This window comes from Onychomys torridus, chromosome 3 (genome assembly GCF_903995425.1).
Source record: "Onychomys torridus chromosome 3, mOncTor1.1, whole genome shotgun sequence".
NCBI lineage: Eukaryota > Metazoa > Chordata > Mammalia > Rodentia > Cricetidae > Onychomys > Onychomys torridus.
The window spans coordinates 130,362,054-130,434,142 of record NC_050445.1 but is presented as its reverse complement, the minus strand read 5'-3'; the positions used below and the strand labels follow the sequence as shown (position 1 = coordinate 130,434,142).

At 38.1% G+C, this 72,089-nt stretch overlaps 1 non-coding gene and 4 gene segments (V, D, J or C); 3 read left to right on the top strand and 2 right to left on the bottom strand.

The window, feature by feature from the left end:
• Positions 1–17,677: 17,677 nt before the first annotated feature.
• Positions 17,678–18,213, bottom strand: LOC118580232. The segment is given in 2 exon segments: positions 17,678–18,054; positions 18,165–18,213. Coding segments are annotated over 2 exon segments (426 nt in total).
• Positions 18,214–37,559: 19,346 nt separating this feature from the next.
• On the top strand, positions 37,560–38,043 carry LOC118580231. The segment is given in 2 exon segments: positions 37,560–37,608; positions 37,721–38,043. Coding segments are annotated over 2 exon segments (372 nt in total).
• Positions 38,044–47,548: 9,505 nt separating this feature from the next.
• On the top strand, positions 47,549–48,043 carry LOC118580230. The segment is given in 2 exon segments: positions 47,549–47,597; positions 47,721–48,043. Coding segments are annotated over 2 exon segments (372 nt in total).
• Positions 48,044–57,016: 8,973 nt separating this feature from the next.
• On the top strand, positions 57,017–57,511 carry LOC118580229. The segment is given in 2 exon segments: positions 57,017–57,065; positions 57,189–57,511. Coding segments are annotated over 2 exon segments (372 nt in total).
• A 2,791-nt stretch (positions 57,512–60,302) lies between these two features.
• LOC118580914 lies at positions 60,303–60,408 on the bottom strand. The gene has a single exon (XR_004944576.1). It is a non-coding gene; the product is annotated as a U6 spliceosomal RNA (small nuclear RNA).
• Positions 60,409–72,089: the final 11,681 nt, after the last annotated feature.

Sequence of the window (72,089 nt, the reverse complement as noted above, 5' to 3'; positions counted from 1 at the left end):
TAGATTTCAACAACAGAAAAAACTATAGAAATCCTACAATCTCATGGAAACTGAATAATGCTCAACTGAATCGCCAATGGGTTAAGGAAGAAATAAAGAAAGGAATCAAAGACTTCCTAGAGATCAATGAAAATGAATACACCACATAGCCAAACTTATGGGATACTATGAAAGCAGTGCTAAGAGGGAAATTCATAGCACTGAATGCTCACATAAAGAAGCTGGAGAAATCTCATGCTAGTGACTTGACAGCACACCAGAAAGCCCTGGAACAGGAAGAAGCAAAGTCTCCCAGGAGGCACAGATGCCAGGAAATTATCAAATTGAGAGCTGAAACCAATAACATAGAAATAAAGAGAAAAATACAAAGGATTAATGAAACAAAGGGTTGGATCTTTGAGAAGATCAACAAGATAGACAAGCCCTTATCCAAACTAACCAAAAGACAGAGAGAGAGAGAGCATCCAAATTCACAAAATCAGAAATGAAAAGGGGGGCATAACAACAGACAATGAAGAAATCCAGAGAATCATCAGGTCATACTTCAAAAACTTCTACTCCACAAAACTGGAAAATCTAAAAGAAATGGATAATTTTCTGGATAGGTACAACATACCTAATTAAATCAAGACCAGATAAACCATTTAAATAGTCCAATAACACCTAAGGAAATAGAATCAGTCATTAAAAGTCTCCCAACCAAAAAAAGCCCTGGACCTGATGGTTTCACTGCAGAATTCTACCAGATCTTCAAAGAAGACTTGATACCAATACTCTTTAAATTGTTCCACACAATAGAAGCAGAAGTTATACTACCAAACTCCTTCTATGAGGCTACAATTACCCTGATTCCTGAACCAAACAATGATGCAACAAAGAAAGAGAACTACAGACCGATCTCCCTCATGAACATTGATGGAAAAATACTCAATAAAATTCTGGCAAACAGACTCCAAGAACACATCAAAACAATTATCCACCATGATCAAGTAGGCTTCATCCCAGGGATGCAAGGGTGGTTCAACAAATGAAAGTCTGTCAATGTAATACACCATATAAACAAACTTAAAGAAAAAACCACATGATCATCTCACTAGATGCAGAAAAGGCATTTGACAAAATCCAACACCCCTTCATGATAAAGGTCTTGGATCAATCAGGAATACAGGGAACATACCTAAACATAATAAAGGTAATCTACAGCAAGCCAACAGCCAACATCAAATTAAATGGAGAGAAACTCAAAGCAATACCACTAAAATCAGGAACAAGGCAAGGCTGTACCCTCTCCCCCTACTTATTCAATATAGTACTTGAAGTTCTAGCCAGAGCTATAAGACAATATAGAGAGATTAAGGGGATACAAATTGGAAAGGAAGAAGTCCAGCTCTCCCTATTTGCAGATGACATGTTAGTATACATGAGTGACCCCAAAAATTCAACCAAGGAACTGATACAGCTAATAAAAACCTTCAGTAACATTGCAGGATACAAGATCAACTTTAAAAAAATCAGTAGCTGTCCTATATACAGTAGACAAACAGGCTGAGAAGGAAATCAGAGATACATCACCCTTTACAATAGCCAAAAATGATGTAAAATACCTTGGGATTACGCTAACTAAGCATGTGAAGGACCTATATGACAAGAACTATAAGTCCCTGATAAAAGAAATTGAAGAAGATGTTAGAAAATAGAAAGATCTCCCATGCTCATGGATAGGCAGGATTAACATAGTAAAAATGGCGATCTTACAAAGACCAATCTACAGATTCAATGCAATTCCCATCAAATTACCAACACAATTCTTCACAGATCTGGAAAGAATAATATTCAACTTCATATGGAAAAACAAAAAACCCAGGATAGCCAAAAGAATCCTGTACAAGAAAACAACCTCTGGAGGCATCACAATCCCCACCCTCAAGATCTACTATAGAGCTACTGTCATAAAAACAGCTTGGTACTGGCATAAAAACTGACATGTGGACCAATGGAATCAAATAGAAGCCCCTGACATTAACCTGCACACCTATGAACATATAACTTTTGACAAAGAAGCCAAAAATGTACAATGGAAAAAAGAAAGCATCTTCAACAAATGGTGCTGGCATAACTGGATGTCAATATGTAGAAGGCTGCAAATTGGTCCATATCTGTCACCATGCACAAAACTTAAGTCCAAGTGGTTCAAAGACCTCAACATAAATCCAGCTACTCTGAATGTGATATTAGAGAAAGTAGGAAGTACACTTGAATGCATTGGCACCAGAGATAACTTTCTAAATATAACACCAGTAGCACAGACACTGAGAGAAACAATCAATCAGTGGGACCTGTTGAAAATGAGAAGCTTTTGTAGAGCAAAGGGCATGATCAACAAGACAAAGCAACAGCCTACAGAATGGGAAAAGGTCTTCACCAACCCCACATCTGACAGAGGGTTGATATCCAGAATATATAAAGAACTCAAGAAATTAGACATGATGCCCAATAGTCCAATTAAGAAATGGGCTATAGAACTAAACAGGGAATTCTTCACAGAGGAAGTTCAAATTGCTAAAAGACATTTAAGGAATTGCTCAACATCCCTAATTATCTGGGAAATGCAAATCAAAAAGACTCTGAGATACCACCTTACACCTTTCAGAATGGCTAAGATTAAAAGCACAGAAGACAGCTTATGCTGGAGAGGATGTGGAGCAAGGGGAACTCTCCTCCACTAAAGCTGGTGGAAATGCAAGCTTGTACAGCCACTATGGAAATCAATATGTTGCTTCATTAGAAAATTGGGAATCCATCTCCCCGAAGACCCAGCTATAGCACCCTTGGGCATATACCCAAGGAATGCTAAATCATACCACAAGGGCATTGGCTCAGCTATGTCCATATCAGCTTTGTTTGTAATAGCCAGAACCTGGAAACAACCTAGATGCCCTTCAACTGAAGAATGGATAGAGAAAATATGGTACATATACACAATGGAGTACTATTCAGCAGAGAAAAACAATGACATCATGAGGTTTGCAGGCAAATGGATGAATCTAGAAAAAATCATCCTGAGTGAGGTAACCCAGACTCAGAAGGACAAACACGGTAATTACTCACTCTTAGGAGGATATTAGATGTAAAACAATGATGACTAGACTGCTACACAACTCCCGGGAGGATACCTAGAAAATGGGACTCTAGGAAAGACCCAAGGATCACACAATGATAGAGAAATGAATGAGATCTACATGAACAACCTGGACAACAGTGGGAGTAATGAAGGGCAAGATTTGAGGCAAAGAAAACTTAGGGGAGCAGGAGTTCCCAACTGGATCAAGAACAGAAAGGGAGAACTAGGAATAACAGACCATGATAAATGAAGACCACAAGAGAACAGGAATAGGCAGAGTGCTAGAGAGGTCCCCAAAAATCCACAGTGATATATCATCTGTAGACTGCTGGCAATGGTGGAGTGAAAGCCTGATCTGACCTAGTTCAGTGATCAGATGGCTAAACACCCTAACTGTCGTGCTGGAACTCTCATCCAATAATTGATGGAAGTGGATGCAGACATCCTCAGCTAGTTCCCAGGTGGAGCTCCAGGTGTCCAACTGTTGAGAAAGAGGAGCATCTGCAAGAGCATGAATTGTTGAATCCAAGATTGCAAAAAGCACAGGGACAAATAGCTAAACGAATGGAAGCACATGAATTATGAATCAAAGGCTGTAGAGCCCCCAGCTGGATCAGGCCCTCTGGATAAGTGAGACAATTTAATAGTCTAATCTGCTTGGGAGGCACCCAGTCTGTGGGACCAGGATCTGTCCTTAGTGCATGAGCTAGCTGTTTGAAACCTTGGGCTTACATTGAGACACTTTGCTCAGTCTGGAAGGTGGTGATAGGACCTGCCTGTACTGAATCCACCAGGTTTAAATGAATCCCCAGGGGTGCCTTGATCCTGGAGGAGATGGGAATGGAGGGGAGTGGATGGGGGGAAGGTGGAGGTGGGTGCGGGAGGGGGAGGACAGGTGAACCCATGGCTGATGTATAAAATTTAAAACACATAATAATAAAAAAAAAAAAGAAAACAACAACAACAAAAAACATTTACAACTCCAGTTCTAGTGTGTCTGAGGCTCTCTTCTGGCCTTTGAGGGAACTGTACTCATATGCTACATAAATGTATATGCATGAAAAATACCAATACACCTAACATAAATATAAGTATTAAATACTTGAAAATTTTAAGGGACCAGTATTCAGACAAACTAATACAGGGAAAAGATTCTTGTCAGAATCTATAGTTCATTTGTCATTGAAAGTACGTTTTCTTGACCATAGTGTCCTCAGCTAGGGTGTCAACTCTCATATCGAAAGCATGGATTAGAGGAAACTTTACTCACCTGCTCATTTCTCTCCTTACTAGAAAGAAAAATGTCTTGGTAACTGTACTATTACTGTGACCAAATATTATGACCAAGGGAATCTATAAAAGAAAGCACTTAATTTGGGGGCTCAGAGTTTCAGGTTATGCCATGACCAACATGGTGAGAAAGCATGGCAACAAGCAGGTAGTCATGGCCCTTAAGCAGTAGCTAAGAACCTATATCCTTGTTTGCAAGTGGCATATATAGAGAGGGATTGGCTTGAGACGTTAAAACCTCAGAGCACACTCATCTTGACCCATCCCTCCAACAAGGCCATACCTCCTAATAAATTCTCAAACAGTCTAATAATTTAGAAACAAGAATTCACATATATGAGCCTATAGGGGACATTTTCATTAAAACCACCACAGAAAATAAGATTTCCAACATAGAACACTTTAGGGAAGGACTGAGTCAGAGTGGAGCAGGTAAGTGTAGGGATAGCTTAGCAAGCTTGAACCCAATGTGGCTTGATTTACATTCCCTTTCAAATAAAACACTTAACCAACTTGAAAACACAACTTCATTAAGCTGCATACACAACACCCTCCTACCAAAGCAATCATGTCATTCTAACCCAAGGTTTCGTAGCTGCCTCTAGCATGGCCGTATAAACCTAGAATGATAAAATGAAGTAAGCATATCCTAGAACTGACTTTGGGTAGCAAACAGTATCCTTAAAATAACATTCTATGAAAAATGTTACTATCTTATTCATATACATGATCTACCATGCTTATGCCTGCAATTAGATGCATGTTGGGAAAAGGCTTCATGCATTGAATGACGCCTAGCAGTCAAAACAGAAAATCATATACATTAGTCGCTTCATCAATCAACACTACCTTCTTTTGAATGACAAATCAGAAGGTCTTAGAATTACTTATTGAGGAAATTTCATGCAGGGACTTCTGTTTTATTGCAGTGTATCTGCCCTGCAGTTCACTTTAATTTTTAATGAAATACTTGATGCTTTTTTACAACATAGATCACAGTAAGACATCCTTCTATTAAAAATATAATGAGTTACATGCTCACTTTTTTCTATAATCAATTTCTTCATTAACTTCCCCAAATGCTCCTACATAGTTAGTGAAATTGCTCATTTTCCATCTGTTCTATAACTCTATGAATTTTCTTCTTTTTTTTTTTTACTGGTCTGAGATTTTCTGAGGATGCTTCAAAGGTTATCTATATATCTTATAAATATTAACCCAATAGTCAACTTTCTGAAATTTCATCACAGTTGGATTTTTATTGTGAACACTCAGGAACATTGATCTACCTGAGAAGATTTGAAGACAGCATTGTTAAATGTCCTCTCTCTTCATGGTATGAGTGTTAGAACAGCTTTAGAAAAAAATGTTTCAAGTAAAAATGTTCACAATTTTAAGAGCTTACAAGTAAATTAATTGTTGTTATTCAGACTCCCATTACATATATTGAAACAATCACTACATGCATGTGTACAATGGATTTTGTGTTCCTGTGTGCTTCATACCTGATGCTGGCACAGATACTCCAGGCACAAAATATTCTTTTCTTATAGCATCAGGATTTATCATTTATGTTCAGTTGGTGTTGAGCTGTTACAGATTTAGGTAGACATCAGTTTCCTGGGTCCTTCTAACAAAACTGTCCAATGATCTTTAAAAACCCATGTCTACATATGAAAAATCCTGTCAACAGATGGGGACACCAGGAGGAACAGCTGGAGCATCCTGGCCTTACTCTTCTTGCTCGAGGGGTTTGTATTATTATAACGTGAATCACTACAGCAAAAGGTATCATAGCTTTGTTGACAGTAATAAGTTACAACATCTTCAGATATCAGGCTGCTGAGGGTAAGGGTGAGGGTGAAATTTGTCCCAGAATCACTGCAACTGAACCCTGATAAACTCCACGTTGTAAACAGATTGTATCACATAGCATGATCATAGAAATGTTTCCTGGTTTCTTCTGCTGCCAGTAAAAGTAAATGTTAATAACTGACATGCCTGGCATGTAATGGTGACACTCTTCTATATTTGTCAATGGGAAGGTGTAGTTAGAGTATTCCTTCCTGGCCCACAGTCAGGACAAATCTCCCTCACCCGCTAGTCCCACAGTTGCTCAGACCCAACCAAGAAAGCACACAGAGACTTATATTGTTTACAAACTGTATGGCCATGGCAGGCTTCTTGTTATCTACTTCTTCTATCTTAAATTAACCCATTTCCATAAATCTGTACTTTGCCACGTGACTAAGGACTTACCATTACCTTACATCCTTCTTGCCATGGCAGCGCCTGGCGGTGTCTGTCCTCCCCAGCCTTCTACCTCCCACAATTCTCTTCTCTGCTTGTCCTGCCTATACTTCCTGCCTGGCTACTGGCCAATCAGCATTTTACTTATTTTAACCAATCTGATCAACACATTTGACATACCAGAACATCTAACTTCTAAGACTGGAAAATTAAAAGCAAATATGTACAAAATAAAAAAAAAAATATTCCTAGAGGATTTTTCAAAGACCAAGCAGCAATGATCACTATGATTGGAGAAATCTTCAGAGTTAACCTGTCCCGCACCTAGAGTATCAGCACTCCTGGGAACTGAATGGAAACTCCCATGCCCATGCTTTGTCTTGATTGTAACTAATGCCTGTACAGGTTGTGGCCAGATTATTCAACAAGTGTGCATTCAGTAGCCTGTGTTCAGGAACATGCAAATAAGAAGGAACTGAGATATACTGGGCTCAAAAGTCATGAATATGTATTGTATATTTCTCATGACTTTCATGATACATTATGGTGTTTCATGTTCCTTTTTCCTAAGGTATAAACATCTTCCACCTGTTCACATTTCACTAAATGTACAAGAGAAACTTACTCTGATTTGTTCTCTGAGCCAAATTTGTATTAGTTGTTCAAGGAATTATTGTCACAAATTACTAAAATCTGTGGTTTAAATGAAGTGTATGTAACCTCCCACAGTTCTAATGAGAACAACTGTAGTATTGCATTCAATGAATCAAGAACAGGATGCTTGTGATGGCATCTAGAGATGTTTTAAGGGAGACTTTATCCATTGATTGTTTCAGACTTTGTAGCTATCTCTTCTCTGTGGCTATATCACATCATCATTTTTCTCCATGCTCACATGTAGTTATTCTATGTCTGCAATAAATCTATTAGTATTTTTTTTTTTTACATCCAGGACCCAATTAGTTAATCAGGATGCTTCAGACAAGGGCTAAAACTATGACACTCACTTAGGAATTAAACTAGTAACATCAAACTTTTTTCTGAATATACACTGTATTATCCCTCTGTTTCTCCCTCCTTCCTCTACTCTTTCCCTCTTTCTGTGACTTTTAGTCTCCCTTGCCCATTATATACTAAAATCATTTCTCTTCTCCACAGCACATGTATCATTCTCAGAGGGTTCCATTGAAAAGTTTGTCATGGATTTGAATTAAAAGCTGTTGTGTCCCAGTCTTCATGCAGGAAAAGGAAACAGCCATTGATGATATTGAAGAATATGGACAGTAGTACTGACTACACATAATGTTCATGTGCATGTCCTATTAAAACATCTCAGCCGGGCGGTGGTGGCACACGCCTGTAATCCCAGCACTTCGGGAGGCAGAGGCAGGTGGATCTTTGTGATTTTGAGGCCAGCCTGGTCTACCAAGCGAGATCCAGGAAAGGCGCAAAGCTACACAGAGAAACCCTTTCTCAAAAAACAAAACAAAACAAAAATAAAATAAAATAAAATAAAACATCTCAGTCTTCTTAAAAACATTTTTCTTTTCTTTTGAGAATTTCATACTTTCATATAATATGTTTTAACTAAAGTATAAAATATACATTTATGAGAATGTAAAAATAAATCTCATATTATTTGTAGTATTTAAAAATATCTCTGGATCTTTTCAGGGTTCTTCATCCTGTAACCTCAGGAAGAAAAGTGTAGTCCCCTAACTCATGGAGAAATCAAATATGCCCCCCATTTTAAACCATTCACTCATTTATATAACACTTGTGAGGGATTAATAAAGTCAATAAGTTATCCAGAGCATGAAAATGACTACCATTTTTAACAACTCTCATAATTAAGTGGCTGTGTTTTTTTTTTAAGTGGCTGTATTTTTGAAAAAGCATATTTTAAAATGTTCATATGAGAATTGCTTTTCTGGGCATATCATAGGCTCAATGATGAGGGACTTTTCCTAAATGATGAACACGGCAATCACTAGGACTGAAGTTTAGAACCCATTAAACAGAACACACCAATCTGATACAGATATCTTCTTAAAATATAAACCATTATTAGTAAATGTAAATTATAGACTGTAATTTCACTTGTCTAACAAGCTTCCTAAGAATTAGATGAATACCCTCTTGACTAATTTCAGAATACAACTTTCAGGTAATAACGAAAATGGGAGTTGCATCTATATTGGTTATCTTTTGTTATTCTGTTAATTTTCGTTGCAAAAACAATTTAGGCAAATCTTTATTTTATATTTACTATATGACTTAATTAAGGCTATTTATCTTTCTTCTGTTGTTTACTATGAACCTAGACTTACTGATAATATTTCAAAGAATACATGCAAATATTATAAATCTACCCCTTGTCTGGAGTTATCTAAAAACACAGTAATAGTAGTCATACTATATTTTCTATTGTCAACCCCTAAAGACAGTTGTAGACTTCTCAACAGGGATGAACACAGCATGGTTTGATAACCTACACATTCTGGGAATAGAGCTCTGTATTCTGAGAAAGCATCTGAGAATACTATTTCATCCTTACTTTAGTGACTACAAGAGCACCCAAGCCAGATAATGGCTATTACTCATATTCTACTTTCCTGTATTAAAACAATTCTTTCTTTGACTACCTAGGGTGGCTTCTTTTTTTCCTTTCTGAATCCTAACCACTGCTGATACCCAGGTGCATCAGGTTATAGACTTCTCTTCATAAGGAATCATGGGAGGCACTATCATGCCTCCAAATTGTGCTGAATGATGAAGATTTAGGTGCCTAGCAGCCTCCGTGTGTCATTCATAAAAGCCTCTAAGTGATGACCAGAGCCTGATTACATCTGGGAAATGCTGTCAGCAGGTAGAAGAGCAAACAAAAGTTACTGCAGTAGGCCACCCTCTCATTTATGCTTCTCTTATGACTGTTTTTCTCATGACTTATAACCCTGTGGGTGGTAAGGAAACATCTGTCTTACTTCTACTCCCATTGACCCTCAAGCAAACTTGGAGCTTAGGAATGTTCCTAGTTTGTGTTAGTACCAAGCAATACTCTTGCTAATATCCTCACTTGATCTGCCTGTGATGCTGACTCTGTCTCCCAGAGATGCAGGCAAGGAGGATGGAGACTGGGTAACCTTGGTAACATCTCATACCCGAATTTGGAAAATTAAAATCAAACACACTTGCAATTAATAATATTATGACAAGAGTACCTTCAAATACAAGCAACACTAATCATAGTGTTTTGAGAAATTTCACAAGGCAAACCCTCATTACTTGGGAGCCAGAACATCAGCAGCCCTAGGATTTTATCAGAGACCCTCAAGCCTATGCTGGTTATGTTTGGAACTAACCCTTTTGGAGGATATAACCAGCAATTTAAAAAGTACTCAAGGCAATGGGCTTTGCTTTGGGCACATGCAAATTCTTAGGAGCTTGGCAAGGCTGAGCACAGATACAGAAGTAGCTCGTGTCTGTAAAATTCCAGTCTCTAAGGGTCCTCATTTCTACCATAGAAGCACACAGAACATGCTTCTAATGGCTGAAGAACATGGTATTTCTACTGTCTACACTTGGTACTCTGCTTATATATTATAGCTATTGTTCTAGTATTTCTATGGGACCCCTGATGATTAGAGTGAGTGTGTCTGTAACTCTTTTGCCTGCTCTAGCAACACTTTTCTTCCTATGCGGTTGCTGTATCCAAATTTGGTATGATAGTTTTGTTTCATTATTTTTATTATATTTTATTTTGTTATATTTGCTTGTTAATATTTAGAAGCCTGTTCTTTTATCCTAAGAGTCAGAAAGGGAGTGGATACTGGAAAGGAGGCAAGTTGAAGAAGAACTGGGCAGAAAAGGGGGAGGAGAAAAAAATAATTAACTGTTGATAACTGCAACATAAATGATAAAGCAGGACAGAAGATGCTGCAGGCACAGCTAAGAGGTACAGGAATTCAAATCTGTGCTGCAGCCATCGACTGGACTGTGTAAGGGTTGTCAGCTGATGGAGAAAGTTGATACAAGGAATTGTAGACATTTCACTGCTTTTGTAGAAGTCGGAAATCTTCTGCCACTGAAGGTGTGAACTGCCTCAGCTTGTGCTCCTGCCTCTCTTCCTAGTAATCCATGATTCATGTGCCGAGACAGCCATTTGCCTGTGGCACCATAATGGTGCTTCTGTGGTACTCATTCCCGTCCATGTATTCATCTGCAGTTGCTAGTGGGTATTACATTCCTTCATTTTCTGCCTCTCAACTCTCCCCAGAGAGCCACTAATTGAGCAATTCTATAGGAAAGCATGCAAGCAAAGTGGGTTGTTGATCAAAATTTCTCCAAAAGTCAACTGGAACTCCTACTCGTCTGGTACTTTGCTAGAAATGCAAATTTCTCTGCATGGCTCATAACTGATGATGACCTCTGGTCAGATTTTCCTGCTGCCTATGTTGGGGGGGGGGGCTCTAGCAGCACAGGACTCAAAGGAAATCCCTGGAGTGGGTGAACTATGATTTTTGTATCTGTGGGGGTATGGGGAAAGACACACACACACACACACACACACACACACACACACACACACACACACTTGATGCTTTCCTTCTTTTGTGTTCTTTATTCTGTGTTCTGATTTTAATTTTTTCTCTATAACTTTTATATCTCAATAAAATCTTTCAGACAACATAGAAATGACCATGCGGTTACCTTCTATTTTTCAAGTAACTGATTATAATGAATACAGGAAAAAAAAAAAACCATGTTTTTCATATCCTTTACATGATCAAAACAAAGTCATCCTAAGAACACACATACATTTACATCTAAGTAACTTGTTATAGATTAACAGGGTGTGAGCACCCAAGGTATTTTTCTCAGCCAGTTCTTTTGCTGGCAGGCTACATATTGTGGTTACAAAGAAAGAATCGATCTCTTTATTACTTGTCTTGAAAGGTAATCTTATAAGGAATCTTAAAGGAATCACATATTTAAACTTTTACACATCAATAACAATCTGTAAGCTCTGATTTAAATATTTAGGGCACATACTCACTCTCAATAATTTTTATTTTTTGTATCAGGAGATTGAGGGTAGAAATGGGCACAAGAAATGAATCATAATCTTTGAGTTTTGTGACACTTCCTTGTATTTATTTTCAATAATCAAACTCTATATAAACTAACATTATTGTTATATATCAGACAGTACAGCTTAGGAAGAAATCATCTTCATAGTAATCCACAGGCAAAAATGCCCAGTAGAAGAGGATATTTCCATGAGAAAAATAGACTACATTACAGTCAATGGGAATCTCCCCACACCCATTCATACCATGCCAGATACCAGTGAAAGACAGCAGCAGCAAACATGTAAAGGCACACCAGAAGCAAAAGACATTCTTGATTCTGTGGTGTGGGGCCTTGCCTATCTGAGAGTCATCCATCATATGATAGCTCCCATTTGTTTCAATTAATTTGTACTTTGTGATTAAATTAGTCAATATTTAACACAGTTACATACTATTCTTGTTTTGTCTGTTATTCTGTTTGCCATCCAGTAACTGTCCTAAGCCATATGAAGTTGATGAAACTGACAAGTTCTATTCAGTTCAAAAGTAACAGCATGAGCTTGAGTATCAAGGAGTCAACATGTTTTCCCTGTTTGTAGAGGGTAAAGGCAGAAGACTCACTCTACTGAGTAGCTCTGACCAACTATCACATCCCAAGTGACCTTTGTCAAATTAAGACTGAGGGGACACTGGCAAATAACCCTGAGACATTAAAAGTGTGAATCTAGTTTTTGGAGCTTGGCCTGGTGCTTGGCTGTGGTTCTCTGAATCTGCTTCCATCAGTTACTGGATGAAGGCTCTAAGATGACTGTTAGGGTAGTCACCAATCTGATTACTTGGGTAGGCCAGTTCAGGCACCCTTTCCACTATGGCTAGTAGTCTAATCTGGGGTCATCCTTATGGATTCCTGGGAGCTTCCTTGGCACTCAGTTTCTCTTTATCCCCATGATGTCTCCTTCTATCATGGTATCTCTTTCATTGCTCTCCCACTCTGTTCCTGTTCCTGCTCGGCTAGTTTGTGTTCACCTAGATGAACTCCTCTGTGAACTTCGGTTTCTTTGTTGTGACTACAGAACACAGAGAACAGTGAGGGAGGCAGATTCACATCCAGAGCTCATAAGAATTTAACAGAATTTCATTTTCTTTAATGAAGAAAACTCTGAATGGGAAGAGTTTTCCTAAGACACACTAAGGAGAAAATATGACAGTGTTCCTGTTCATTCTTTCCTAGTCTCCTACTAGAGTCTTTCTCTTAAGAAGCCTTTCTTACTGGTTGGATATAGAAGCTATGTGATAACTTTGGAGGGCTGTCATAGATGGTATTCTATTGTGATAAACTCCCTGACCAAAAGCAACTGGGGAAAAAAAGAAGATCAGTTTACAGTTGGCATCATAGTCCATCATGAAGGGAACTAAAGTCAAGAACTCAAACATGTCAGGAACCAGGAGGTAGGAACTGAAGTAAAGGACATGGAGGTATGCTGCTCACTGATTTACTCCCCATAGTTTGCTTAGCCTGATTTCTTATACTACCCAGGACCACCTGCCTAGGGTTAGCATTGTTCTCATTGGCTGAGCCTTCTCCCATCCATTATTAGTCAAGACAGTACAATAACCTGTGGTGGTATTGTGTTCCCCACAATATTGTGTACCCTAATAAAATTATCTGGCCTCAGGTTTGATTTTATTAATAAGAACCTTTAAGATTCATACTACAATAACCCAGAGAATTGTCAAGAGGTAAATCAGATAGAAGCATTTCTTAATTGAAATTCCCTCTTCCCTAATATCATTGGCTGGTATCACATTGGAAAAAAAAAAAACATCTATTACAACTTTGGTATTTATTCCCTTAGCCTTAGTGATGTGGATCATTTATTGGGCATAATTTTCCCTATACATTGATATATAGGATGACTGCCACAGTTATGTGTGAAAGCAGTCATACTGTCAAAATCTCTGTTTCACACAACCAGGTCTCTGTCCCCTTTTCCAACATAAAAACAGATATATGCCTTCCTCCAGTTTTCTTTATTGGCAGGCATTTGGTCAGTGTAGTATCCATGCAAAAGTATCTTATGTGAGACATTCTCATACATCCAAGATAGATAGACATAGAATTACAGGATATCTGAATTTTTAGATTCAGATAGATAGGAAACAAGCATGACCTGAGCTCACCCTGCCAATAGATAGGTAAGCACTGACCCAAGCTATTAACTCTTTATACTTATTTTCGCCTTTGTTTGCTGATTAGATTTTTATGTAGCCATACTTAGGAATGCAGTATTATACACTAATTTCCCTCTCTCCTTCTTAGACTTCTGTATTAATTTAAGGTCTCTCTCCCTTTAAGAGTTCACTGGGGCTTTTAAAAGTCACTAATAAAGGAAACCTGACAGTTATTGCTTTGTGAAGTTCTTATCTGTCTTTATGACAGTGAAAAATTTCAAGCCTTGTAACCTTGCATTAGCCACAGAATTGATGATTATATGTGTATAAAACTGGAAACTTTGAAGGCTAAGGTTAGAACAAACAGAGCAGCAGAGAGATAATTAGATTTAGAACAATAAAGAAATATGGGTGAAAAGAAGATGGTGTGAGCAGATTCATTACTTTCCCCTCAGATACTAGTTTTTCTTCACTTATTGTATAGTCTGTTTTGAAACCTAAAGGGAGACTTTAAGGCCGGTACATAAAAGTCTCCAATAAGTATTCTTATATTTCTTCTTGCTGGATAGGGAAGAAGAACAACAGAAGATGGAAGAAAATTAGCATTCATGGTAGGTGAGAGCAGGAGAAGAGTCTAAGTCACAAGAAGAAGGCAAAGCAGGAGAGATACAATGTAAGAAACCTCAGCCCATTTTCATCTGTGTTGGAGAAAAGTTCTCACCTTGTGGTGGCTGTTTTTGTTGAACTTCTATTCCATACCAAGTATTATAGAAAATGGAGCAAAGAAAACATTAAGTCAACAACAAAAAAAGAGCCTGTGAGTTTCTTTACAGTTCTGAGACTATGCTGTGGTGGATGACCCTGTCCCAATGGGACATAGCAAGAAAGCATGTAATGAAGCTGGAGTTATTCAAAACATCATGCTGTTCTCAGGACTCATGATTAACATTTAACTTTTTGTAGAAAAATGTGCGTGATATTTTTAGTCTAGGAAATCTACAGATATGGGGATGGGCTAATTATTGAGTGAGACAGTTCTGCAGCTGTTGCCAACCTTGACAAACTGTTGATGGTTTTCATGTACCATAGCCAAGTCCTCAGCCATGAGGACTTCTTCAAAGGCTGGTCACACACAGAGAGCTGTCAGTTGCAGTCAGGAAACAGACATGAGGCCCTCAAGCAGTTTCTTGGGTTCCTTCTGTTCTGCCTTTCTTAAAAAAGGAAAACAACATAAAGTTACTTATGAATTACTGTAGGGATGTCGGGTAGCTCAAGTAATTTATCATTTAACAGAGAAATTCTGCTTTATCCCTGTGGTCATTTGATTTGTATCTTTATTGTCTGTTTTTAGATGTGACATCCAGATAGCCCAGACTCTACCCTCCTCATCTGAAAATTTGGGAGAAAAAGGTACCATTGCTTGCTTGTCAGCATAATATCAGTAGAAAACAGGAAAACCTCCTAAGCTCCAGCTCTATGGTGCATCCACATTGGAAGATTTGTTCCCATTGTGATACAGTGGCAGTGGACTGATTTCTACCTTCATCATTATGAACCTGGAGCCTGAAGGTGTTCCAACTTATTATGGTCATCATTATTGGGGTTTTTCTACCACAGTGGTGCAAGTCAGAAAATAAGCCTCTCAGAGACACAGAAGTGGGAAACTGGGTGACTACCACTATTCCTGGACTGCTCTAGCATATATCTACATCAACTGAGAATATTTTCAGATACAATCTGAGTTTAGAGTATGCTGTCAGGTTTAAGTAGAAACAGCATCCAAACTTTGTGTCATTCTCTTCTGCTTCAATAGCACAGAAACAAGTATTCTGCTCGTCATTTCATAAGCACATAGGTCCATGTGTATTAGACATCTACATTGCATGATTAGTTGGGCTTATACAGAAAAATGAAAGAAATTTTCATATAAAAAGGAACACAGAAATTTGGAATCTATGTTATGTACATTAACTGTCTTATACAAGATGATATCAGTTATCAAAGTTGCTTCTGTATGTAAAGTAGATTCTGATTATTCCCTAGAACCCCAGGCTCTCTCGTCAATAAAAACACAAAGTAGCTGAACATGTTCCCATAGTCCAGTGGGCGATAATGGTGATTCTATAGTCTTTGCATCTATCCTGCATCTGCTTATAGTTGCTAACTGATACTACATTCTCTTATTTTGATTCTCAATTTTCATTAAAAGGCTGCTAATTGAGCAGTACTATGGGAAATCATACTAGAAAATCAAATTATTGGCTAAAATAGTCCATAAATTAATACTTTTAATCTATATAAACTGGGAGCCAATTAGAAATAAAAATTAGCTCTTTGCCTTCTTTATTGAGTACCAACTCATTTGCATATTAAAGAAATGGGAAGATTTAAAAGACTGCCATGCAATCAATGTCATTCCTCCTTTTCTTCTCACTATGTAACTTACTAAGGATCCCTCACTTGTTAAAAGAAATCTACTGTCAACTCTCCCCATTATCAATACTTCCAATATTGTATTTCTCCATTTTCTATAATGTCCTCAATTACAGCCCTGTCAAACAACTTGAAAGTCTTAATAATCTGCATACAGATCTGTGGGCTGATGTAGTCAGAAAATTGCCTGTGTCCCAGCTAGCTGACTGTCAGAACAAATCTCTCCTACTCACATCCCCCAAGAAAACACACAGAGGCTTATCTTAATTATAACTGCTTGGCCATTTGCTCAGGCTTATTACTGACTAGCTCTTACACTTAAATTAACCCATAATTTCTATATATGTTTAGCCACATGATTTGGTAGCTTTTCTCAGTTCTGCCTTGTCATCTTGCCTCCTCTGTGTCTGGCTGGTGACTCCTGACTATTCTCTTTCTCTTCCCAGCATTCCTTTAGTCTTCTCACCCCACCTATACTTCCTGCCTGGCCAATCAGTGTTTTATTAAACCAGTGTACAAAAGCAATATTCGACAGCAGGCCGATAGGGTAGGAGACTGAAAATCACCCATGTTCTGTTTCAGGGAACAAGGAGCATCAAGAAACAAAACTTGGGTTTCCTGGACAAATCTGGGGAAAGAATGGTATGGATCAATATATGTGAATGGATACTAAGAAACTCCTAATTCTAATATCAGCTTCTTTGAAATAATAGACTCCTTGAGTTTGTGACCTTGCATTGCTGTAATAAAAATAACTGATAAAAACAACTTAAAAAGCACACATTTATTATGGCTAAGCTTTTTTTAGAGCTTTAAGGCCATAAATAGAGGGAAAGATATTTGAAGACACTGCATTAACACCATGGTGTGAAAGTAAGAACTCGGTTTGAAACAGCCAGAAATAATATACATCCAAGGGTCTGTCTCCATCTAATTACCTCTTCCAGCTTGGGCACATACAACTAAGGATTCTAGAACCCACCATAATCATATCCAAAACTGGTACCAGGTATTTCAAATGAAAGCTTTAGGAAGTATAGCACGTCACAAACCATGAGGTTCTGTTATCTACACAGTTGTTCCTGAATTAAAATAGTTTTTCTGGAGGTATCTTTAGAGGTGTCTTGTTGCTGTATGAATTGCAAGGATGGCAGAACTATGATCACTCAAACATAAATGTAACTGCTTTAAAAAATGTAAGATATTTTGTTCTGTCTGTGGTCTTGGGTCTGAGAGGAGAGGGAAGAGCAAAGGAGCCACAACGACAGTTTTCTGCACTGGCTCAGTGACCTTCAAAGCCCAGGACCATCTTATAACAAAATATTAGCAGGTGCAGGCTCTAAGAGAAGCAGCTGCGGCAGCTCAGTCTTACTTCACTGCACTCCTGGGAGGTTTGTGTTATGACTTGTATCACTGTGAGAGGGGTACTTTGATGTTGTAGACAGTAATAAGTGGCAATACCTTCAGGCTGCAGGCTGCTGATCACGAGAGAGTAATCTGTCCCAAATCCACTGCCACTGAATCTTGATGGGACTCCCATATGCAATTGGGATGTCTTATAGATTAAGGGTTTAGGAGCACTCCCTGGTTTCTGCTGGTACCAGGCTAACCAACTATTAATGTTCTGGCTGGCACGGCAAGTGACGGTGACTCTGTCTCCAAGAGATGCAGACAGAATAGATAGAGACTGGGTTATCTGGATATCACATCTCACACCTGTGGTTGAAATACACAACAAACATATGGCGTTAACCATATTATGACACAACTTCCATAAAAAGTCAGGCAGCACTCACCATACTGTTCTCCATGTCTGTCTTCCTTACCTGAAAAACAGAGCAGCAGCAGCCCCAGAATCTCACCAAGGACCCTCATGCTGATGCTGTATCTTCACTGAGAATGACTTCTGCACCTGCAGTCAACACCTTCTGAAGAAATCCTTATAATAGTGTGCTGGGTTCTGACTACATGCAAATCAGCAGAGGTATGTGGGACTGGAGCCACCTACAGGATTGGCTGGGCTCATCTCAGGAACTCAGCATAAGCATAGGAGTGCTCAGGTATTCAGGACAGAGAGGAGCAAAACAGACCTGCTTTCAGAGAGCATGTTTCTTTCTGTGGGTCAAAGAACAGTTTCAGTGCAGGAATATGTAGGTGTTGTGTAGTTTTTACCACTCCCTGTTCCTCTTCATGCTCGTACATGGGTATTGAGGATGGTGACTGACTTTCTAAAGTTATCCCAGAAATTTATAGAAGCCTTGTACATTCATATGCATTTAAAAAAGAAAATTCTAAACTTTATCATAAGAATTTTGCAGATAAATAGCATTGCATATCAAAATTATCCACAAGCAAAGTCTATAAAGTGAGTGGATTTCTACAGAGTTAGAATAGAAGGAAGTGGAGCTTTGTACTAGATTTTACATTTTCAAATGTATTTCATGTACACAGCCATCACCCAAAGCAAAAAGTCTATCAAATAATTAGAAAAACAACTAGCTTTATATCCTCTTTCATGAGTTGTATCTACTTTACTCATTTTATCTTTTATCTGGTACTGTTCTTAAAGTGAACATAGAAAGCACTTAAAACCCTCAAACAAGCAATCTTGTGTTCTTCCTTTCATCAGGGCTCTGCCAAGTTACTTTCATCAAAGCCATCCAATAGTGAGAATCTTCTCAGTTACCTGAGGTCCCTTCCTAGTTCTGTGTGCATTGTATATATTTCATGATATTCTTTAGATGCTTCAAGATACCAGCCCAATCTTTCTGTTTTTTTCTTCACATAACCCATCCTTTCCAAAACTGGAGATAAACACCCTAAGAAATGCTCATTTGAGTGAGTACATACCATGTTTGTCTTTCTGAGTCTGGGTTAACTCACTGAGGATGACTTTTTTCTACATCCATTCATTTGCCTGCAAACCTTATGATGTCATTGTTTTTCTCTGCTGAGTAGTACTCCATTGTGTATTTGTATCACATTTTATTTATCCATTCTTCAGTTGAAGGGCATCTAGGTTGTTTCCAGGTTCTGGCTATTCCAAATAATGCTGCTATGAACACAGGTGGATACTAGATGTAAAACAAAGGATGACTAGACTGTCAAGTCCCCTCATCACCAGTACCCCCAGAAGTATACTTCCAAGATATACCAATTCTTCTACACTTTCCTCAATTTCATGTCCTTGCTATTTGATAATGAAAGTACAAAGAGAAGGATTCAACAACAAGTATCTGAAATAACACAATATGGAACACTTTTTAGATCTGATATTTATTCTTTAAAAAAAAGTAGGTGAAAATTCCATTCTTTGAAAATAAAGATCATAATGATTTGTCTCTCACTGTAATCATTTGGGCAAGACACAAGTCAACCGTCCAAATTTTACTGCATATTTCCTACTAATTATTTTGTCCTATGTTAATCCAATAAAACTACAAAAGAGATCATCGGCATTGCAGGTTTTGGTCTAGTTTTCACATCTGTTTCACATTTTGTGTATTGTTCCCAACGTATCTTTTGTACCCAGGTATATCATCTCTTATACTTCCTTTGCCAATGTCTTCATGTCTGCACACACAGAATGATCCAGGCTAACCAGATACCTTACCCCAGGTCTCTTCACTCTTCTTTTATATGCAATAGTCCACATGTTTTTCTTGATTTCAGGTACTGTTGTTTTTGAATACTATATACAACTTATCTGTCCAATGCTCCTCACATTGGACTTGTTTTTGACTCAATATTAAGTTCAGCTAATGTGTATTGAATAAGGTGTATCAATGCTAGAGCTGTGTGGTGGTACTGTGTATTCTAGCCATGATATATAAGGTGTTGTCTTGCAATTACAGCACCTGTGATTAACAACATTGGACCCTCAAAATGTTTGGCCTATTAAAAGATTACCAGGAAACAAAGAAAGTTGTGGGAATTAACTTTCACCAAAGATTCTAGTTATTTCCTCCCTTCCCCTTTTACCTTACAATACTGATCATGAATCAGATCATCTAAGCCAGAATTCCAGAGGAACTCAGTCACACTAATTCTTTGATTTTTGGCTCAGTAAGAATTGTGATTCCAGGAGCACTGAGATAATCAATGTGCATCTTTTGAAATCAATGATGTTAGAGATACTAATCTGAGTATAAAGGGGGATTGATAGAAGTGGAGAGGATGTTGCTTCCCAGAAATGGTAGGTCTCCTTTGTTCTCAATAAAAGACTGCAATTTCTTACAAATTATTGCACTTTGACAAGAAACATGGAGCATTGCTTATGAAAAAATAATAGCTCAATTTTTCTTAGATAAACATTTTCTAGGTAATATATAACTCGGTGAGCTCCTGTGCCATCAGCATGTGACAGTGTCTCCAGGTCAGCTCCTGGACCCTCAGTGGAGGAGAAGAGGGATTCCTCGGCAATGTTTGTACATTCATTTCATGTTGGGAGGACAGGTAAGGTTTACAAAACAGAATATGTTAAGGAATGCCTGAGTAAGGTGGAAGAAAGTGTCAGAATAAAGCATGATTCAGCCAAAACTACTGTCTAGTTTCAAACAAAAGAATCATTGACACTTGAGAAGCTTGGAGGAGGGAGGAATTTTTAGGAATAGAACTCTAGGTGAGCATGCTATGGGACAGAGGCAGTGGGAAGCTATGACTTTCACATTTTATTTCTGGATTTGTTCCTTTCCTGTTTTTTATTCTATGTATTGTTCTTTTGGATTAGATTCTCACACAGAAAGGAGGTATCTTAGGTCTGAGAGTTTCTACTCAGCATCAGTAACCATGTGATTCTGGGGAAATTACCTGTGTGTTCTAAGGTATACTGATATTTTATTTGTATTGAAATGTGATTTTATTTGTATGTTAATAAAGTTGCCCTGATGTCAGAGCAAGCCAGAGCAGAAGCTGGGTGGTAGTGGTGCACACCTTTAATCCTAGCACTTGAGAGGCAGAGCTAGGTAGATCTCTGTGTGTTCAAGGACACAGCCAGCATGGCAGACACACACCTTTAATCTCAATACCAACCATAGAAGATCTGGAGGTCTGACACACAGGCAGTAATGAGGAGGTCATGTGGCTGGGTTTACAACCAATGAGAAAACAGAACAGAAAATCTATAAAAAAGACAGGACACACAGAAGGAGGTATCTTGCAAAGAGGAAAGACAGCAGACACACTGAAGGGTAAGGTTTTCTGTTCTTGCTCTGACCTTGTGGTTTTTAACTCTGCAATTGTTTTGTGCTTCTTATTTAACAAGATGGTTACATCTACACTAAGGACTGGGTATCTTCTCTACAATGCGGAGAATAAGTGTATCCATGATCCACAATGAAGCATTATTATTTTTTTAATTATAAATAATCACACACACACACACACACACACACACACACACACACACACATACACTGTTTAGTTTTATATACTTTTAGATACTTTAGAGTTAAGATGCTATGGAAGATGATACTAGCCACATGTAATTTTCCAATCATTAGTGTTCTTTACATAATTACCATGTGTTCCATACTTCTATTGTGGAATTTCACACAGATATTTTTCTACCTTATAAAAATTATCCATCTCTTCATCTATAACATTGGAAATTTAAACAAAAAGATTATAAGATTAAACAAAAAAGGCAGCTTAAACTGAGGTTTTTTTTTTTTTTTTAAAAGAAAAAATCAGTAGCCATCTCAAGAGATGCTCCTTCCCCCTGCTCCTCTAAAGGTATTTACTGAGCAGCAATTTTAGAACTGACCAGAAGTTGAACTCATGGGAAGAAAAGGCTGGAACAATAAATCTATATATCCTGGCCTTGTCAAAGCAAGATATAGGGAGTAATGGACTCAACTGGCCAGAAGTTGACCTCATTGGAGAATAGGACTGGAAAAATAAATCTGAATGTATATATCCTGGGTTCAGCAAAAGCATGACATAGGGAGTAAAAAATTTATGTCTCTGTAGATACCCTGCATCCTGTTAGCCATTAGTAACCTCATGCTTATAGTTAAGCCAGTAACTTCAAAGAACTACCTCATCCCGAACCCCCTCATCCAATCCCAAGATATGTAACTCTCTACACATAAACCTTTCCTTTATAAACCCATTAAAGTGAGTGCTCGGGACTAGGCTGGAATAAACAAAACCTATTGTTTTTGCATTGGAAGTTGGCTCCTTGGTGGTCTTGTTGGGGGGGAGGGGCTCATGCTCTGGCATTATACTTTCATTTGAGCCCAATTTCTATTTGTTTCCATAGACTGTTGTAGAAATTTACCAAGAACCCATTGTTTGATGCAAGAAGGATGCAAGTTCTCACAGTCATAAATGTCAGAACTCAGGATCCATTTCAATCAGTCAGCATCAGGCTGTGTGCAGCTGATGATGCCTCCAGAGTCAATAGAGGATATTCTACCCCTTACTTCATCTCTCAATGGCTGTTTTTCTGGTGAGTGTATAAAGCCATGATTATTTAATATTGTATTTTATGTACAAAGTAAAATTTTAATGCAGTTGTAAAAATTATATTGTATATCTTCCTTGCTAGTGTACTCACTCACCTTTTATATTTTGATAACTCTTCTAGACCCATTATCTTACCTGTGGTCCTATATGGTTCTCTTCTGTCTCCTACACAATTGACGTATTCATTGTTAAACTTTCCTCATTCACCTTCTCATGGACACACACACAATGAGAGCATCATACCTCTACTAACATGCAAGAACACTCTGTGTTCCCTGCTAATGAAAGACCATTGTAAGAGAAATAAGGAGACACCCCCCACCAGCTCTGCTAATTGTAGATTCGGTGGAAAAGTACTGCATTCTGCTCCCATGCCCCATACTAGAAAGTTAGCCCATCATGCTGTGCTAACAGGATGCTTGCAGGATAACCACCTGCAGTTGTGCTGGCAAGATAAATTGCTTGAGAAGAATGCTTGCCAAATAACCCCTTGCTAGATAAGCTTGGAATTCGTTTACCCACCCAGACTCTGAGAAAGACTGTGGAGACATCTGGCCTCCAGATGTCTGCACTCTGGATGCCTCCGCTCCCCTGCCCTGATAGAACTGCCTCATAAAAGGCCTGCGAGCCTTAGACTTGGGGTCACCAGTTACTTCTCGGGCTGGTGGCCCACAAGCTCGTGCTAAATAAAGCTTCTTTTGTGACCCGATATTGGAGTGAAGCTCTCTGTTTTGGACGCCCACCCTAACACTACAGGCCACAAGAATATGAAGTAGCGATTCAGTTATAACTGATAAAGCTGTACCTAGAAGGACCAAGGAATTCTTCTGGAGAAAAGTCAAATATCAAGTAATATTTGATGTTATTCCACTTTTAATATATCAGCTATTTCCTACTATCAATTGCTTGTGTGCCCATAAGCCCTACGCTATAACAGCAAAGAGTATAAGCTTCTCAGACCAACTGCTGATCTGAAAGAAGGTAACACCCTTACAGAGACAACACCTGTCTCTGGCTTAGGAGACAGGTGGATGTGCAGATGCATAACTTTATTTCATGTGCAAATGAAGCTCAGGCTCTCCTTTCTCTCTCAGGCCAAATGGCATTCCAGAGCTACTGACTTAGAACAAAAGGGTGTTTTGCATATCAAGTGCAAAGTAGCTTTGAGACAGGTTTCCTACCCCACCTTGCCAGTATATGGCAGCACAGGAAAAATAGAGATTGTTTTATTTTAATGATCTATAAATCCAATTACCTAACCACCTATAAGATTCTAGATTGAATGAGTACATTTATGGTAGACTCATACAACTATTTATAAGAATATATTTTGAGCACATTGTTTCCTCCCTTCGAGGAAACACCCCAAACCCTACAGAATCCACTCACAAGAGTTTTATTAAGATAAGGGAGAGGGACAGATGTGCACAGGGCTGTGGAAAGACACATGAGTGAGGTGTGGCTGGGAATCATGGTGCCGGCTTATAAAGGCTGGGCTGCAACTGCACACACAGGCCCATGTGGCTATTCCACACATGCACATAGATCACATGGTTGTGCTGCAAGCTTTACACAACCACGCAAAGCCACGGGTCTTGGTCACATGAGACGTTTTGACCTGGAAATGATTAGGCAGAAGTGACTATGTCCTGCTGCGCTTGCACAACATAAATTCCCCTTCTGACTTATTCCAGGCCTTATCTGACCCCACCTCCTCTATTCACTCCCTTTAGGGCTGTAAATGAAGTGGTCTTTTACAGCTGTTCTAGGGTCTTTGGAAGCTTTTGTATTAGTCAGGCTGTGGGGAAGAAGACTGGTTACAAGAGAGAAACAGAAAGGACCAAGATGAAAAGAAATGAAGATGAAGATGAGGATGAGGCAAAAGGAGCTTAGTTAGAACTAGGATAGGACAAGAGGAAAAGGGATAGAGAGGATCTAAGCATGAGAGCAGAAAAGAATATGTATATAGAGAGAACTGGTCGAAGATTCTTTCTGGAACCTGGGAGTGGGCTACAGAGGAGCTGGATCACTCCTAGTCTGCTAAATTTCCTTACCATGTCTGTCCCTCCTCATACAAAGTTCTCATATTTCATTCCTTACATGTTCATTTTTTTTTATTAACCTAATCACCACTGTTCTAAACCAGCCACCAAGAACTATGTTCTCTTAGGATCTGGGAGATATTTGGTGCTAGAAAAAAATTAAGGTTTAGGAAACCATACTATATTCAATTATATGAATGATTTATATTTATAGAGAAAAACTCTAAATATCTGCCACCTAAAGACAATGGTTTATTTTAAGAGGAGACAAAAATCAAGAGCACTAATCAGAGACATAACAGGAATATTAGACATTGCACACACACACACACACACACACACACACATACACACACACTATTATAATGTCTGTCTGATCTAGGAAAAGAGCTAATATGGTTCAGATGGAAAAGAATATAATTAGGGCTAGAGCGAGAGCTTAGCAGTTCTGAGTACTGACTGGTTATTACTGCAAAGGATCTGGCTTCTGTTCCCAGGATCCACCTGGCAGATCTCAACCATCTGTAATTCCAGATACAGGGCAACCAACACCCTCTTCTGGTCTCCAGAGATAATATATGCATATATGGCACACACACATATATACAGAGGCAAATAATCCCACACATAAAAATCAAAGTGGTTTTTTTTTTTTGTAATAAGAAAATCTAGGATCTTGGTTGGCCTGTGGCCTTGACAAGAGTTCCTCTTGGATAGTTAAAGAATCATAAAATAAGATTCATTGGTCCATGAAGGGGGTGGAGTAGTGATTTGAGAATCTGTCATTCCTTAGAAAAGATGCCTCCCAGTATTGGTCTATTCTAATTCTGATAAATAGAGAGAATCAGGACTCATCATAAACAAGAAAGCAGTTTGACTTCAGTGATATCTTCAGGTAACTATGAAAGGAGCTTATAATTTTCTTGAACTTTGTGGGAATGTTTCAAACCTGACGCCCCTGACATACACAGAAACATAGCAAAGGAATGGTGTACTGAACATGGGAGAGATTTTAAAACAGCATGAAATGAATGCATTTTAAGATCATTCTTTGGCCCTACAAAGAAGAGCACCTTCTCTGGAGATGAATCTGTTCTGGGCTAGTCTTACCTAAGATGTCAGGGGACACCACACTTGTGCTGACATACTGAAGAAAGGACACCCTGCAGCTGTGCCAGCTCTGCCAAAATGCTGATGGTCTGCATGTGCTGAGATAATATCCAATTGCTCTAAAGATTTAACAAACTGATCATACACAAGTGTTATTTTTGGTGAGGGCACAAAACAGACATAAGGATATTCTATTCAGTTCTCAGAGCTCCTGCTGCTCTAGCTTCATGGTAAGGACTTCAATCATGGTATATTTACTAAAAACAGTGTGTGACCAGGGATTCCTGGTCCTTCAGAAATGTTGTCTTTGAGCAGAGTTAATGGTGTAGGAATGATTATTCAAATTTCCTATCTCAGTTGCCCAGTATGATGACCAGTCTCCATGCTCACTTTTTGTGTCTCTGGGAAACAGAGCCATCATCACCTGCCAGGCAAGTCAAGGCATTAACAAATAACTTCTACGCTACTCCTAAGTTACAGATTTCAGTCACAATCAGGCATCCCATTGAGGTTCAGTGGCAGTGGTACTGGGATAGGTTTTTCTCTCAGCATCAGCAGCCTGGGATCTGAAGATATTGCAAATTATTACTGCCTAGAGTGCGCTAAAGCTCCTCTCACAAGCCATACCATAAACCACCCAGGGAGGCAGAATTGAGAGGATCGGTGACCCATGTTCTTACCCTGTGTCTTCATCTGCTAAAAGGCGGTATGTTTGCCCAGGTTTGAAGACCAATGGGAGGTTTTAGCAGAAACAGGACAGAAAAACAAACAAACAAAAATTTCTAAATATCTATCCTCTTACTGAACCACCAACCAGAGAACTTGTTGGGGCTGACCTCTGAACATGTATGTTACAGTTATGTCACTTGGTCTTCTTGAGGGCCTCCTAACAGTGAGAGGAGGGGCTGACTCTGATTCTGTTACTTGATTTTGGAGCACTTATATCCTCCTGGCCCTGTCCAACGTCAATAGGAGGGGGGTGTCTGGTCTTGCTGCATCTTGATTTATAGTGGCTGGATGATATGAGAGACCTGTAGATGTAACCATCTTATTAAATAAGAAACACAGAACAATTGCAGAGTTAAAAACCACAAGGTCAGAGCAAGAGCAGAAAACCTTACCCTTTACTGCTTCTGCTGTCCTTCCTCTCTGCAAGAGACCTACTTCTGTGTGTTCTGTCTTTTTTATAGACTTCCTGTTCTGTTTTCTCATTGGTTGTAAACCCAGCCACATGACCTCCTCATCACTGCCTGTTTATACAGACCTCCAGGTCTTCTATGGTTGGTATTGAGATTAAAGGCGTGTGTCTGCAATGCTGGCTGTGTCCTTGAACACACAGAGATCTACCTAGCTCTGCCTCCCAAGTGCTGGGATTAAAGGTGTGCACCACTACCACCCAGTTTCTGCTCTGGCTTGCTCTGACCTCAAGGCAACTTTATTAACATACAAATAAAATCACATTTCAATACAAATAAAATATCACTATATTTCCCCTTTTCTATTTCAATAAAAAGAAAAAAAAGGAAAAAGTTATAACTAATATAAGAAAAACTATATACAAAAGTACAATAACTATATATACCATGTATACAAACAATAAATACCTAAACAATGTCTAGTCCATTTGCATTCGACAAATGCAGAGAAAATAATTCCATTATCTTTCCTATTTTGGTAAGTCCAAAATGTACCTGATTCACTTTCTATCCTAACTTAATATTGCTAATGGAACTGTCTTATAACGTCTTTCAAATTTATACACTTACAGCTCTTAGTGAGTTTTTCTGAAATCCTTAACAAAGATAATTATAACTATAACTAACTGATCTTTACCTCCCTCAGAGACCCAAGAAGGAAATAATACTACCTAACAAAAATGAAAACAGGAAGTGCATGCAAGCAGCTTCCAAAAGAAAAAAAATGTGAGTTGACAGAAACAGCCAGCTGCCTGGACAGTCACCTGAGGTTTCTCCACAGTGTTGGGGCATCATCTTTAGCCTATAGGCTTAGCGTATCTGACAGACTCATTTGTGAACTAGGATGTATACAAAGTCAACAGTTTGACCTCACAGTTGGTGAGAGCAGTCCATGTACCAGAAACACCTGAACTCCATTAGTGTCATGTCATGATTCAGGATTTTAAATTCTGGAAATTATTGATGTTTTTTTTTCAATTCAGCTGTCCATTTTTTCTTGGCTGTGTATATGTGGCTTCATCTCGGCATCCCGTTCATCTCCACATCCCTCTAATAAATGCCTGTCTACTATTGAGAGGGGTGAGCTTAGTTATTCTTTAAGAACAACTGTTTCATCTGGTGTTCAATTGTACATCAGAAGCCATTGGCCCACTCCCTGTTCAGCTGCCTTCGAAGAAAAGGGCACCGTACCTTTTACAGATTGCAAAGGCCACTCACTTCAGGGATGGTGCCATATTGTCCTGGCTTCAGAAGATGCCTTTTGTTAAAGCCACAACCACACTTGTTTTGGCAAGAATCAGTAGTCCTTTGTTTCATGTCCTGTCTGTCCTGTTTGTCAGCAGTTGATTTGAGGATACTTTGTTGTCCAGTGGCTAACTTTTGCCACAATGAAAGTTAACTCCATATGCAGTTTTTTCAATGGCCATATTTTCTCTGAAGTAGATTGGTACTGCCAAGAACCAACATGTCTCATAGTCATAGCAAAAAAGAAAAATTCCTAAGTTATTAAAATATTTTAAATGCCATATTCTGTAGATCTCTGAAGGGTTTGAAGATGATCTGTCTATCTAAAATATATCTGTTTGATCTTGAAAACACACCTAATATGACTACAAGTTCAATTGTAATGTCTAACCACTAACTTTCATTTCTATATATCCTAATAGTTGGTAATACTAACATTCAAGGATTAGCAAATTGCATTACATTGTTAAATGAATGGTATAAATACAATATCTCGAGCAAGATTAGAAATATGTATATGGCATATTCTAACAATTTCAATCTCAATAATGATAATAATTTGTATACAATATAAAACAATCTAATCCAATGTAAGGTATTTAAAACTAGTAATTGTCTTTTTCTTTTTTCTTTCTTTTTGTTTAAACAAGCACCTTTTGCTTAGCCCTTTTCCTAACCCTTAACAACTTGTAACCAACCCTCCTAAACAATGAAAACTATCACAGACCCAATACCCATAAAAATACCAAAAAACCACCCACCTCACATCACCCCTTTGGGAATGTGGGCATTGTATTCTTAAAATTGCTTCCTGCTGGGTTGTCTTTATTCTGAAATTCTGGGTTAATTGACAAATTCTAGGAAAGGTAACTATATTCTTTGTTATCCATAATTCCAAAGTTCAGGGTTTATCTCAAGTCCTTATTCAAGTAGTCTTTGAAACTGGATCATCTCAGCTAGCCATCTCAGAATTTGGTCTAAGCACTTTGTAGTCCAAAGCTGATCTGTAGATGATGTTTGTCAGCTTAGTGATAATATTTTCCATGTGGAATTGTCGTTGTGGGGCCCCATCTTCTTCCTGGAGATTTCAGTTGATGTTAGAGGCCTGGCTGTGATTTTCTGCAGAAAACTAAAAAGAGACTCAAACACAAAGACATGTATAGGCAGCTAATTGAAGCCTTTTCTCTAGAATTAATTAATACTCCACATGGCCATTATTATCTTAACAAAGTTTAAAATATATACATATCTTGAAAAATTTGATATAAAATTACCACTTTAAGAAAAGTTTAAAGAATCAGAATAGAATCAAAGAATTGAGATTAGTAATGGAATAGTCCCTTAATTAATATGGTTTTTCTCCTGTACCATGTCAGAAGATGGCTCTTTCTTCTGGTATGATACAGGGAGTTTTCATTTTCCTTTTAACAACATGCTTGAGTTTAAAGGAGGAGAGAGCCATTCTCCAACTTTCATTGAAAAGTCAGCTTTAAACTTTAATTGAACTGAGACTACGAGAAGACCAATCTTATTAATTTTTTAGAGAAGAGCAAAAACAAATATTTAGGAAGATTTGTGAAATTTTGTAGATGATATACCAATAGGCCATTTTACTCTTTTTTCTGGGACAGATGATTTGTCCTTTTTCTTCAGTTGTCTCATTTGTCCAGTGTTCTTCAGATTCCTTAGCCTTCATTCTCCTAAAAGATAAAAACAAAAACCCTTCCCCAAGACTAATTTTGGGGAGGTTTCCTTTTGGCAAGTTGCATCTGATTAAATGAAAAGGCATGTATTAATGGTATAAGTGAGTTTAAACTGGATGGTCATGTTGGTTGATGAACTATCACCTCCTCTAATTAAGAGGTCTCTCTTGTTCAAATCGAACCTTTATCAATTTTGATGGTACCCACAGCTTATCTTCTCCTGCAGAAACAAAAGCAAAACCTCGTCCCCAATGTAACACATACCCTGGTTTCCATTCTGAGGTCAGCACATCCTTGAAGTATATAGGCTGATTTAATTCTGTAGTTTTTTTCTATTAACCAATGTCTCTCTGCAGCTGTTGTTCCTTTCTCATTAGCATTGAGAAAATTCAAAGTTAATAGAGCATTGTGTAGTCTATTTCTGGGGGGTTTTGTTGCCCCTTTCTGTTTATTTATCATGTCCTTTAGAGTTCTGTTGGATCTTTCTATATCTGCTTGGCCTGTAGGATTATGTGGTATACCTGTAATATGCTTTATATTATAATAAGCAAAAAACTGTTTCATTTTAATAGAGACATATGCTGGAGCATTGTCAGTTTTAATTTGTGCAGGTATACCTATGATGGCCATAACTTCTAGCAAATGAGTGATTACAGAATCAGCTTTTTCAGAACTCAAATCAGTTGCCCATTAAAATCCTGAATAAGTATCGATAGTATGGTGTACATATTTCAATTTTCCAAATTCTGCAAAGTGAAACACATCCATCTGCTAAATGTAGCATATTACTTTTGAATAGTTTCTTCAGAGAGCTCAGTCCTAGAAAAAGAGGGAAAACCCAAAGGTAAGAAAGGAGTCTGATATTCTCTGACATGCTTTGCAACAGAAATAATCATAAAGTTGTTTTATATTCTGCTAATTGAATTAAGTCTAAAATTTTTATTTGAGTAAAATTTGACAAGTAAGCCTAAAGCTCAAACTGCCTGTACATTTGTAGAATTAACATTATTATTTATTTACATTGATTTTTCTAAGAGTTACTTATTTATTCATAACTAGTCCTATTTCTTACTTATGAAATAGTAAAATATTTGATCAAACTTTTAAAATTTGTATTTTTATCTATTTTTCTTTTTCTTCTTTTTTTTTAGACAGGGTTTCTTTGTATAACAGTCATGGCTGTCTTAGAACTCACTCTGTAGACCAGGCTGGCCTCAAACACACAGAGATCTGCCTGCCTCTGTCTTCCAAGAGCTGGGATTAAAGGTGTGCCCCACCACTGCCTGTTTTTTTTAATTTATTAAATTTTATGTTGATTGGTATTTTGACTTCATGTATGTCTGTGTGAGGGAGTCAGAAACCCTGGAACTGGAGAAATAGACAGGTGTGAGTTGCCATGTGTGTGCTGGGAACTGAACTCAGGTCCTCTGAAAGAGCAGCCAGTACTCTTAACTGCTGAGCCATTTCTCAAGCCCCTAAATTTGTATTTTGATGCACATATTTATTACAAACACATATACACAGTTCTCAATTTCCTGTGAGGCTACTTAAAATGGCTCAACTGAACTTTTCACTATAATTTTCACAAAGCCTGCATGCTCAGTAGAAAACTTATTTTAAATTGTAAATGTCCTTGTTGCTGAGCAGGGGCAGCAATCCATAGCTCAAAGCATTGGTACACTACAATGTACTCCATATAGTGAAGTGTGCGGGCTATTCAACAGAGTGTTACTAAGTGGCTTCATAGTGGATGATCCTTTCTACTGCATACCAATTTAATTTCCTGAGCATATTTCAGCCTAATATCTTAAGTAGGATATGTGTGTGAAAGAAACTTTTGACTAAGAATAACTCTGATGTATCTGCTCTAAGTCATAATATCTGTGAATATAGACAGAAAGTATCCAAAGGAATTAACAAACTTTCCACACTCTTGCATCTACATTTAGTTCCTTTTTGTCAAAATTTCCTTATTTCTTGATTGCAAGAATTGGGGGGGGGGGTTTATGTGCTTAGACATGTGTATCTGACAATATTTGCACAATTATTCTTTTTTTGATGATCAGGCAGAGTGAGGAGCACTTGAGTCTTAGTCTTCCATGTTTGTTTTTCCTAGCACACTGTGATTTGCACTATCAGCCTTATAGTTTTTCCTTGACTCTGCCTTAGCCTATTGCCCATCTGTCCAGTAGAGGGCAATAATAACACATAGCCAGTCCACCCTACAGGACAGAAAAGAGAATGTACAGATGGAGACAATGGGATAAGATAACCAGAGACCTCATCTTTGTGGGATCCTGTGCAGATAGATGTTTAAGAGATGTGATTTAAATTTCCTGACCTGCGCACTGATCCTAAGGAGGAAGTCATTGGGCTTCAGAGAATACACACAAGACTTTAGGAATTCATATTTTTATAAAAGATTTCAATTTAGGGAAGGAGTACAGAGTAGTCCTTCATCAGGGACTGTCTGCATCTCTTGGGGGAAGAAACTAAACAGTGAAATCAGAATTCTCTATCAACACTTGTTCAGGTTGCAAAATCTGATGATAATATCTTATTGTATTTTTGCAGAATGTGCAGCACTGTGTAAATGGGTGGCCTAACAACCTCTAGTATATGAAAGGTGCAAATCTTTCAACTTTGACAAATAGACTTCATTCTACTACTTAAAAACATAGGTTTAGAACACTGTATAATTTAGTCATTAAAGTTTAGAGTTTGGAGTATAGCTACATATACTCACACACAGAAGTCCCTGCATTTTTACATGCAATGATTCAACTGAGTAATAAAAAAAATATTCTAAGGCATTTCATGTTCAATACAACCCTTCTCTCAGATTTTAAACATTTACTTCTTCCTGCATTGTTGTTGCAGGATTTTGATCACACTGTGTAAAACTATGTCTGTTTTACCTCATCAATTAAGACACATTCTGATTGGGTTAATAAAGAATCAAATGACCCATAGCTAGGCAGGAGAGGATTGATCACACTGTGTAAAACTATGTCTGTTTTACCTCATCAATTAAGACACATTCTGATTGGCTTAATAAAGAATCAAATGACCCATAGCTATGCAGGAGAGGAAGAACAGGAATTCCCAGCAGAGAGAGGAACTTGGTGAAGAATCTGAGAGGTTGGGAACTTTGAAAGGGAGATATAGAGGAAGCTCAGATGTACAGTATGTAGGAGAGTTAGGAAGCATAATGGGAGAAAGTAGAGTAATATAAATGGGTTAATTAACTTGTTAGAGCTAGTTGAGAACAAGCCTAAGTTAAGGCTAAGCTTTTATACTTAATAAGAAGTCTCTATGTCATTATTTGGGAGCTAGTGGTCCAAAAACATTTCCAATTACACATTGTGGCTTGTGGTGCCAGTGTTTTTGCTGGACTCTGAGATGCTACTGTAGCAGCAACACCCAGAAATACAAGTGACCTCTGAGAAAACACCAATATCCCACATTGAACCAAATTAACATACTACCTGAAAAGGCCTACATTTGTTATTGAAGTGTACAATAGTTTGAAATTTTTGACTTTGCCACAATATTGCAAAATATAATTTCTAATTATATGTATGCTTTGGGTGTTCCAAAGATTAGGTATATTAGCTGTGTTCTTCACTAATACTTTTTTAATGTACATAGTTTTATGTGCTATAACTCAAATTCATATTGAACATGTGTGTTGGGAGTAATAAACTCTGTACTCCATTAACTTACGAAACTATGTTTAATATATTGTCCTCAGGATTTCCTAAGTGTTTTCAAAATTAGATTTATTTATTTTTATATTTTTTAATGTATAGAACTTTTATTTTGAAAACTGAAGCAAGACAATTCAACATGTAAATTAGCAATTTGTTACAAGGGTGCTAATTATACTTATATTGCTATAATTAAACTATACCACGATTAAGAGTCTGCCTGCCATTTCCAATTACAAATAAATATTTTAAGCCATTATTTTAGGATACCATGCTGTTTTCAAGGAAGAAGTTTCTTCATTGAATACAGATCAAACATTAAACTACACAAATCAAAGTGTGTTGTTATCTTCTGTGGGTTTTGTTGATGAGATGGGTGGAAATTAAGATGGGGTCAGTGTCTAAGGTACCTTGTGTTAAACAGAATGGTGACTAAACCAGTAAACATTTAAAATAGCAATGAAAGAAAGCCTGGGAAAAAATAGCTTTTGGGATCAAAATAAGTTACTACCAAGCTTTTGTTTTATTTCATGTGGAACTAACCCAGAGTCTTCTTTACATTAAATAAACAGTTGCTGAAAAGAAAAATACAGCCTACTACAACACTGTGAATGTGGTGGACAGGCAAATATTTCTTGCTGATTGAATGGGATCATAAGTGTGATTTATTGTGCCTTATCTTGCTATCCAGAGTGGATGAAATAAACTCCAGATTGGGTTAAATGGTGTCAACTAGAACATAAAGAAATTAAGTGGCTAACTATAATATTTCAATTTGATCTACATGGAAAGATCATGCAAAGTACATATCAACAATAGCCCTGATGAACAATCTCTTGTTTGAGTTCATATGCAAAATTAGATTTATTTACTGATAAAATTCTGGTCTCATGGAGCTCTAACTGGAATTCCTGCTTCCTACTCCCAAGAGCTGGGACCAACGAAGTATATCATTGAATGCTGGGCTCTATGTCAGGATTCATTTTTCACATTGGAAACAAGTCTATGATTAAGTAGTTTTCCAGCCCTATATTTTCTTACTGATGGGTAACCAGAATTGGGTTGCATATGTATGTGTTCTGCACCTATTTATGTGTGAGAGCCTATGTAGAATTCTTCCCAATGCTGATGATGATTCACAGGAATAAATAGCCCCAAGTCTGGAACGTTAGTTTTCCTGAACCAATTCCAACTTCCCATGAATTATTGTCTCCTTTTCTTGGCTGCACAGAACAAACAACCAACCTTGTCCTCATTTTTAAGAATAATTTCAGCAGTGGGACACAAAAATATATGTCTATCCAATCAAGATTACCAACCTTTGAACCACTCTTCTTTGTAGTACTGGGGACAAGAGAAGTTTCTAGTTTCTAATGAACTTGGTTTCTAGCATTTTCTTACAGTCCATTATCACTTTAGGAATGTGAATGGGTAGGTACTTATCCACAGTTAGTCAGTAGAAAACAGAGAATCCCATCCTAGGGCTCTGGCCATGAACACTGACATTCTTGGATAGGAGGATCAGTGTCACATCTGTTTCCTTTTCCATTGGCACTCACTGTAGTCCACTACAGAGCTGATGCAGTTATTGGATTAAATAACCTTGTAACCTGAATAGAAAGTGTTGCTTAGCATCTTAAACTATTTCCAAAGTCGATAAAAATAAAGGCCATATGAAAAAATTATGCCAATAAGTCTGAGGGAAATCCTTTTACCTAACACAATTGATGTCTAATCTCCAGCTTGAATCATTATAGAATGTAAAAAGTCTGACAAGGTTTGACATTTCATTGGCTATTGAGAAGACAGATTCTTTTTTTTAACTTTATTGTTTTTTATTATTATTATGTGTATTAATTTTATACATCAGCCATGTGTTCCCCTGTCCTCCCCCCTCCCACCCTACCCCACTTCACCCCAGACCCTCCCCTCCATTCCCATGTCCTCCAGGACCAAGACTCCCCTGGGGACTCATTTAAACCTGGTGGATTCAGTAGAGGCAGGTCCAGTCCCCTCCTTCCAGGCTGAGCATGTGTCTCTGTTAAGCCCAAGGTTTCAAACAGCCAGCTCATGAACCAAGGACAGGTCCTGCTCCCAAAGCCTGGGAGCCTTCCAAACAGATCAAGCTATTCAATTGTCTCACTTATCCAGAGGGCCTGATCCAGCTGGGGGCTCCACAGCCATTGGTTCCTAATTCATATGCTTCCATTCGATTGGCTATTTGTCCCTGTGCTTTTTGCAATCTTGGATTCAACAATTCACACTCTTGCAGTCCCTCCTCCTTCTCGACAGTTGGACACCTGGAACTCCACCTGGGGCCTGGCCGAGTATCTCTGCATCCACTTCCATCAGTTATTGGATGAGAGTTCCAAGACGACTGCTAGGGTGTTTAGTCATCTGATCACCAGACTAGGTCAGATCAGGCCCTCCCTCGACCACTGCCAGCAGTCTACAGAGGATATATCATTGTGGATTTCTGGGGACCTCTCGAGTACTCTAGAAAAAAATCATCCTGAGTGAGGTAACCCAGACTCAGAAGGACAAACATGGTATGTACTCACTCATAGGAGGATACTAGATGTAAAACAAAGATGACTAAACTTCTACACAACTCCAGGGAAAGACCCAGGGATCAACCCAATGACAGAGAAATGGATGAGATCTACATGAACAACCTAGACAACAGTGGGAGTAATGAAGGGCAAGATTTGAGGGAAAGAAAGCTTAGGAGAGAAGGAGATCCCAGGTGGATCAAGAACAGAAAGGGAGAACAAGGAATAACAGACCATGATAAATGAAGACCACATGAGAACAGAAGACAGATTCTTTTGTCCATTTTTTCAATCTTGAATATTGAAACACTTTCACTTTGTTTTTTTTTTTGTTTGTTTTTTTTTTTTGTTTTTTTTTTTTTTACTATTTGAGAAACTGTCCACAGTTTCTTAGTATTGAGACACTAGGCCACACCTCCCCTATGTTTGATGCTATGAAGTAACTGGTTGTAAACTAATGTGAGTATGAACTTCATATGTTCAAAGCCTCTTGTCACCTTTGTGTGAATGATCAGAGAAGAACACACAGCTGATTGTCCACTGTGACGTGGTCAGCCCTGAGTACATACATATAAGTAACATTTTATGTTCTCAACAGATTACATTAGGAATATATACATGTATACAAATACATTTGTGCATTAAATAACAATTAATGAAAAAACGGACCATAAATTTAAAAGAGAGTGGGGAAGGTTCTATGGGAGGATTTGGAGAGAGGAAGGGGAAGAGAAATGTTGATTCGAATCAAGTTTTACAAAAACCAGGGAAGAAAGAAACAATAAGCTCCATTGCCTCAATATCCTCTTCAGCTCCCTGGAAAGGACCCTTTAATGATGTATGTAATTTCTAAAATTGCACCATATCAGACATTCCCTGCCTTGGAGGGAAAAATAACAAGCAAATTCTACATTGAACATGACAAATCAAAACAAAGTGCAACACATAGACTGGTGCTGTTCTCTGTTGTCCAAAGAGGAGCACATTCCTACAAATAAATCTGTGCTGCCTCTCTGATCTGAGACATAAGAGGACCACAAGCCTTTAATGAGCCACTTGGCCAATCTAATGGCTGTGCTCAGGCTTTGCTGATTTGCATATGCCCAGAGCACAGCCCACTGCCCTGAGGACTTCTTCATAGTCAGGTCACACCCTGTGCTGCTGTCAGCCTCTCAAAGGTCCCCACAGCACAGACATGAGGGCTTCCACTCAGCTCTTTGGATTGCTGATGTTCTGTCTTACAGGTAAGGAAGACACCATTGGAAATTTTTTCATCTGACTGTGGTCAGTGCTGCCTGTTATCTGAGAAATTCCTCTTCTAACAGAATTAATTTGTTTTCAGTTTTCCAACTTCAGGAGGCAAATGTGACATCCAGATGACCCAGTCTTCACCCTCCCTGTTGGCATCTCTGGGAGAAAGTGTCACCATGACATGCCTGGCAAGTCAGGACATTGGTGCTTGGTTAGCATGGTATCAGAAAAAGCCTGGGAATCCTCCTAGGCTACTGATCCATAGTGCAAGCAGCTTGGCAGATGGGGTCCCTTTGAGGTTCAGTGGCAGTGGATCTGGCACACAGTATTCTCTAAAGATCAGCAGCCTGCAGCCTGAAGATGTGGCAACTTATTACTGTCAGCAGGGTAACAGTTACCCTCCCACAGTGATTCAAGCCATGACATAAACCACCAGGGAAGTAGAAGTGAGGGCCTGGGCTGCCCTGATTGCTCATTCTGCTGTCTCCAGCTCTGAAAGTGTTTCCCTTTGCCTGGAGTTAACGGCCAATGTGATATTTTTATATATGGATCAGAGAAACTGTTCTATGTTGCAAATGTGTGTCCTCTTCCCAAGTTATAGCATTAAAAACCAATGAGTGCTTTGAGTGACTTATATGAAAAAATTAATTTTTCCAGTGTAACAATACAGCGAGAACTGAGATTCATACAAGAGGGCTGTCAACACCCCGTTCCCCAACACACACACATACCTAGATAGAGTTAACATAGAAAGAACATTTGTATCTAATTATAGCATTAAAATCCTAAGGAAGCAGTTGGTGAGATAGCTTGGTGATTAAGAACACTAGCTGTGCTGCTACAGGACTTAGTTTCATTTCCAGCACACATACCACTGCTAGCAACGCTTTATAATTCCAGTCCCAGGGTATGTTAGACCTTCCCCTCTTCTAGCCTCTGAGACATTGCACTTAAATGGTATATCAACAAATATCTAGCCAAAACACCAGTACACATAAAATAAAAATAAATAAGTATTAAATATTTGAAATATCCTAAGATACTAGTACCCAGACAAACTGATACTGTCAGGAGACTATTCTCTCAGTCCAAGTGAGTCCTCCTGACTACATGGTCTTCAGACAGCATGCCAACTCTCATGTCAAATGCATGGAGAGGAGGAACTTTTCTCCATTAACTGTTAATTTCTCTCTTTGCTAGAAGGGCAAGTGTCTTAGTTAAATTTTACTTTTCTTTCTTTCTGTTTTTGGTGGGTGGGGCAGGGAGTCTTTATTTGGCTTACACTCTTACATCACAGTCCATCACTGAAAGGAAATCAGACCATGAACTCAAGCAGAGCTGGAACCTGGAAGCAGGAGCTGATGTAGTGGCCATGGCAGAGTGATGTTCACAGACTTACTCCTTTTGGCTTTCTCGGTTTGCTTTCTTTTTTATATTTCTATTTTTTTTATGAATAGAGTTTCCCTTCCCTCTACTCCTCTTAATTTCACTCAACCTCCTCTAACATCCAAATCTACTCCATTTCAGTCTCACATTGGAAAAGAACACACTTCTAGGAGATAGCAACAAAACAAAGTATAATAAAATGAATACTGTCATACTGAAGTTGGACAAGACAATCCAACAAACAAAAGAGCTCCAGAGAAGCAACAAGAATGAGAGTCCCACTTCCTTACACATTCAGGATTCACAATAAAGAACTGAACTGAAAACTATAGTACACAGACAGAGGACCTGGTGCAGACACAGTTAGGTCCTGAGCGTGCTGCTTCTGTCACTGTCAGATCACATCAACTTGGCTCCCTTGCTGTAGAGGACCTTTTTCTCTTAGTGTCATCCATCCCTTCTGTCTCCCTGCACGCTGTCTGCTTCCTCTTCCATGGTGTTTACTGGGTTCTGGGGGTAGGGATTTGATGGACACATCCCATGTAGAGCTATGTGTTCCAAGGTCTCTATCTCTCTATAAATAATATCTTGCTCTTGGTCTCTCTATTTGTTCTCTTCTGCTGCAGGAGGACGCATCTCTGGTGACATATTTGGTTTTGCCTTGGTTTTCTGGGCTGTTTAGACTCTATTTCTTCGTTACCCAGGAGTGTCAGGTATGGGTTCCATCTCATGGATTGGGCCTTAAGTCAAATCAGACATCAGTTGAATTTCTCACAAGGTTTGTGCCACCAATGTCATAGCATATTTTGCAGACAGGACAGATTATAGACCAAATATTTTTAGGTTTGGTTGATGTTCCTTTGGTAGCCTGCAGAAAACCTTTCAATGTCATAGACACTAGAACATGGGGGTGAAGTTTCCATATAGACACCAGCTTGAGCTCTACATGCTTAATGATTTATGTGGATTTCTCTTCATTAATGGGGTCTTACTGTCAGTTTGTGGAGAGCTACTTATTGTCTTGTCAGCAGCCTGGCTTGTTTGGGGATTTTCATGGAAGCCATTGGTCAACAACTCAATTGATTGACACCCAATCCCAGAAATGTGCTTCATTTTGTAAGAAATAATAACCAGTAAGAATTCTGTCTCCCTCATTATTTGGGTAATTAATTAGGGTCATAATTGTATATTATAGGAAGTTTGCACTGAACAAGGGTCCCATATGTCTTCTGAAATGCTCCTTAAATACTCAATTCTAGCTGTCTTTCCTCTCATTTCCTTTCTCAATTGCATCTTTCAACCTCTTTCCATACAAACCTCCCTTTCTTGACCCTTCCTCCAAGGTCCAGTCCCACTATAAAATTGTTTTCATTTCCCCCTGCCAAGTACTCCCCCAGTCACTTCCTCTATTCTTGACCTCTCTGGTTATACAGATTGTAGCTTGATTATAATTTATTTAATGGTTAACTTTTCTACTGCTGTGATAAGACACCATTACCAAGGCAATTTGTGGTGGTATTGTGTTCCCCAAAATATTGTGAACCCTAATAAACTTATCTGGGGTCAGGGCACAGAACAGCCACTAGATACAGAGGCTAAAACATGGTGGCATTCATGCCTTTAATACTAGCATTCCAGAGACAGAAATCCCTCTGGATCTCTGTGAGTTCAAGGCCACATTGGAAACAGCAAGGCATGTTGACACACACTTTTAATCCCAAGAAGTGAGCTTTTAATCCCAAGGAGTGATGGCAGAAAACAGAAAGATATATAAGGCATGAAGACCAGAAACTAGAAGCATTTGGCTGGTTAAGCTTTTAGGCTTTTGAGCAGCAGTTCAGCAGAGATCGATTTGGATGAGGACTCAGAAGCTTCCAGTCTGAGGAAACAGGATCAGCTGAGGAACTGGTAAGGTGAGGTAGCTGTGGCTTGTTCTGCTTCTCTGATCTTCCAGCATTCACCCAAATAACAGGCTCCAGGTTTGATTTTATTAATAAGATCAGTTAAGCTTCCTGCTATAGCAATTTTTTAAAAAAGTATTTAATTTGGTGGCTTGTTGTTCCAAAGGGTTATTTGGGGACCAATATAGTGGTGGGAAGCATGGCAACAGGCAGGCATTCATGGTGCTGGAGCAGTAGCTAAGAGGTTCAATCTTTCTTTGCAAATAGTAGGCAGAGAGAGGCAGAAAGCTCTCTGATATGGATTGAGCTTTTGAAACCTCAAAGCCTATCCCCATTGATACTTCCTCAAATGACTAATCTTCCCCAAATAGTTTCAAGAACTATGTCCAGGCATTCAGATGTGTGAACTTATGGGGGACGTTCTCATTCAAACCGCCAGAGCAAGTTAAATTTCTCAGATAGTTCACTATGGGGAGAAACTGAGTCAAAGATGGGCAGGTAAGGGTAGGCATTGTTTGGCCACCTTGGACTCACTGGGCTTGATCTGTGGACAAATTTCTTTCAAATCAAGCACTTACAATTGAGAACCACAACTTCACAAGGTTCCCCATCACCCCTCTCCAAAGGAAGCAAACAAATCATTCCAACCCTTGACTTAATAAAATCCCAAAGAATGGCAAAAACACCCAGGAAGATATCATGGAATGGGAGTAGTCCAACTATCCTGTCTACAACAGACTTTGTGTGGCAAAAACATATTCTTAAAATAAGGTTTTATGAAAAATGTCCTAGTTACTACCTTATGCATGTACATTACCTACCATTAATATGAGTATTGTAAGATATATCATGGGAAAAGGATATGTGCATGGAAAAATAGAAAATAATATACATTAGACCTCTCAGTAATCACCATCTCCTGTGGGTGACAAAGAGAAGCTCCTAGAATTATCTGTTGAGTAAATTTCATGCAAGGAGTGCTACTCTATTGCAATGTATCTGTCCTCTAATTCACTTTGGTTATGAATAAAATCCTTTCCTGATTTACTATATGTTTGCTTCCTCAATTCTTTGAATAAGACCCTCAAACTTCACAAAGCAGAAATACAGACAAGTAGCTGGCAAAATGCTTGAGGATAATGTAAATAAATGAACAAAGGTCAGAGCAAAAGTTATTTAGTGCTGCTTGAAATATCAAAGAAGTAAACAAACAAAATTTTCTTTGAACTTGAGTAGGATGCAAAATGGTGGCATTTTATAATTATAGAAATAGATTAAGCCAGTGAGGTACAGGTAAGAGAAAGAATGGAACCATAAATTTTGCCTTTTCAATCAATATATGTATTTTCATCATGTTTATGAACTGTTGAGATTTTCTTTGGAATAAGTGTGTCTATGGATATAGTCCTGTATTTACATCATTTCCATCCCTTTCTCTCCCCAGTTCAATTACCTTCATATCTTTCTACCATATCCTCTTAAATCACTAGGATTTACACTGATTATCAGCCTCAAAGTTTTTCCTCTAGGCTCTGCCTTGGCCAATTACCCATCTGTCCAGAAGAGGGCAATACTAACACATGTTGACTTAGATAAGGATACCAGGCTTGGTACTGAAAACCACTGTGACAATACAACCCTGACACACTTAGCATCTACAAATGTCTTCAGGAGTCTGACCATTTCTGTGAGACTGTTCTGAGCATATTATATTTATAGAGCCACTGAAAGCTGGTGACATTGTAAAGCTTCTACCAGAGATAATTCCATTTAAAACCACAGCCTTGGATGAGGAGAATAAATGCCCAAGTTCCTCTCAAAATCAGCATGATGCAGAATACTGAATTCATGAGAGATGCTGTCAAATAATATTTATATTTCCTTCTGTTTCAGATGTGAGAGCTTAGCAGCATGTGTCTTCTGTGGGATGTCCCTGAAAATACCTTTTTTCCAGACCACAAATAGGGACCCTTACTGGTTTTCCCAGGACTTTTTAGGCCCAGAGCCATTCAATTAAACTGGGATGGATGAGCAAAATGTTAGCTGAGCATCTGCCTGATCTGAGGAGGGCAGATCTGGGGCCTTGGGTTTTCCAATGTACATTAGAGTCATCCTTAGCTTTCCTTTATTATGGAAAAAATAAATACCATAAGTAGAACCTGTCGTCCATGTAAGTCAAACTAAGCCTGGCTACGAGGAAACATGTGAGGAATACTCTGGACCAAGAGAAGGCAATGCAGTAGAGAAAAAAAAAGAGATTTGGGACTTAACTGAAATAACTCATGTGTTTATGAAACAAGAACATCCTATCCTATACTCTGTTGTTTGCATTTTTACTCCTTCCAGGCTACAGAAGGCTACTACTTTCTTTTTAAAGAATGAACTTAGAAAAGAGAAGTTTGTAGTCCAAGACAGCCACCATACAATAAGATGGGTTTGTTTGTATGAACTGTCAACAGGCTGCTACTCACTAAGTCCTGCCTGAGAAAGAAGGCAGGCTCCAACTCAAATCCAGTAATTTTTTTTTTTTTTTTTTGGTCATGGTAGTTTATTTTAAAAGCAGCATCTTTTGATTCTTCATTTCTTACTACTTTATATGCTTTTATCATTTCCTCCTATTTCCTTGTCTACTTCTTTATTATCATTTATTTATTCTTTGCAGAGTATATGTGGTATGAAAATATAACAAAATCTTCCTTCTTACTGATTTCTGCCTCTTTTCATATGTACCTCCATAGTGCTGATTGGAAAAATTGTTTTTACCCAACCTCCAGAATCCCTGGCTGCTTCTCAAGAAAAGAGGATTATTATCACCTATGGGGCCACATCAAGTGGCATACCTGATTACTTCCACCGGTACCAACAGAAGCTGAGAGCAAATACTAAGCTCCTGATGTATGGATCCTCCAAGCTGACTTCTTTAGTCAGAGCTCACTCAGTTTAAGTGACTCTTGGATTTGCTATTATCTCAGAATAAGCAGTACAGAGGCTAAAGATGCTGCAACTCATTGTTGTCTACGGAAGGTCAGTATTTCATTCATATGATTCTACAAACTAGAACAAAAAACCTTTCAGATTCTGAGGACTATGCTAGTTTATCCTCTGAAGATGCAGTATAGTCAAGACTATGATATGGGACAGAATCTCCCAATATTTCTGCAACAGAATCAAGGCTGAGATTCATTCAGGTACTTTCAGCCAGCCCACCCAGCAAAGAATAAAATGGAAAATGCAGATGGAAATAATTAGATAAGACAATCAGTGGCCCCAAATTTTGGGATCCTGATCAGAGACATGTTTGAGAGTTGTCAGTGGAATTTCCTGACCTGGGCACTGATCCCAGGGAGGAAGTCATTGGGATTCAGACAATACACACGGGACTTTAGGAATTCATATTTTATAAACGGTTCCAATTTATTGGGGGGAGAGAACAGAATAGTCCTTTAGTCCTTTGTCAGAGACTGTCTGTGTCTCCTGGTGGAAGAAACTAAACAAGGAAATCACAGTTGTTGTGGTGGCAACTTTTGATGACTTTGTCTTAATGCAGTTTTGTAAAATGTGCAGCACTGTGGAAATGGATGGCCTAACAACCACTAATATATGAAATGTGAAAATCTTTCAAATTATGGCAAATAGACTTCATTCTACTACATAAAAATGTAGTTTTAGAATGTTGTATAATCTATCCTTTAAAGTTTAGAATTTGGAGTTACAAACATAGCTACATATACTAATATACAGAAGTCCCCTGCTATATATTTACATGTAGTGATTCAACTGAGTAATTAAAAATATATTCTAAGGCATTTCATGTTCAAAACAATCCTTCTGTCAGATTTTAAACATTTACTTCCTCCTGCATTGTTGTTGCAGTGTTTAGATCACACTGTGAAAAGATGTGTCTGTTTTACCTCATTTATTAAAGCACATTCTGATAGGCTCAATAAAGAATTGAATGGCCATTAGCTAGGCAGAAGAGGATTGGCTGTACTTCCCAGTAGACAGAGTAATTTGGTGAAGATTCATAGAGGCTTGTGACTTTGGCATGGAGATGTAGAGGAAGTTCAGATGTATAGTATGTATGAGAGTTAACAAGCCTCCTGGCAGAATGTAAGTAGTGTAAATGGGTTAAGAAAACTATAAGAGCTTGTTGAGAACAAGCCTAAGCTAAGGCCAAGTTTTCATACTTAATAAGAAGTCTCCATGTCATTATTTGGGAGCTGGACATCCAAAATAATTCTGATTACACAATGCGGCTTTGTGGTGCCAGTGTTTTGCTGGACTCTGAGATTCTGCTGCTGCTGCAGCAGAAACATCGAGGCATCCAGGTGACCTCTGAGAAAACACCAATATCCCACAATGAACTAAGGCACCTGAAATAACCTAAAATTTGTTTTTGAAGTAAGGAATAGCTTCACATTGATTGGCTTTGCCACAATATTGCCAATATAACTTCTAACTATGAATATGCTTAGAGTGTTCCAAAGATTAGCTATATTAGCTGTATTCCTGACTAATACTTTTTCCAATATGCATATTTTTATCTGCTATAACTTGAATATGTATTGAAATTGTGTGTTGGAAATAATAAATTCTCTACTCCAATAATTTATAAAACTATGTTTAATATATTGTCTTCAGGATTTTCTAAGTGTTTTCAAACTCAGATCTTATTTCCTGATACAATTCTGGTTTCATATTGACCTTACTGGAATTCCTGCTTCCTAATCCCAAGAGCTGGGACCAAAGGAGTCCATCATTGAATAAATTATTGGCTCTAAGGCAAGATTCACTTTTCACAGTGGATAACAAGTCTATGATTAAGCAGCTTCCCAGCCCAATATTTTCCTACCTTTGGGTAGCCAAAATTGGATTATGTATGTATGTATTGGGCACATATTTATGTGTGATAGCCTATGTAGAATTCTTCCTAATGCTGTTGATCATACACAGGAATAAATAGTCTGAAGTCTGGTTCATTAGTATTGATGAGCAAATTACAGCTTGCCATGAATTATTGTCTCCTTTTTCCTGGGCTCCACTTGAACAAAGAACCAACCCTGTCCTCATTTTAACAATCATTAGTGCAGGGGCAGTCAAAAATACATGTCTATCCAATCAAGATTACCAACCTTTGATTCATCCATATTTGTAACACTAGGGACAAGAGAAGTTTCTACTTTCTGATAAACTTGGTTTTCAGCAATTTCTTATAGTCAGTTCTCACATCTGTGAATGTGGTTTGGGCATATTTCTTACCCACAATTAGTCATTGGAGAGCAGCCATCCTGACCATTCCTTGCATTACAGATGGAGAAAATCCTGTCAGTAGGGCTCTGTCCCTAAACACTGATCTTCTTGGACAGGACGATCAGTGTTACATCTGTTTCCTTTTCCATTGTCAGTCACTGTAGTCTAGTGCAGAGTGGACGCAGTTACTGGATTGAATAACCTCATAATACGAATGGAAAGTGCTGCTTAGCATCTTACAGTATTTCCAAAATTGAGAAAATAAAGGCCATAAGAAAAATTATGTCTGTAAGTCTGTGGGAAATAGTTTATTAATGCACTTGCAGTCAACATTTCCAGCTTTGATCATTATAGAATATGAAAAGTGTGGCAAGGTTTGACATTTCATTGGAATTTGAGAAATCTTTTTTTTGTATATTTCTTTGATCTTGAATGTTTATAATGGTACAGGTCTATGCAAATGAAGGCTTTCTCTCTCTCTCTCTCTCTCTCTCTCTCTCTCTCTCTCTCTCTCTGTGTGTGTGTGTGTGTGTTTGTGTGTGTGTACATGTGTTTTTCCTCTTTGAGAGACTCTTCACAGCCTGTTAGTATTGAGACACTGGACCATACCACCCCTATGTTTGGTGCTATGAAATAATTCAATGTGAACAAATGCTAGTGTGAACTTCATGTGTTCAAAGCCTCTTGTCACTGTTGTGTGACGAATCAGGGAAGATTTTACTTATCCATTATGAAATGATCAGCCCTGAAAACATACATATAAGTAACCTTTTATGTTCTTTTATGTTCTCAACAATTATATGAGGAATATATACATGTATACATGTACATATGTGCATGAAATAACAATTAATAGAAAAAAAAGGACCATGAACTTAAAAGAGAATAGGGAGAGTTCTGTGGGAGGTATTGGAGAGAGGAAAGGAAAGAGAAAAATGTTGTGATTCCAATCAAGTTTTATAAAAACCAGGGAAGAAAGAAAAAATAAGCTCCATTGCCTCCATATTGTCTATAGTTACATGTGAAGGGACTCCTCAATGATGAATGTAATTTCTAAAATTGTACCATATCAGACATTCCCTGCCTTGGAGGGAAAAATAATAAGCAAATTCTACATTGAACATGACAAATCGAAACAAAGTGCAACACATAGACTGGTGCTGTTCTCTGTTGTCCAAAGAGGAGCACATTCCTACAAATAAATCTGTGCTGCCTCTCTGATTGGAGCCATGAGAGGACCACAAGCCTTTAATGAGCCACTTGGCCAATCTAATGGCTGTGCTCAGCCTTTGCTGATTTGCATGTGCCCAGAGCACAGCCCATTGCCCTGAGGACTTCTTCATAGTCAGGTCACACTCTGTGCTGCTGTCAGCCTCACAAAGGTCCCAGCACAGACATGATGGCCCCCATTCAGCTCCTGGGGTTGCTGCTGCTCTGGCTCACAGGTAAGGAAGATAGCATTGGAAATTCATTCCTCTGAGTGTGGTCAGTACTTTCTGTTCTCTGGGATAGTCCTCTTCTAACATGATCAATTGTGTAGATATTTGTTTTGAATTTTCCAATTTCAGGTGCCAGATGTGACATCCAGATGACCCAGTCTCCAGCCTCGCTTTCTGTGTCTCTGGGAGAAAGTGTCACCATGACATGCCTGGCAAGTCAGGACATTGGTGCTTGGTTAGCATGGTATCAGCAGAAACCAGGGAAACCTCCTAAGCTCCTGATCTATGGTGCAAACAAATTGGCAGATGGGGTCCCTTCGAGGTTCAGTGGCAGTAGATCTGGCACACAGCATTCTCTAAAGATCAGCAGCCTGCAGCCTGAAGATGTGGCAACTTATTTCTGTCAGCAGGGTAGCAGTTACCCTCCCACAGTGATTCAAGCCATGACATAAACCACCAGGGAAGCAGAAGTGAGAGCCTGGGCTGCCTTGATTGTTTGTTCTCCTGTCTCCAGCTGCTGAAAGTGTTTCTCTTTGTCTGGAGTTAAAGACCAATGTGATGTTTTTATGTATGGATCAGAAACCTGTTCTATGTCATGAATGTATTTCCTCTTCCCGAGGACTATCATTAAAAACAAAGGAGTACCTTGCATGACTTACATGAAAAAATTAATTTTTTTCAGTGTAAAAATACAGCAAAACCTGGTATTCATAAAAGAGGATTGTCAGAGCACCCATCACCAAGACACACATATGCCAAGGTGGAGTTACCTTGGAAAGAAAACTTTTATCTAATTACATATAGTATTGAAATCCTAGTGAAGCAAGTTGGTGAGATAGCTTAGTGATTAAGAATACTACCTGGTCTGCTACAGGACTCAGGTTTGATTCCCAGCACACATACCACTGCTAGCAACTTTTTTATAACTCCAGTCCCAAGGTATGTTTGATCTTCCCCTTCTCTAGCCTCTGAGACATTGCATTTAAATGGTATATCAACAAATATGCAGGCCAAACACCAGTACACATAAAAGAAAAATAAATAAGTTTTAAATATTTGAGAAACCCTAAGATACTAGTAACCAGACAAACTGATACTAGGAAAAGATTATTCTCACAATCTAAGTGAGTCCTCCTGACGATATGGTCCTCAGATAGCTTGCCAACTCATGTCAAATGCATGGAGTGAAGGAACTTTCCTCCATTAACTGTTCATTTCTCTCTTTGCTAGAAGGGCAAGTGTCTTAGTTATTTTTTTCTTTTCTTTATTTCTTTTTTTTTTTTTTGGTTGTTTTTTAGGGGGTGGACCAGGTAGTCTTTATTTGGCTTACAGTTGTGCATTATAGTCCATCACTGAAGGAAGTCAGACCATGAACTCAAGCAGAGCTGGAACCTGGAAGGAGGAGCTGATGAAGTGGCCATGGCAGAGTGATGTTCACAACTTACTCATTTGGCTTTCTCAGTTTGCTTTCTTTTTTATATTTCCATTTTTTTTATGAATAGAATGTCCCTTCCCTCTACTCTTCATAATTTCACTCAACCTCCTCTAACATCCATATCTACTCCATTTCAGTCTCACATTGGAAAAGAACACACTTCTAGGAGACAGCAACAAAACAAAGTATAATAAGATGAATACTGTCATACTGAAGTTGGACAAGACAATCTAACAAACAAAAGAGCTCCAGAGAAGCAACAAGAATGAGAGCCCTACTTCCTTACACATTCAGGATTCACATGAAAGAACTGAACTGAAAACTATAGTACACAGACAGAGGACCTGGTGCAGACACAGGTAGGTCCTGAGTGTGCTGCTTGTGTCACTGTCAGTTCACATCAACTTGGCTCCCTTGCTGTAGAGGGCCTTTTTCTCACAGTGGTCTCAGTCCCTTGTGTCTCCTCCACACCTTTTGCTTCCTTTTTCATGATGTTCCGTGACCTCTGGCAGGGAGCAACTTGAGGGGAACATTTCATGTAGAGATGTGTGTTCCAAATCTCTCACTCGTTCTCTCTGAAAAATATCTTGCTTTTGGTCTCTCCTTTTGTTCTCTTCTGCTGCAGGAGAAGACCTCTCTGGTGACATATTTGATTGTGCCTTAGTTCTCTGGGCTGTTTAGAATCTAGTTCCTGGTTACCAAAGGAATGTCAGGTATGGGTTCCATAGCGTGGACTGCACTTTAAGTCAAATCGGACATCTGTTCATTTTCTCTCAAGATTTGTTCCACCATTGTCATAATATATTTTGCAGGCAGGACAGATTATAGACCAAATATTTTTTGGTTGGGTTGATGTTCACTTGGTAGCTTGCAGAGAATCTTTCCATATCAAAGACACTAGAATATGTGGGTGAAGTTTCCATGTAGGCCCCAGCTTGAGCTCCACATGTTCAATGATTTATGTAGGTTCTGTCCTCTTCAATGGGGTCTTATTGCCAGTTTGTGGAGAGAAATCTATTGTCTTGTCAGCAGCCTGGCTTTTTTGGGGATTTTTATGGAAGTCATTTGTCAAAAACTCAATTGGATGACACACAATCCCAGAAACGTGCTTCATTTTGTAAGAAGGGATAGCCAGTAAGAATTCTGTCTCCCTCTTTATTTGGGTAATTCATTAGGGTCATAATTGTACATTGTAGGAAGTTTGCACTGCACAAAGGTCCCATATATCCCCTCAAGTTCTCTCCAAATACTCTTCTTCTAGCTGTCTTTCCTCTCCCTCCCTCCCTCAATTGCATCTTTCAACCCCTTTCTACATGATCCTCCCTTTCTTGACCCCCCCCCCAAAGTTCCAGTCCCACCATAAAATTGTTTTCATTTCTCCATGCCAAGTACTTGCGCAGTCACTTCCTCTATTCTTGACCTCTTTGGTTATACAGATTGTAGCTTGATTATAATTTATTTATTGACTTACTTTTCTATTGCTGTGATAAGAGATACCATTACCAAGGCAATTTTTAAAAGGAAGTATTTAATATGGTGGCTTCTTGTTCCAAAGGGTTATTTGGGGACCAATATAGTGGCAGGAAGCAGGACACCAGGCAGGCATTCATGGTGCTGGAGCAGTAGCTAAGAGGTTACATCTTTCTTTGCAAATAGTAGGCAGAGAGAGGCAGAAAGCTCTCTGATATGGATTGAGCTTTTGAAACCTCAAAGCCTATCCCCATTGATACTTCCTCAAATGACTAATCTTCCCCAAATAGTTTCAAGAACTATGTCCAGGCATTCAAATGTGTGAACTTATGGGGGACGTTCTCATTCAAACTGCCAGAGCAAGTTAAATTTCTCAGATAGTTCACTATGGGGAGAAACTGAGTCAAAGATGGGCAGGTAAGGGTAGGCATTGTTTGGCCACCTTGGACTCACTGGGCTTGATCTGTGGACATTTTTTTTTCAAATCAAGCACTTACAATTGAGTACCACAACTTCACAAGGTTCCCCATCACCCCTCTCCAAAGGAAGCAATCAAATCATTCCAACCTATGGCTTAATAGCATCCTAAAGAATGGCAAAAACACCCAGGAAGATATCATGGAATGTGAAGAGTCCAACTATCCTGTCTACAACAGACTTTGTGTGGCAAAAACATATTCTTAAAATAAGGTTTTATGAAAAATGTCCTACTTACTACCTTATGCATGTACATTACCTACCATTCATATGAGTATTGTAAGATATATCATGGGAAAAGGATGTGTGCATGGAAAAATAGAAAATAATGTACATTAGACCTCTCAGTAATCACCTTCTCCTGTGGGTGACAAAGAAAAGCTCCTAGAATTATCTGTTGAGTAAATTTCATGTAAGGAATGCTACTCTATTGCAATGTATCTGTCCTCTAATTCTCTTTGGTTATGAATAAAATCCTTTCCTGATTTACTATATGGTTGCTTCCTCAATTCTTTTAATAAGACCCTCAAACTTCACAAAGCAGAAATACAGATAAACAGCTGGCAAAATGATTGAGGGTAATATAAATAATGAACAAAGGTCAGAGCAAAAGTTGCTGATTGCTGCTTGTAGTATGAAACAAATAAACAAACAAATACTCTCTTCGAACCTGAGGAGGATGCAAAATGGTAGCATTTTATCAATAGATTAAGCCAGTGAGGTACAGGGAAGAGAAAGAATGGAACTAAAAATTTTGCTTTTCCAATCTATATGTGTACTTTCACCATGTTTATGAACTGTTGAGATTTTCTTTGGAATAAAGTGTGTCTATTGGATACAGTACTATATTTACATCATTTTCACCCCTTTCTCTCCCCAGTTCAATTACCTTCATATCTTTCTACCATATCCTCTTAAATCAATAGGATTTACACTGATTATCAGCCTTAAAGTTTTTCCTCTAGGCTCTGCCTTGGCCAATTACTCATCTGTCCAGAAGAGGGCAATTCTAACACATGTTGACCTAGATAAAGACACCAGCCTTGGTGCTGAAAGCCACTGTAAGGATACAAATTAGAGGAATAAGTCCCCAGCCCTCGACCCTCTTCCCAGCCACAAATGTCTTCAGGAATCTGACCACTTCTGTGAGACTGGTCTAAGCACATTTCATTGACACAGCCACTGGAAGCTGGTGACATGGTAAACCTTCTACCAGAAGCTCATGCTTGTTTGTAACAACAGCCCTGGCCGAAAAGAAGAAAAGCCCAAGTTCCTCTCAAAATCAGCATGGAGAAGAATACTAGATTCATGATATGTGCTATGAAATCATAACTTATTTTTCTTTCTGTTTCAGAAGTGAATGTTAATTAGCATGTGGCTTTGATGAAATGCCTCTGAAAATACCTGGCTCCAGACAATACATTGGGACCCAATTGGTTTTCCCAGGATTTTTTGGGCTCAGAGCCACTCAATTAAACTGGGATGGATGAGCAAAGTGTTAGCTGAGCATCTGTCTGAACTGGGGAAGGCAGTTCTGGGACCTTGGGTTTTCCAATGTACATTAGAATCATCCTTAGTTGACCTTTATCATGGAAAAAATAAATACCATACCCTGCAAAGTAGAACCTGTCATCCATGTAAGTTAAACTAAGCCTGGCTATGAGAAAACATGTGAGGAATACTCTGGACCATGAGGGGGTGATGCTGAAGAGAAAAAAAAATAAGGGATTTGGGACTGAACTGAATCAAATTTTAAAAGTAACTGAAATGACTCATGTGTTTATGAGACAAGGACAACTTAGCCTACACTCAGCTGTTTGCATATTTACTGCTTTGAAGACATAGATAGCTACTACTGGCTTTTAAAAGAATAAACTTGGAAAAGAGAAGTTTGTAGTCAGAGACAGCCACCAGACAAAAACATGGGTTTGCTTGCACAAATGGTCAACATGCTGCTACTCACTCAGTCCTGTCTGGGAAAGAAGGGAAGTTCCCAATCAAACCCAGGATTGTTTTTTGTCATGGAAGTTTTATTTTAAAAGCAGCATCTTTTGATTCTTCTTTCTTTCTTTCCTTGCTTTCTTCCTTCCCTCCTCTTTTTCCTCCACTACTTTTTTATCATCATATTTTTATTCTTTGTGTGGTATGAAAATATAATGGAATCTTGCTTTTTGCTGATTTCTACCTCTTTACTTCTTTCCCTCCACAGTGTTGATTGGAGAAATTGTTCTTACCCAGTCTCCAGAATCTGTGGCTGCTTCTCAAGAAAAGAGGATCAATATCACATATGGGGCCACATCAAGTGGCATACCTGATTATTTCCACTAGTATCAGCAGAAGCTGCGAGAAAATCCTAAGCTCCCGATTTATAGTAACTCCAAGCTGACTTCTTTAGTCACAGCTCACTTACTTCTAGTGGGTCTTGGATTTACGTCTCTCTCACAATCTGCAGTATAGAGGCTAAAGATGTTGTAACTCAATATTGTCTACAGAAGATTATTTCATTCCTATGATTCTACAAACTAGAACAAAAAACTTTTCAGATTCTGAAGACTATGCTAATTTATCCTCTGATCATGCAGTATCATCAAGATTATGATACGGGACAGTATCTCCCAATATTTCTGCAACAGAATCAAGGCTGAGATTCATTCAGGTACTTTCAGGCAGCCCACCCTGCAAAGAAGAAAATGGAAAATACAGATGGAAATAATTAGATAAGAGAATTAGTGGCCCCAACTTTTGGGATCCTGCTCAGAGAAATGTTTGAGAGCTATCAGTGAAATTTCCTGACCGGGCACTGATCCTGAGGAGGAAGACATTGGGATTCAGACAATACACATGGGACTTTAGGAATTCATATTTTATAAATGGTTCCAATTTATTGGGGGAATAAAACATAGTAGTCCTTTAGCCCTTTGTCAGAGACTGTCTGTGTCTCCTGGTGGAAGAAACTAAACAAGGAAATCATAGTTTTGGGGTGGCAACTTTTGATGACTTTGTCTTAATGCAGTTTTTTTAAAAAGTGCATCACTGTGGAAATGGATGGCCTAACAACCTCTAATATATGAAATGTGAAAGTCTGTCAAATTATGACAAATAGACTTCATTCTACTACATAAAAATGTAGTTTTAGAACATTGTATAATCTATTCTTTAAAGTTTAGAATTTGGAGTTACAAACATAGCTACATATACTAATATACAGAAGTCCCCTGTTATATATTTACATGTAGTGATTCAACTGAGTAATTAAAAATATATTCTAAGGCATTTCATGTTCAAAACAATCCTTTTCTCAGATTTTAAACATTTACTTCCTCCTGCATTGTTGTTGCAGTGTTTAGATCACACTGTGAAAAGATGTTTCTGTTTTACCTCATTTATTAAAGCACATTCTGATAGGCTCAATAAAGAATTGAATGGCCATTAGCTAGGCAGAAGAAGATTGGCAGTACTCCCCAGTAGAGAGAGTAATTTGGTGAAGAATCATAGAGGCTTGTGACTTTGGCAGGGAGATGTAGAGGAAGTTCAGATGTACAGTATGTATGAGAGTTAACAAGCCTCCTGGCAGAATGTAAGTAGTTTAAATGGGTTAAGAAAACTATAAGAGCTAGTTGAGAACAAGCCTAAGCTAAGGCCAAGTTTTCATACTTAATAAGAAGTCTCCATGTCATTATTGGGGAGCTGAAGATCCAAAATAATTCTGATTACACAATTCGGCTTTGTGGTGCCAGTGTTTTGCTGGACTCTGAGATTCTGCTGTTGCTGCAGCAGAAACACGGAGGCATCCAGGTGACCTCTGAGAAAACACCAATATCCCACAATGAACCATATTAACTAAGGCACCTGAAATAACCTAAAATTTGTTTTTGAAGTAAGGAATAGCTTCACATTGATTGGCTTTGCAACAATCTTTCCAATATAACTTCTAATTATAAATATGCTCATGGTGTTCCAATGATTAGGTATATTAGCTGTATTCTTGACTAACAGTTTTTCCAATTTGCATAGTTTTATATGCTATAACTTAAATGTGTATTGGTGTGTTTTGGAATTAATAAATTCTCTACTCCATTAATTTATGAAACTATGTTTAATATATTGTCCTCTGTATTTCCTAAGTGTTTTCAAACTCAGATTTTATTTCCTGATAAAATTCTGGTTTCATGTAGATCTTACTGGAATTCATGCTTCCTACTCCCAAGAACTGGGACCAACATATTGCACCATTGAATGAATACTGGGCTCTACGTCATGATTCCTTTTTCATAGTGGACAACAATTCTAAGATTAAGCAGTTTCCCAGCCCAATATTTTCCTACCTTTGGATAGACAAAATTGGATTGCATGTGTATGTATTGGGTACATATTTATGTGTGATAGCCTATGTAGAATTCTTCCCAATGTTGATGATGATCATTCACAGGAATAAATAGTCTCAAATCTGGTTCATAGTCCATATGAGCAAATTACAACCTGCCTTGAATTAGTGTTTACTTTTTCATGGGCTCCACTTGAACAAAGAACCAACCCTATCCTCATTTTAACAACCATTAGTGCAGGGGCAGTCAAAAATACATGTCTATCCAATCAAGATTACCAACCTTTGAATCATCCATATTTGTAACACTAGGGACAAGAGAAGTTTCCAGTTTCTTGTAAACTTAGTTTTCAGCATTTTCTTATAGTCAGTTCCCACTTCAGTGAATATGGTTTGGGCATATTTCTTACCCACAATTAGTCATTGGAGAACATAGAATCCTGACCCTTGTGTCAGAGAAAATCCTGTCAGTATGGCTCTGGCTCTAAACACTGATCTTTTTTAGGCAGATTGGTATTACATGTGTTTCCTTTTCTATTGTCACTCACTGTAGTCCAGTACAGAGCCGATGCAATTACTAGATTGAATAACCTCACAACCTAAATGGAAAGTGTTGTTTAACACCCTATACTATTTCCAAATTTGAGAAAATAAAGGCTATAGCAAAATTAGGTCAGTAAGTCTGTAGGGAAATCATTTAAACTAATTCAGTTGATATGAAAATCTTCAGCTTGGATCATTATAGAATGTGAAAAGTGTGGCAAAGTTTGACATTTCATTAGCACTTGAGAAATCTTTTGTCCATTTTTTTGATCTTGAATATTGATAATGGTATGGATATATGCAAATGAATCCCCTTATGTGTGTATGTGTGTGTTTCCTGTTTAAGAGAATATTTACATCCTCTTAGTATTATACTGAGACACTATTGCCACACCACCCCAATATTTGGTGCTATGAAATAACTGGTTGTGAACAAATGTGAGCATGAACTTCATATGTTCAAAGCCTCTTGTCACCTTTGTGGGAAGCATCACAGAAGAGCACACAATTAGTTACCCATTGTGAAATGGTCAGCCCTGAAAACATACACATAAGTAACAGTTTATGTTCTCAACAGATTATATTAGGAATATATACATGTATACAAATACATATATGCATGAAATAACAATTAATGAAAAAAGGCACCATAAATTTAAAAGAGTGGGGAGGGTTCTATGTGAAGATTTAGAGAGAGAGAAGGAAAGTGAGAAATGTTATGATTAAAATTCAGTTATTAAAAAAAAAACAGGGAAGAAAAATCCAAAAGTTCCATGGCTTCCAATATCCTTTTCAGCTCCCTGGAAAGGACTCTTTAATGATGTATGTAATTTCTAAAATTGTACCATATCAGACATTCCTTGCCTTGGAGGGAAAAATAACAAGCAAATTCTACATTGAACATCACAAATAAAAACAAAGTGCAACACATAGACAGGTGCTGTTCTCTGTTGTCTATAGAGGAGCACATTCCTACAAATAAATCTGTGCTGCCTCTCTGATCTGAGACATGAGAGGACCACAAGCCTTTAATGAGTGACTTGACTAGTTTTATGGCTTTGCTCAGCCTTTGCTGATTTGCATGTGCCCAGAGCATAGCCCACTGCCCTGAGGACTTCTTCATAGTCAGGTCACACTCTGTGCTGCTGTCAGCCTCACAAAGGTCCCAGCACAGACATGATGGCCCCCATTCAGCTCCTGGGGTTGCTGCTGCTCTGGCTCACAGGTAAGGAAGATAGCATTGGAAATTCATTCCTCTGAGTGTGGTCAGTACTTTCTGTTCTCTGGGATAGTCCTCTTCTAACATGATCAATTGTGTAGATATTTGTTTTGAATTTTCCAATTTCAGGTGCCAGATGTGACATCCAGATGACCCAGTCTCCAGCCTCCCTTTCTGTGTCTCTGGGAGAAAGTGTCACCATGACATGCCTGGCAAGTCAGGACATTGGTATTCTGTTAGCATGGTATCAGCAGAAACCAGGGAAACCTCCTCAGCTCCTGATCTATTATGCAAACAGCTTGGCAGATGGGGTCCCTTCAAGGTTCAGTGGCAGTAGATCTGGCACACAGTTTTCTCTCAAGATCAGCAGCCTTCAGCCTGAAGATGTGGCAACTTATTACTGTCAGCAGGGTAACAGTTACCCTCCCACAGTGATTCAAGCCATGACATAAACCACCAGGGAAGCAGAAGTGAGAGCCTGGGCTGCCTTGATTGTTTGTTCTCCTGTCTCCAACTGCTGAAAGCGTTTCTTTTTGCCTGGAGTTAAAAGACATTACGATGATTTTATGTAGGGATAAGAGACACTCTTCTGTTCTAAATCCCTGTCCCCTTCCCCAGGCCTAGCATTAAAATCAAGGTAATGCTTCTCATGACTTACATGAAAAAAATAACTTTTCCAGAGTAACAGAGTTATGTCAACTGCTGAGATTCATACAACAGTGTTGTCAAAACCCCCATGCCCCTCCCAGACACCAAGTTGGAGTTACTTTGGAAATAAAAATTTTATCTTATTATAGCATTAAAATCCTGAGGAAGTAGGTTGGTGAGAAAGCTTAGTGATTAAGAACATTAGATGCTCTCCTACAAGACTTAGTTTTGATCCCAGCATACATAAGACTGCTAGCCATTCTTTATAACTCCAGTCCCAGGTAGCTTAGATCTTCTTTTTTCCAGCCTCTGAGGCATTGCACTCACATGGTGTACCACCAAATATGCAGCCAAAACACAAGTACACATAAAATAAAAATAAATAAGTATTAAATATTTGAAAATTCTAAGGGACTGGTACCCAGACAAACTGATACTGGGAAGAGATTTTTCTCATGATCTAAGTCTTCTTGACCATGAGGTCTTCAGACAGGGTGTTAACTGTTTTATCATATGCATTGAGAGGAGGAAGTTTCCTCCATCAACGGTTCATTTCTCTTTCTCTCTTTGCTAGAAGGACAAGTGTCATACTTAACTCTCTTTTCTCTTCTTTAATTTCTTCCTTCCTTCCTTCCTTCCTTCCTTCCTTCCTTCCTTCCTTCCTTCCTTCCTTCTTTCCTTTCTTTCTTTCTTTCTTTCTTTCTTTCTTTCTTTCTTTCTTTCTTTCTTTCTTTCTTTCTTGTCAAGGGAGTCTTTATTTGGCTTATACTTCTACATCACTGAAGGAAGTCAGACCAGTATCTCAAGCAGGGCTGGACCTAGATGCAGGAAGTGATGTAGTAGCCATGGAGGGCTGTTGCTCATAGGTTTATTCATCATGATTTGCTCAGTTTGCTTTTGTTTTTATTTTTTATCTGAGTACAATTTCCCTTCCCTCTACTTCTCTCAGTTCCATTCCACCTCCTCTCTCAGAATCTATTGAGTCTTCCAATCAATATCTCATGGGAAAAGAACAATTTGCAGGAGAAAATAACAACATAAAATAAAATAAAATGAAATGAAGACAGTCATGTTGATGTTAGACAAGACAATCCAACAGAAAAACAAAACAGGTCTAAGAAAAGCAACAGTAATCAGAGCCCCATTTGTTTATATCTTCAGGATTCACATAAAAGAACTGAACTGAAAACTGTAGTACATACACAGAGCTCCTGGTGCAGACTCAGGTAGGCCCTAGGCCTCCTATTTCATTTGCTGTCAGTTCTCATCAACTCTGATCCCTTATATCCAATACTTAGTTGTATATAGCAGCTTCCCTGGTCCCTTCCACAAAACTCCCCAGTGAGCTTCAAAACCTGACTATGGATGAAAAATGCTGTTAGCTTGAGAAAGTGGCTGGAAGCCCAGCCTCACAGTTCTTGGAGAGGTTTGTGTTATTTCTTGTATCACTGTGGAAGTTACATAACCTTGTTCCTCCTAATAAATCACAATATCTTCTGGCTCCTAGATGCTGATGGTGAGGGAATAATTTGTATCAGACCTACCGCCACTGAACATAGACAGAACTGCTTACTACAAAATGGATGCATAATAGAACTTAGTAGTTGCCTCTGATCTGCTGGTCCCAGTGTAAGTAATTGTAAATGTTCTGATTAACCTTGCAAACAGTGGTTACTAGTGACTTTGTCTCCTGGAGAGGCAGACAAGAGTGATGGAGATTGGTTCAACTGATTGATATAATTGACCTCTGTCATTGGGAAATTAGAAACAAGTATACAAATAATTAATAATAGTATTAAAGAATTTTCCCCAGAGAATAATTAGCTGATTGATTTAACCACTATGATTTGAGAAAATAACCAAATTTACCCCTAATTGCCTTGAAACCAGAGCATAAGAAATTCCAGGAACTGAGTGAAGACTATCCTGTCCAAGTTGTGTCCTGAGTGTGAATAACTTCACAGGATATGACCAGCCTTCTAAGAAGTACTCCAAGAAGTGGGTCATGATCTTGTCACATGCCAATAGGCAGGGGCCCCTAAAAGGCAAGTACAGCTGCAGAAGTTCATTCCAATTACTCAACAAAGGCCCTTGTCTCTAAGGGTCCATATTCCTGAAAGAAAACATCCCTGCTTGTGAGAGTCAAAGGCCATCACCTCAGGTCTATGAGTCCCATCTTCTTTCTGTTTCTTTTGGGTTCACTATGTGTTCCCTTGCTTCCATTCCACAATCCCAGGAACTTTAATAGCCTACAAACTCCTTTCATTTGTTACAGTTTATGTTATTGAGGTTAGATATGATTCATCTTTGCAGTAATTACTACACATCCTTACTGTGAAGTTGAAGTGTGAAACAAAGTAATGGGCAGAGTGGATTTGAAGGAAGGGAAGGATTCATCATGCCTAAACTTTCATGTTTAAATGAATATCCTATCTCCTGCTTTTACAGTTCTTTGCACCATTAATTATATCATGGCTAGCTGAAGTTTGTAAGTGTGTGAAGCTGTGAACTATATTGCTAACTCTGCTTATAATTAAAAATATCCATGCAAGATGTTCCCTGGGTGCCTCTGGTTACTAGATTGTCTACACATTATTTTTTTTTTTTGTCTTCATGAATTTGCATGTCATCCTTGCTCAGGGGCCATGCTAATCTTCTCTATATCATTCCAATTTTAGTATATGTGCTGCCAAACGAGCACCTCTACCCACTCTTAAACAAAGTGAAGCAAAGCAATTCCCTGCAAAAGTTGAGGACTCTGATTACCCTGCAGTCATTTACACAGTTCAGTCTAGTGTGATCTCTACATCTGCATTGTATGCCATCTTCAAATCCTACACAGTGCACAAGGGAACAGAGCATTCCCCACCTGGTTTTAGAGAAATTTATAAAATTATCAGTAAATACATGATGTGTGCTAACCACAATGATAATTTCAATATTTATTGAGGTAATGGTATTTTTTTTTAGCAAAATATTTCCCTGCTTGCCATATTTCTGATCTTAAAGACTTTAGGAGTTTGTAACTGCAATTTAAAACAGGGATATCTCTGATTATGGAAAGAATGTGTTCACAGGAATTCACACAGTTTCCACACTTTTGTGTCTGTGTTTCCTTACTTTCTTGTCATTGTTTTCTTACTTCTTGAGAGCAAGAAATAGAATCTCTGTGTGTGGCATATGTGTAATTGTATCTGCACAGTTCTTTAACAGAACAATGTTACTCAGTGAGTAATTCCTGTTTGGAAATTCTCATAATCATGTGTGTGTGTGTGTGTGTGTGTGTGTGTGTGTGTGTGTGTGTGTGTGTGTGTGTGTATTGTTCACTATATATGTAGCTTTGCTTGTAGGCACAATCTTCAACAGTTATATATCCTTGTCTTTATTTTGACTATCTATACAGAAGGGGGAGCTACTAACACAAGTCTATCCAGTCAAAATCACCAGACATAAAACAGTAATCATTTCAAATTTACAAACAATGGATAGTGGTTCTTAAGCACTTGATCCACTTAACAACCCACATCATCCCCTGGTATCTGACCTTTTATGTAAGAGTGGCCTGGGCATTCCACCCACAGATAGGGGAAGCTGGTAATCCTGAACATCTACTGTCTTTAGCAGACCTAGAAGAACCTCTTCAAGGACTCTGGCTCCTAATTACAAGAGTTCAACTTCTAGGGGACATTTCTCTCTATTTCTGCTTTATTAAGCCATAGACTTCTAAGATAAATCAAAGGACTTTCATGATACTTTAGGAAAGATTATCACATGGTTCATGGCTTTCATAAAGTATCAGGAGAATTATGAGCACAATTAGAGCACAGTATATAGGTATACAACCCTTCAAAAATGAAAGATGTTAATGAGCTGTGCTGTTAACACCTAGAATGGGAGGTTGAATTCTGAGTACTGTCATAACCCTACTTATTGGCACTGACTTTGGAAATCAAATTGTAACAGGAATATAGAAACCCACATCCAAGAAATCTGTTCTCCAATACTGAAGGTTCTAATCAGTAAGTATAATGCAAGTGGCAGGGCAGTGAGGCAGAAATATCTAATTATTTACTCAACCAGCTCTGCAGGCATACATTTCTCTAATCCACTGCCAGTGGTACTGATGGGTTTCCATGTGGCAGCACATGCTTGGGTCTCAATTACTAAACACTTTTCTTGAGTCTTTAGATTGTAGAAAAATCCATCCCCTTGTTCTCTATGAATTATTTAATAATCTTACAGCCATCAGATGCACAGTACATAGTCATTTATTATTTTGTTTCAAATACTTGAGCAGATATTGCCCTATTCTGTTTAAACGGGAAAGATAGAATCCTGTGGTTTTAACACAGAATTAAATTTGGCTTAACAGCAATATATGCTGTAAATAACACTGCTCTTTTATTCAAATAGCTGGGATATAAAAATGTCTTGTAGATCCTGAGTTTGGGAGAACTACCCTGTGGTCATGGAATACAGTTATAGAGAGCATGGAAGGGTCCAGCATCAGCCTCCCACTGTACAGGGAACACAGTGTCATGACAGCTGGCTCTGTAATCAGAAAATTGGGACCTATGAATTAGAATTTGATCAACAGAAATGTGAGACTTGGCCTGACTTATCTTTATACTCTTCCAATGCAAGCAGTGTTGAAACATTGTATACTTTCAGAACCAATGAAATTTCACTTTTAGAATGCCACTGAAACAAAGTGCATCAAGACCCTATTAAGTACATATTTATCATTCACTATTCTTGGTCCAGCAAAAAAGCCAGTTTCACAGAAGTGATTTTTTTTATTCTATGAAGGACATTGAGTGTGTTTTTATCATGATTATATGAATTAGACTCCCCTATAGATGGTTCTAGTTGATTTGCTATATACCTTTTACCTTCACAGATAGATTTTTTAAAAATATATTTATTTATTATTTTTTTCTATTTACATACCAACCCCAGTTCCCCTCCCTTCCCTTCTCCTGTTTCCTCACCTTCCTCCCACTCTACCCCCATCCGCTCCTCAGAGTGGGTAAGGCCTCCCATGGTAGTTAACAAAGTCTGGCATACCAAGTTGAAGGAGAGCCTAGCCCCTCCCCATTGTATCAAGGCTGAGCAAGGTATCCCACCACAGGGAATGGGCTCCAAAAAGCCAGTTCATGCACCTGGGATAAGTCCTGGTCCTGCTGCCAGGGACCCCACAAACAGATCAAGCCACACAACTGTCACCCACATTCAGCGGGCCTAGTTCAATCCCCTACAGGTTCCCTAGCTGTCAGTGTAGAGTCAGTGAGTTCCAACTAAAACCAGTCAACTGTCTCTGTGGGTTTCCCCATCATGACCTTGAGCCCCTCTTCTTCTTCTTCTTCTTCTTCTTCTTCTTCTTCTTCTTCTTCTTCTTCTTCTTCTTCTTCTTCTTCTTCTTCTTCTTTTCACAGATAGATTTTAAGTTAAGATTTTTTCCAGGAAATTCACCTAATGTATTTGCTCATAAATTCTATAGAACTTAGATTTCATTAGCCTTATTGGTAAATAAATAAACTAAAAGGAAAATTAAGACTGATTTTTCCCAGTATATTAAGACCGAGAGAAAGAGTCCTCCAATTCATAATTAGTGTCACTACACACATATTTCACTAGTTCCAGAAGACAATGACAGCTGTAAATTCAGCTTCATATCAGAGTGTTCTCCCAATATGATAGAGGCCTGGCCCTATCCCTGCCATGACAACAAAAATCGAGGTTTTAAAAAAGTAATTAGCATATTTTTAAAATCAATTTGAAAGTCAAGATTGCACAATGCTTTCATTTTTATGTGTGTTTAGTGACTTTTCTAGCTTACCCCTTTTGTAATTTTATGTAATTCATAGTGCAAAACTACTTCACTGGGTTATGTATGATGCCCCATCAGCTACCAAAACTGTGAAGAGTAGAACTTCCAAATCTGTAACTATCTGCAAAGAATTGTACAACTTTGGCACACCTGAACTTTAGAGCTGCATTTGCAGTAGAGTGCTCTTGTTCAATTTGCTCTAAACTTGTGAGGTATTACCCAATTACAGAAACCTTAGTGTTGAAGAGTCAGTGTGTTAATTGCTTGTGAGATTCTTCTTGAATAAGTTTTTTTTTTTTGGGGGGGGGGTCAACTGTCCCATTTCCACACAGTGGCTCCTAAATGTTCTGCATTTGAATAACTTCTCTTTGCTTTTACTGAAATGAATGGAGGCCAAAAATAACTTATTTGTTCAGGGGCCAAAGGCAATTTCTTCCTCAGAATTTCTTTTTGTCTATAATTAAATATATTTGTATACATATGTATACACACACACACATACGTATGTATATAATCATCAAAATAATATGCATTCAATCTGAGCAGGGGACTCATTCAAAAGATGGAAACACTTTTGTTAGAAATTTCTTTCTGTAGAGAATCTCCTTGTAATATTTTCACCTGGGTGAAAAAGATAGGATATGTTAAAAATTATCTTTGATTACAACATCATTTGGAAATTACCTCCAGGAAGAAAGTGGGGTCCTTCTTTAGGACCATTGTTTTGAGGATCACAGGTCTCATCACCCATTCTCAAAGCCTGAAAAGTTTCTTGTGTAGTACTCAGTTTTCTAGTTCTAAGTGAATTACATAATAGATGACCATTTTAATTTACATATAGCAAGAAAATGGCTAATTATTAATATGTATAATATTATTTTTATCAGACTAGAGATTGAATACTTGCATTTTATATATATATATATATATATAGTTACTTACTTAGCAAATTGCTAGCATCTACAACATTATGTTTCCAAAATCAATGAAAATATCTCAGAGAAAAAAACAATTAGGCAGAAAGCATCAAGTTAATGGTGTTGAGACAGGCAGGTTTTCTAGAGAAATATCGGGAGCAGAATGTAGACATAAGACTAGATTTTAGAGAGGAGAGTATCATTGTCAGGGAAGTTGGTGACACTAAAACATTGCCTCAATGAGCACAGGAAGGTGGACAGACTTGAGAAGGCAGAAAAGTTCCAAGAGTTTGGCTTGGGAATGCAACAAAGAATACATTTTGTTGTTGATGTCAGAAGCCCCATTTTAGAATTCTGGGACACAGAAATTTTTTTGTTTTTTGTTTACTTGGGTTTTGGTAATGTTGTAGATATGAAGAATATTGGACATATTACCAGAATTATAGGTTATGAATATACAAGTAAACATATAATTTTGACAACAATAGGATAACTATCCAGATCCAAATAACTTCCCAATCCAAATTACTATCGTGAACAATGTTTCCCTCTTCTCTTCATATTAATACAATTAGATTCTATAAAGTATAAGCCCCAATTAAATCACTGGGCTCTTCCTTCTTTTCAATTTATACATATAAACCTAATTATAGTGATATTTTATTGAAGAAACTGCATATGGAGCTAACTTTCATTGTGGCAAAAGTCAGCCACTGGACAACAAAGTATCCTCGAATCAACTGTTGACAAACAGGACAGACAGGACATGAAACCAAGGACTACCAATTATTGCCAAAACAAGTGTGGTTGTGGCTTTAACAAATGTCATCTTCTGAAGCCAGGACAATATGGCACCATCCCTGAAGTGAGTGACCTTTGCAATCTGTAAAAGGTACCTACCGTGCCCTTTTCTTCGAAGGCATCTGAACAGAGAGTGGGCCAATGGCTTCTGATATGCAATGGAACACTAAGCTCACCTCTCTCAATAGTAGACTGGCATTTAATAGAGAGATGTGGAGAAGAACAGGATGCCAAGATGAAGCCACATATACACAGCCAAGAAAAATGGACAGCTGAATTGAAAAGACATCAATAATTTCCAGAATTTAAAATCCTGAATCATGACATGACACTAATGGAATTCAGGTGTTTCTGGTACATGGACTGCTCTCACCAAATGTGAGGTCAAACTGTTGACCTTGTATACATCTTAGTTCACAAAAGAGTCTGTCAGATACGCTAAGCCTGTGGGCTGAAGACAAATGCCCCAACTTTACAAAGGAACATTATGTGACTGTCCAGGCTGCCAGCTGTCTCAGTCTACTCTTGCAAGACTCCTGAAAAATGCTTACATCCTTCTCCCGGTTCTTAGGTAATATATCCTTCTGAGGTCTTTGATGTGGTTAAAGACTAGATAGTTATAATTTCCTCAGTTATGATACAAGATAAGTTAGATATAAAACTTTAGACTCACAAATATTAGATAGTATATCTTCTTTAATATTGAAACTGTATTTCTTGCTTGATAATTGTTTTGTTATATGTAATTGTACTATGTAAAAGTTAAAACCTTCCTTAAAAAAAAAGAAAAGGGGAAGTGCTGTGGATATCGCTCTGTGTAAATAAAGTTCTGATTGGCCAGTGGCCAGGCAGGAAGTATAGGCAGGACAAGAGAGAAGAGAATTCTGGGAAGTAGAAGGTTGGGAGGAGACACCACCAGCCGCCGCCATGAAAAGCAACATGTAAAGACACTGGTAAGCCACAAGCCATGTGGCAAAGTATAGACTAACAGCAATGGGTTAATTTAAGAGAGAAGAAGTAGATAACAAGCAGCCTGCCATGGCCATACAGTTTCTAAACAATGTAAGTCTCTGTGTGCTTTCTTGGTTGGGTCTGAGTAACTGTGGGACTGGCGGGTAAGAGAGATTTATCCTGACTGGGCCAGGCAGGAAATCTCTAACTACACCTAATTTAAATGAATGGCATATTTGTGGCCATCACCTATGGTACAATGAATTGCTGTAATAATTTAATTTTTATGGTTACAGAGGGCTCTGCTGTTTGAATAATATCACACTTAAATTAGTCTCTTTACTGGAAAAATATATAAACAAGCAAAGTGTAAGTTGCCTGATTGTGAAGAAGTTAGAATAATGCTCACAATTAATCACCCAACAACATCAAGAAAAGGAAAAATCCAAGGGCTTTCTCCAAACCAATGAAAGCAGCTGTATTCTTAGAGTTGAGTTCTCAGGAAATCATCCCTCATAATTAAGTTGAAGTCACCAGGACTCAGGATATCAAACTGTCCAAACATAGGTTTCTATTCACAAATTCCCCAAATGATGTTGTTCCTAATATCGGTGAAATAACAACCAAAATTGTGGAAGTATTTCACAGAGGCAGGTACTTTAAAAGAGGCAATAGAGAAAATTCCATGCTTTCTTCATGATGTGAGTATATATACCTTCAATATCCATAAATATTGAAAACATATTGGAATACCATCTGAATTTTATATACTCCTAACTAGACCTTTCAAAGTCCTCTAAAATGCTTGAGAAGACTCTGAAATGACTTTTCAGGCACAGTAAAGGTCATAACTTGAAAGTTAAAACATAATTTGAAAAGTCCTCTCTAGTATTCTAAGATAATAACGTAACTTAGAAGGCAACACTTTAGTGACACAACACTCTTCATGTTGTTGGTGGTAGTTCTTTAAGGTGAGTAGCTTTTGTTGTACCTCATCACTCAGGGTTCTCTTCAGCCTAGCCTGGGACAGAAAGAGGATAAATGAGAATAACCACAAGAGCCATAGTAACATCCCACCATTTGAGAGAAGAGGCTGATCATTTTCCCCTTTCATCTTTGCTTGAAATCAGTATTTGGCCTGATTCATGGGATCCATGTCCTAAATTTGGATACTGGTTTCCCTGGTGATTTGAGGGTTCAAAAAAAGGACTGGACTGAAATTAATGAGTAAAGTGTCAAGTGAAAAGACAGGGATAAGCTTAAGGTTTTCTTGGGTGCTGTCTTAGTTACATTCTATTGCTGTGAAGAAATGCCATGACCAAGGCAAATTATAGAAAAAGAATGTAATTAATGGCTTGTTATAGTTTTCGAGGCTTAGTCTATGATCATCACAGCTGGAAGCTTTTTACTTTAATAATAATTACAAAAATACCCCCCCCCCCAATACATAGACATATCCACAGGCCTATGTAATTGGAGGCAGATCCTCAGCTGAGGTTCCCTACTCTGGGGTTTATTAGGGTGACAATGAATATTAACCATCACACACTGCTGTACATAAATAAATGGACCACGCAGACTTGTAAGCCAAGAATCCCTTAGGCTTCAGTCTTATATTTGCATGTTTCACCTTAGAAACCACAAATGGCTCAAAGACCCTTTAAAGAGACTTAATTAAGTGATATGAACTATGCAGTCTGAGATTGGAGAACAAGATGGATTTTCAGGAACAGATGTTTAGCTTCCTGTTATTCAGTATCACAGGTAAGAGAGGAGACCAGATGCTCCAAACCCAGCTTCCATTTCCTCATCAAGGTTTGACTCTAGGAGTGCCAATGTTTTTCTTTGTTTCTTCTGCATATTATATATTATAAAATTATCTGCCATCTCTATTTCTAATATTTTCTATGTATTTCTTATGATGTGTATCCAGTGGAGAAATTGTGCTCACCCAGTCTTCAGCATCCCTGTCTGCTTCTCAAGAGGAGAAGATCACCATCACATACAGGCCCAGCTCAAGTGTAAGCACAAGTCATTTATACTAGCATCAGCATAAGCCAGGAGCTCCTTATAAACTCCTCATTTATGGAACATTGAATGTGGCTTCTGGAGTCCCAGCTTGCTTCAGTAGCATGCATGGACCTGTGACATCTTACTCTCTCACAATCATCAGTGTTGAGAAAGAAGATACTATGATTCACTGCTGTCAAAGAGTAATACTTAACCACCTACCGTGATACAAACATGAACAAAAACATTTTCATCATCTCAGGGTCCCACTGATTGCTCCAATAAGAATGTACTATCTTCAAGGGTCTGAATAATAGATGACATAATCTTCTAGCATTCTTATTTGATATAGTCTGTATTTCATCGAAGTGGACTCAGTTCCTATATAAGAGGAAGGAAAAACGTGCAGATGGAAAGGATGGAAACAGATAGCCAGAGTTCTGCAGTTTTGTAACATCCTACACTCAGAATAGTTTCCCTATTAGCTATGAACTATTATGAAAAAAGAAGAGCCTTGTTCCATGACCTAGTCAGTTACCACAGAGACTAGCCATATCTCTGTGTGAATGACAACAGAGCAAGAATAATTATTCCCATGCCCTTTCCTTTACAAAAGACTGAAAATATTATTATAATATATATTTTTCATAGTATACATGTGCTAGAAGTTTTTAAATCAACTTGACACAAATTAGAGCTATTTGGGAAGAGGGAGGTTCAGTTTAGAAAATTTCACAAGACTAGCCAATTGTATATTTTGTTGAATGATGATTGATGTGGGAGGATCCAGCTCACTAAGGGTGGTGCCATTCCTGGAATTATGATGGTCCTGGAAGGTATAAGAAAGCAAGTTGAGCAAGTCATGAACAGAAAGCCAGTAAGCAGTGTTCCTCAATTCTTCAGTTCTTGTCTCTAGGATTATACCTTGCTTGAATTCCTTTCCTAACTTCTTTTTGAGATAGACTGTGATATGGAGATGAAAGCAAATAAACCCTTTTGTCCTAGAGTTGCTTATGTGCATGGTTTTCCACCACAGCAATAAAAACCTTATGAAATTGTGTCATTTTTAAAGTAGACATATGAAATAAACAAGTAACTATGAGGCAGTTGTGAATCCAAATTAAGAAAAAGTGTATTCTTTCCCCTTTATATTTTCTAGATCTTCTTTGAAATGCTGACACATTAGATAAATAAGTAAGGACCACATAATCAAACCATGTTAGACCAGAGAAATGTCAAACAAGATTTAAATTTTCTAAAGTCTGCATTTAATGACAATTCCAGAATATGTTTTCTCATAGGCAGGTTAACTAACTGCCTTGCTGATGACTTAAAAGACTAGTTGGTTGTAACATGAACAAGAGAAAGAGTTCCTCAATACAGTCCATGTCCTTCATACAGAGTGATGGTCATGTTTTTGGCTTAGGACCCAGATAGCATGTCTAAAGTTTGTGAGATAAGAAAAAGGAGAAACTAGAGGGAATAAAAAATATTCCCATCAAATTTTCAAGTATATCTTTTTTAAAAATAGGAGCCATTGAGACTTTATTTGAATTATTTCATCTTTTAATATTTTAAATAATTGCTTTGTGATTTTTGTTCAATTCTAAAATTGTAAATTTTAATGTACTATATCTTACATATTTCATCTGTATTGCAGTGTATTGTGACATTGTCATTTGATCTAAAATATTATCATCTACACAAGATCATCTAGATTTTCTTCTTTTTACTCCAGAATTTTCAGAGTATTTTGCTGTGTATTTAGGCTTATGACACATTTTGGGTTACTTTTTGTAATGTACAACGTTTACACTTGGTTTTACTGATAAGTGGATGTTCAGGGAGATACAAAGGTGCTATGGTGGGAAGCAGCCTTAGCTCCTGAATTATGTCCTGCACATGGACCTGCATTATATATTCACTTTTCTATTTGTAAAGCACAATGGCCCAAGAGTTTCTACAGGTTCTGAGATCTGGCAGGGAATCTTCTTTGATGTCAAGATAAAGAGACCTTTAATGTGGATACCTTCCTAAAGATGTTGTCATCTTCTCTTCAGGGTAAGAGCCTGAAATCCAAAAACCTCCTTTGGAGCTCAATTCGGATTCCTCTTCTGGTGTAGGTCCTCCTCCTATACTAGTGTCTCATATGTCAGCAGAAAGCACAAGATAAATATACAACCTCAAATATATGTGTGTGTGTGTGTGTGTGTGTGTGTGTGTGTGTGTGTGTGTGTGTACATATATACATTCCCTCTCAAAATACAATATTAGGTAGGAAGTTATAATTCTTTGTTATAAAATAAACTGTGATACCTGATTGGAATGAAGTCTGAGTTTATTTTCTTTCTATATAAAACTCAACTAATGAAACCCAGTTAAATAAATATAAGAAATGTTCAAATGTTGACTAGATGACCTGATCTGTAAGTGATAAGTTAGATTAAAATACAAGGAAATTGCAATATCATAAAAATCTAAAAAAAAAAAAATCCAGATTTTTTTGTCTATTGTGTTAATATTTTTATCACAATCAGAATGATGTCTAGCAGGTGGTGCCCCAAAACTAGGCATACACCTACATAAAGTTTAAGAGCTGAAATAAATTAATCACAGGATTCCTTTCTACTTATTTGAAAACCTGCATTCCTTTGGAAGACGTTGTCCTTTTATATATAATCTTGAGTCTCTAATCACTAATACTAATATCAGTAATTGAGTAGAAATGTTCAAAAAAGAAAAACTGGGACTGGACTATGATAGATGAATATGACTGATTAACATGACCAGCCTTGTGTGACTGAGTTTTATCTGTTATTTTTCCCAAATCATGGAAATCAAGATACTCTTTTTGAATCCATATATAGAATCAAGAAACACAACAAATTTGACTTTCTTTGCTATTCTATAGGATAATTGAGTTCATCATAAATGATCCAACACATTCAAGAGAGCTGTATAGCTAGAGTCCTTCTCTTCATATAGGTCTTTCTAATGTGACAGAAACTTTGGTAGTGGATTTCTGACTGAAGGACACACACAGCAGCCTGTGATCAAATTACAATGTTGCATCTAGGGTGTCAAAATGTCATTATGAGTCATCATTTATGTGTGAATATTATGCATGAGAAACCCCATCTCCAATATGGAACACACGTCATGTGTTGTGAAAATCAAGAAAGAAGGATTAAGTTTGAACAAAAGTAGTTTTAGAAACAAATCTCATTTGAATACTTACCTCAAAGGGATAGTCATATTGGAAGGCTTGTTTTAGGGTGTGGAACATTGACAAAGTATTTCACTATGCATTTCAGACTGGCCTGGAATTCACAATATAATTTAAGAAAGTTTCAGACTCATAGAATCCCTCCTGCTTCTGCTCTTAGGATCCTGAGATTGCAAAGATAATTACAACTGGCTTTGAAAACATTTGGATGTATAACTTATTTGGGACAAAAGCAGTTTCTAAAGGAACTTTGTATGCCTTGTATTGTACAACTCTTCTAAGCCTTCAGTATACAACTCACATAACTTAAATAGTGGCTGTGTTTGTGTTCAAATCAGGGTGTGATACACAAAATCACACTTGTTCTCTGCTTCATTTATTCAAAAGAAGAATAAATGCATAGGGTTTCTGTTTACATATTCTATTTCTTAGACCTCCTTATACCTGTTGCTTATTACTCTGTACTGTGTCTCTAAATATTTTCCACTAAGATTAGGCTGGATTCCATTGAGCCATTTTATTTTGAATAGCTAGGGTGAGTAAGAATGCAATAATCCTACCAGCCTTTCTGGTTTAGTTCCTGGTTCATTAATAGCTATGTTGCCTTATGTTCTAGGGAAAGTGAATTTCACCATCTCTAATAATGT